The sequence below is a fragment of the Pogoniulus pusillus genome, chromosome Z (assembly GCF_015220805.1).
Source record: "Pogoniulus pusillus isolate bPogPus1 chromosome Z, bPogPus1.pri, whole genome shotgun sequence".
Lineage (NCBI taxonomy): Eukaryota > Metazoa > Chordata > Aves > Piciformes > Lybiidae > Pogoniulus > Pogoniulus pusillus.
The window spans coordinates 84,041,997-84,114,085 of NC_087309.1; the positions used below are offsets into that span (position 1 = coordinate 84,041,997).

General features: G+C 41.6%; 2 protein-coding genes across 2 annotated transcripts; one reads left to right on the forward strand and one right to left on the reverse strand.

Moving 5' to 3' along the window:
- Positions 1-9,489: 9,489 nt before the first annotated feature.
- On the reverse strand, positions 9,490-25,428 carry LYRM7 (LYR motif containing 7). Its single transcript, XM_064176478.1, has 5 exons — positions 25,139-25,428; positions 22,506-22,578; positions 21,834-21,904; positions 20,830-20,911; positions 9,490-11,821 (listed from the first exon to the last, which is right to left on the reverse strand). Exons 1-5 carry the CDS (start codon positions 25,154-25,156, stop codon positions 11,745-11,747), a joined length of 321 nt encoding a protein of 106 aa, XP_064032548.1. The 5' UTR covers positions 25,157-25,428; the 3' UTR covers positions 9,490-11,744.
- A 745-nt stretch (positions 25,429-26,173) lies between these two features.
- HINT1 (histidine triad nucleotide binding protein 1) lies at positions 26,174-30,216 on the forward strand. The gene is made up of 3 exons (XM_064176477.1): positions 26,174-26,339; positions 29,021-29,125; positions 29,883-30,216. Exons 1-3 carry the CDS (start codon positions 26,229-26,231, stop codon positions 30,045-30,047), a joined length of 381 nt encoding a protein of 126 aa, XP_064032547.1. The 5' UTR covers positions 26,174-26,228; the 3' UTR covers positions 30,048-30,216.
- Positions 30,217-72,089: the final 41,873 nt, after the last annotated feature.

Here is a 72,089-nt window from a genome sequence, read left to right on the forward strand (position 1 = left end):
TCTTTTGCACTGTTACCATTCTCTGTGTGTGTATATATATATATATATATATATATTTATATATTTATATATAATTATTTATATATTTTTAAACTGTACTAGATACGCTTCTGAGATAAGTCACATTGTCAGTAGACATATAACATGCAAGATATGAGCCAAAATCAGTCATCATGGTGAAGATCTATATAGAACCATAGAATCATAGAATCAAGCAGGTTGGAAGAGACCGCCAAGATCATGCAGTCCAACCTAGCACCCAGCTGTGGTGGAGGGGCAGCAGCCCAAAAACTGAGGCTTTTCTATACCTCGGCATGCATGGACATGTTTTTCTGCCAGGACCCACGAGGCAGAAAACAGGTTGTGTAACACACACACACCCAGCCTGTGTGCCCCTGAGGTCCGGGCAGGTAATCCCCTATTGGGAGGATCCAGGCACGTCTCTACTGCCTATTGGGGCAAGGTTTGGCTTACTGCCAACCTGATTGGTCATTTTTTATGTCCAGATGAGCCACGAATCTTGGCCAGAGCCTATAAAGAGGGGTGCACAGCAGCACCACGTGGTCAGATGGTCCAGACCGTTCAAACCGTTCAGAAGCTTAAAGCATGCAAACTCAGCTCTGATCCACAGCAGCATCCTGCTGCCCTGACCTGCTTGCATGGCTTAGACACAAGATCAGGCCTTACTCACTTGCAAGCATTACAGAGGCTGAGACTTCATGCATTGATCTCAAGGCGCAGTCAAGCTACCTGTGAATCCTTTGAGAAGCAGAGCACATTCACGCCTGCACTCCATACATATATGGGGAGCCGACAGCCCCCTGCCTAAGCCTAGAGCTATCTTGATTCAGCTACAGAGCTCGTCTCCCTGCAGCACGGCATAGACCCTGCTTGCCCGGCATAAATACTATTTGCCAGTTATTCTGTAAGTCTGGAAAGATCCAGGCCCCGCAGACCCTCAGACAGTCTGCAAACCTGCAAACACAGCCTGCTAGCTGTGAGACCGTGTCAGAAGCTACACGGACAGATCCTTCTCCTGCACCGGGGAAACCCTGCCAGCTGGTCATCCCTGGACACAGCATCCAGAAGAAGCAACAGCTCCAAGGCAGAGACTACTTCACCCCAGGAGAGAAGGTTAGAGAAAACTCTATTTAACCCAGAGACTGGGAACCCTTATCATCCCTGCAAGCCGGGACAGATATCAGCTTCACCAAGACCTCAATACTGAGGCACATGCTGAGACAGAATCCCGGGAGGGTGATTAACGATTAATACTTAAGAGCAACATCTAAGTAAGCTTCAATTCCTTTGTAATATAAGTTATCTCTATCTGAAGAGCACACACAGTTTCAGCCCTTGCTGGGCAAACACTAGAGTTGTTAAGAGGCATTAAGCCTAAGGGAATTTCTCTCTGTCTATAGTTGTTAATAATTTGATATTTCATTTAATAATCAATCCCTGTAAATATATCCCAAGCTATTTTCATAAACTTGCAAACGAAATGGATTTCATAGTGGTTGGGGGTAGTACAAATTTGTAAATATTAATTTTAATAAATAATTTTATAAAAAATCAAAACCACCTCAAATTAATTTCCCCTCCACGACACCAGCCCTATCCAGTTAACTAGACCATGGCACTAAGTGCCTCATCCAGGCTTTTCTTCAACACCTCCAGGGATGGTGACTCCACCACCTCCCTGGGCAGCCCATTCCAACGGCAAATCACTCTCTCTGGCAAGAACTTCCTCCTAACATCCAGCCTATACCTCCCCCAGCACAGCTTGAGTCTGTGTCCCCTTGTTCTGTTGCTGGTTGTCTGGGAGAAGAGACTAACCCCCACCTGGCTACAACCTCACTTCTGGTAGTTGTAGACAGCAATGAGGTCACCCCTGAGCCTCCTCTTCTCTAGACTAAACAACCCCAGCTCCCTCAGCCTCTCCTCATAGGCTTTGTGTTCCAGGTCCTTCACCAGCTTTGTTGCCCTTCTCTGGACATATTCCAGCACCTCAACACCTCTCTTGAATTGAGGAGCCCCGAACTGGACACAGGACTCAAGGTGTGGCCTGACCAGTGCTGAGTACAGGGCAAAATAACCTCCCTCATTCTGCTGGCCACACTATTCCTGGTGCAGGCCAGGGTAAAAATTTAAAATTGTGCCAGAAATTAAGTAAGTAGATACACATTCTTTCTAGTAATTTATGTATTGCTTTTAGGCTGCTACTTACCCAGAGGCACCTAGTTCAAACAAGAACTTGGCACACTTTGAAGATTATGCCACATCCTGTTTGCTTTATGAATGGAGGTGAATAAATGAAATTGCTTCTCTGTACAAGGCAGGAAAGATTTACTCACAAGTTCCTTATTCCTCTGGTAAACAGCTGTCACAAAGCATGCTGTCAGTTCTGCAAGTATTTAAGCACTACATTTAATTGTGCTGTTTATATGAACAGCAACATGTGTTTGCTCAAGTGCTGACCATATCACATTCTTTCTCATAGCTGGAATTTTCATATAAAGTCATGCCTTAAGGAAGTAAAACAGTCCTTAGTGGAAGTCTTCTCCCATCGCTGTGGCAGTAATGGTGTGGTGGAGGGCTACACACCCCGGAGTTTTAGCCTTGTATCTCCATATGGTGTCTTTCTAATTTCTTGTTGTGAGACTGATGGTTAAAGATATGGCAACAAGAAGTGCTGGCCTTTCTGGTTTTAAGGGACTCAAGATATCCACAATGATTTACATGTTGCATATACAGCAATCTGGTACAGGACAGGCTGCTGTTAATTCTTCTCACAGTTCAGCAGAGAGAGAAAAAAAACATCAAAACTTCAGCCTCTCACTTGATGATCTCCTTGGGTCCCTTCCAACCTGTAATATCCTGTGAGATATTTGGCACATGGTTAGCATGCATGTTGACAAAAAAAAAAAAAAAAAAAAAAAAAAGGCAATTTTTTTCTCAGACAGCAAAAGAATGACAAATTTCTTGAGGGGAGAAGGTCACATAGTGTCCAACAGAAAGAAAAGATGAAGGAAGAATACATTTTTCCTGTACTTAGGCAATTGTACCCAAGTCAGAATTCACTGTGGGCCAGCACTATATAGGTAAGCAGAACTGGAACTTCAGACTTACAGGAAACTCTCTCACAAGCCTGGAATAGCTGTTAAATGAACCTGAAACATGTGGAGTGATTCCACTGATACAAGCGGGATTGAGTTTCCTTAGACTTAACTTAGTGAAAATGTCAGCGAAGTCCCAGCAACTGATTTCTAGCTAATTTTTGTTTTTTTCAGGGGTACAATAGTGAGAATCCATCTGCTGGATAAGGATTAAATAACCCATGCTAATACAGAATTAACAGTACTTGGCAACATCTGTGAAACTGCCTTTGCAGATTTCCTGAAGGGCATGGGTAGAAGTCACATGTGTAAGAAGATAACTAGGAACTCAAAAACAATTTTAATCATAAATCACTTGGCTGAAAGACTTTCTGCCACAGAGACAATGAGCTAAGAGGAGCTAAGTGGGATATACTTCCACCAAACTAAGTGCAGCACAACATTTTGTTTTGTACTCCTAATTTTCTGGTAAGCAATGGTGGAGACATAAGCATCTCTTTCCCTTTTAGTCTCTGCTGCCTTTGGGTGTGGTTGAGCACACTGCTTCTACATTACTTTAATGTACATATAAAATAGCTGATACAACTCACAGTTTTCCCAGCTCTCAGCTGAGTTCTCATTCCTACTCATTCTAATCTGTCCACTGCATATGATTTACTGTGGCAGCTAAGACTTCAAACATCCTAACAAAAATGTGTACACTTTGCTGGAGGAAACACTTTGCTAAGAGAAGATACTGAACAGAGTCTAACCAACATCACTGACAGCTCTGTGTTTTTCTTCATCTTCAGCCTGTGTTTTCCCTACTTCTTTTTGACTCCAGTTACAGGCTGTCAAACCACTCCAGCCTTACCTTGCCATCTGAAGGTACACATTTTAAGGGGAGTCATACTGTCAAAGTCTGCTACTTTACACCAGCCAGAACTATAGCCCATTTCTCTTCATTTCCTTATGTATATGGATACTTGCTTAGAGATTATTACTTAGCTGATCTTAGCATTCTTTCTTGATGTAATAAATATTACAGTAGTTTTTAACACCTCTGTTTAGTAACCAATAGCAATTTCCAAATATGAAATGGTCCCCTATGTGATTAACAAAAGTCTCAATATTTCTTCTTGCTAAATTTTACAGAGGTTTTTTTTGGTAGAATTCAGTAGGATTTCAGTTTCAAAACTTTCAAGGTGTCAATGCTACAGATCAGTTCAGATGCTTTTGTGCTTTTTGCTTCACTGCAAGTTCATCTTTCCCTATTTATTATCTTTCTTTGATGTGGAGTAGAGGAAATGGCACTTCGGAGAAATCCCTGATAGATTGACTAATTTAACTCCTGTGTTTTAAGTTACTGTGTATTTGATTAAACTACTAAGTTAACTACTTCATCTGCTAGAACAGTAAGTTTTAAATAAATGGAATTGTGCAAGAACAAGGTGATGAAACCCACAGGAAGTTTTATTTTATGTCTTGATCACAGAAACAATGTTGTGTTCTTTCTTTCCTGGTTTGAGGCATGTTTTTGTACTCTTTTGTGTATTTGGTGTCTTCTGTCCTGAAATGATGGTGGGATGCACATGCTAGAATTTGCACCTTTTTTTTCCAAGTGTTTGTAATTTCAGACATTTATTGCAGTATGGTTTAAAAATTGAAAGGAATTCCAACATCCATCTTAGAGCAAAATTTCACACTGCAAATCTGATTTAGGTGAATATAAAGTATGTCAAATAGGAAGCAGTGTTGTATCATTTGGTGTAATTAGTGCATCGTATCATCTGCCCCATCTGACAATGGCAGGTAAGACACCCGTTGCAACTCTCTCAGGTCTTTGCTCTAAATTTTGTCTTTCACACAATAGCTAAAGCAAAGCAGTAGTGAGGACCTCACTTGTCACAGTTCTGTGCAGCTGAGGCCCTTCTCCATAGCTTTTTCTCTCAGCACACATTAGAGGCATTGCAAAATGAACCTCACAATTTCTAGACTTCTTTCCTCTTTTCTTCTAAAAAAGTATTTGTATTGTTAAGCCTGACAAGTTGCCACATTTAATTTTCTTGTACCTATAATCCTTATAATCTATTTAATTTCTTATTTTGATGAAACTGTAAGAAGCTGTGTCCTTACTACTTATTGTGTGCCTATCTACGTTACCAGAAAGTAGTATGGGTACATTCAAAATTCTTACATGATCTTTCTCATTTAAGAGTTTTACTGTTCCCTTATAGGGGAAATTCTCTTTCTTTATTCTCTGAAGGGAATAAAAATATAGACAAAAGTCTCTGCAAGTCATTGGAGACTATTTTTTAATTTATATATATGTTTTTATTTGTATAGACTTTCTGTCTATATTTTTATCCAAGCCCCACTAAATGCAAATCAAATAAATCTAGGCTTAGGCAAGATTATCCAGAAAAATAGCTGCAGAACAACTGACCCTAAATCTTTTTGTTAAGTTACTTTCTAGACATGCTGCAGTCCTGATTATGACTGCATTGAAGCCTAATCAAGTGCAAATCAGATAAAACACTTTGCCTTTACTTTTTTTTTTTTTTTTTTAAGCCCTCTGCTCCACTTCGGTCTACACATAATCAGTCTTCCTTTCATCTCCAGTCTGCAATGCACACAATAAAGACACAATGAAAATTTGACATGCATTAATAGTAGGAAATTGTTTTTTTTTTTTTTTTTTTTTTTTTTAAATAGTACTTAGACACTTTGGTTTTGCTAGAGTAAAACCTATCCTTAACATTCCTTTATTCTGTTTGTGCATCCTTCTCGAATGTTAATGCTCTCATTCTTATTCACGTGCTCATTCATTTTGCATTTCACTTACTGGTTTGACAGGGAAAAGCCTCACCTCAATTGCTATTGGACAGCACTGCGTGGTCCAGTGAGACCACTTGCTTTATGGAAATAAAAGCAGACACGTTCAGTGGAAATTTACTGAAGAAACCACAGGCATAATCAAATACTAGTAACAAAAAAAAAAAAAATCAAACATTCTCTTTAATATTAAAGGGAAATCCCTTCAAGGGCTATTTCCAGATAGGTAAGAATTCCTTATCTGCCCTTTCTCACTACTGATACTACATAGGAAATATCTTTCCTCCCAGTCCAGAATAGCATGTTAGAAAAAATGTTAGAGAAAGTTTACTATGTAAGTAGCATTTGAAATCACATTCAAAAAATTACAGCCTGAAAGCCATTCTCTTTGTATTATGACATAGATAGGCAGAGCTAAGTGTGAAAAGTGCAGTGCCTTAAAAGCACTTGTCAGGCAGTTTCTCCCAAATCTCCAAAAAACTTCAAGAAATTGACTTCAGGATGTACCTCTGCAAGTGTCAGGAGGAAATCTGAAGCAGAGGATAACAGCCCTCCCATACAGAAATGTATGAATGAACTGATAAAAGACCTACCCATTGCTGTAGACGGACAGCAACAGACCAAAGATTTTGATCTTAAATACACATAGGAAGGGAAGGAAACATTGCAATTACTTTTTCATTTCCTTTACAAACAGACAGGAAAAAGTGCAGAGCATCACACAGGTCACTGCCTGTTTGTTTTCACTATCATAATTCTACTGCGTAGAAAGCAAAATGTTAAAATTCAGCTATTGAGATTTTTTTCAGATGGAAAGGGCAGCTCAGGGACAGCTGAATCAACTTTCACACATAGCTACTGACCTCAGAGAACAAGGCTGCTTCTACTACACTAAAAAGTGACATCTACAGTGGACCTGTTCTCATTTTTATGACCTAGTTCAGTGAATATCATCCTTCCTTCCAGATGCTATAGACTACAGTTTCACTGGCTGTTTATTTAATCCTGACTTATCCTGGTCTCAAGCCATAGAGTTTTGGGTAGATGAGATGGAAACCTGAAGCACAACCAGCAAGGAAAAAGGAAAGTGTAATTTCAAAAGTAATAACTTTTACTTCTCTATTTGATGCAAATCAGATTATTGAAGTGCCAAAGAGAAATATTTGCTTATTTAAAAAAGATCAAATTATTTAAACTTACTGATATTTATTGAAGTATAAAGATATGCCCTTCCTCTCTTTTCCTTCCTCAGATTTGTTCTTGATGGTAGGAAAAAAAAAAGGAGTCACAGGAAAGTTAAACTTTAAAAGTGATGAATAAAACTATTACAGAAGTTTCATTAGTGAAGTCTTCCACGAGAATTAGCGAGATCTGAATATCTACATCACAAATTTAGTTATACTTTGTTGTCAAAGGTAAATGGATTTCTACTATCAAAACATCAAATCTTTGTAGCTGTAAAGTGCCAGCCTTACTGCTGAATGCATGATAAAGTTTGTGCTTTATGTCAAGTAACTAATTTTTCATAAAAAGCAAAGGTTTGACAGGCCACCAAACTCCAGAGTTTATGATTAAACTGTCGCAAGTAGTTTGGAAAGTTATCTAAGCAGGGAAGTCCTAGTACTCAGCTCTTCCTGTAAGTTGGTCAGTCTTTATTTTTAGTTTTCAATTGTCAATTTTTTCCCTTTTGTAAAGGAAGTGTAAAGAACTGCCAGTACTCAAATTACTTTATTTACAAGTCTAGTACGATACAAACAGGACTGATGACGCTATGCAGCACTGAGATTGGTTTAGCTCCTTCAGGTGGCATGACCTCTAAGAAACAAAATAAATGCTAATGATGCTAGATCCAGTCACTGAAGTTGCCACAGGACTGTTGATCTCTTATTACCTGAAAAACTGCCTGGAAACTCAGCAACTTGGAGAAGATACAAATTACTTTTACTGTTTAATTTTAGCACTAGCACTACTTCCAGATTAACTCTTTGTTAAGTCACTTTGTGATATGTATCAGCACTCCTTGTAAAATGAGCAACCAAATGTTTCCTTTACCAAAGCAGATAGTGACAAAGGAGGGCATTAATGGCCCTGCTACATTAGAAAACACATCTTGTTTCACCTGAGAACCATGAAGACTCCAAAATAATTATTTCCCATGCAAACAAAACAAATTAATAGATTAAATCTATAACCTCTGCCTTATGAACACTGGGCTACAGCAAAAATACAAATGCCATCACTGATCCCTGTACTTACCTAGTTGTGAGCAGGAAAAAAAATATGCAGAAACCTTGTATTTTGGAACTGTTAAACAAAGGTGAAGGCAAGGTAGTTAGAACAAACCCAAAACTTATTATTTAAACAGGAAATATTCCTTGGCTGTATTTAATGCTATCATTAAAACTACAAATTCAACACTTCATGAAGGACAACGTGCAGAAGACTCTAAATGGATGCATCTCTGGCAGCGCTTAGAATTTTCTGAAGCATAATGCATGAGTTCTGCCAAACTCTGTTTAAGCCACCTGAAGCATGCTTTAAAAGTATCACGTTCTGCTAAGCAGCACTGATGGCGTGTCTGCACATGTCACAAAGGTACCTCCAGACAGAAACATCTAACAGTGGTTAGGACTTTACTGACCTGCTGGCTATAGCAGCTGAACTGTAGCAGATCTGAACAAGCAGTGAGTCTTTTCAATAGAATTTCCTGTCTGCCTACAAAAGATCTCTACAGATATTTTTGACACAAGGCATAGTTAAACCACAGTTTAAAAACCTATTACCCTTAAGGCCTATATTTTAAGACTGATGATGTATATTCTGGAAGAAAGGCTCTAAAATTCTGCAGTTTCAGTAAACCTGAAAAACTCTGTGATTCACTTAGTAGTTTCTGTTGTAAATGATCAACCTTTTCCCCTCCTAGGCCATGAAGTAAAAGCCCCTGTAATGCTTTAATGAGTTTCAGCGACTTCAAAGTTTGCAGAAGAAATGCAACAATACTTCCTGACTTTTTGACATTAAGTATCAAGAATAGATTCACACTCAGAGTGAAATTAAAATGCGAACTGAATCCAGGATGATGACCGGATTGGAACATAAACCAACTTTCCTAGGAAAGGAAGGAATAAGGGGAAGAGAAACAGCCACACCATCAGCTAGCACACAGACCTGTTTAATTACCAGCTATTCATTAAGCAGTCTTTCAAGCTTGTTAAGAAAGTAAACACCTGCTAGGCCCAGACAGTGACCAACTCTATGATACTTTCAGGCTTAATTCCTTATTTGGATTTCTGTTTATCCCAGTCTGTATATGATCTGGATTCCTATTTAAGATCACATTACAACAATAATCAAAAATAGGCCAAACAATCTTTTATGTTAGGAGTAAGTTGTCTTGCAACTTCATTTTCCTCATCTCAATATTGCAAAATTCAGTTTCCCTTTGCTGCCCAGGAGTTCACAAGGACAGCAGCAACATGAAATGTATATATAAACACCAAAAACATACTGCAGAAGAGTGTAAAGAGATTTGTTCTGAAGGCAACTTAATTATACCAGCTTTTGTTTTTACCATGTCCTTTATTTGCAGCAGTTGTGCATATTATTTAAGCAACTCATTCTGTATTTTTGAGTACACAAGATGTAGGTAAGCTGAAGCACATGAATGCCTGTGAAATCCACAAACCAATCTTAGAAGTTGACATCTCCAGACTTTCAGTTAATGTGTTAATTCTTGTTAAAAATTAGAACTTAAAATACACGACCGCAGAACAATACTGAAGTGGTAGTCATATGAAAATAGTTTCACCACTTGCAGTTTACTCAAAACATGATGTAAAACCCTGCCATCTACTGTTGACATCAATACATCTTTTAGTACATATTTTACATTATAACAGACAACACTATTTTACCTAACTAGCAAAAGACCTAACTTAGTGCCATGGTCTAGTTGATTGGTTAGGGCTGGGTGATAGGTTGGACTGGATCATCTTGGAGGTCTCTTCCAACCTGGTTGATTCTATGATTCTATGATTAATCTGAAAGACAAAATCACTAATACACTACTCCCATAGCCTAAAGCAATGGGTCCACAAAAGATTAACTCCCTGCAACTCCCAGTGTGTCGTGTGATGTGTGTCTTAATGGTTGTGTAATCTGGTACTCTTCCCAGAACACTATTCAATTATTTCTGTTTAAAAATAAGTCACTTCACTTAATGTAACTCTGTTATATCTTTACAGCTACAACTACCTTCTATTTTGTTTCTCCTGTATACCCCTCCTCTTAAGCTCCTTATGGGGAAAAAAAATACAATGTAAACAGACTTCAGCAGGACGGGAAACCAGGCATAGAATATGCTTTGTCCATAGGGAAATAAATACCACAAGAGGCCTAGAACACCACGTGGCCTACAGACTGAGACACTTGTTTTGTAGCTGAGCAGGTAGACTGTAAGATATAGCAAGAGCTGCACTCACTTCATTCTCTTTCCAATGATTTGCCTGCTACTTTCTAGCTACAACATAGGGAGCACCAGTGCAGTTGAAAGCGTTACTGACAATGTAACCGGCAGCCAGAGGCAAGTTTTGCAGCAAGCAGCTACTGCTCTGACCTGCTGTGTGACAAACAGACCGTACGCACCAAACTAGTTTTTCAGTTTACTTGGGGAAGCCATATCACAACTCACGTGGATATGTAATACTGACATCTTGGAGGCTTATTAAAAGTAATCAGCACTGCTGCAACCTGAAACAAAGCCTAGAAGTACTACTGGGCTACCTCACTCCTGTGTAGGGTGTTTAGATCCTAGTATGGAGTCTGTTACAGATCTAACAAAATAACAGAATTACTGTGGTTGGACAGGACCTTCAAAGATCATTCAGGCAGCAAAGATTCCACATTACCACTGTAGCTGTATCTGGTTCCAATTAAAATGGAAGTGAACACATCTGACTAATTCCTTAAAAAGAAACTGTTTCCTTTAAAAAAATGCAAATGATAAAGAGTTTGGTAAATAAACTCACCATAAATTCGTTCTAGGCAAGTCAGATCACTTGTGCCTAGTAAGCTTCTTTTCTCTGGAAAATGCCTCAGTAAGTCACTCTATAATCACAAGATAAAGTCATTAAATTTGGGAAGCATGTGATCTGAACCAGCATACTTAGTTTGGCTGTGGCTGGGTTTTCTCATTCCACTGTAATCTAAGGACTCAAACTCTGCCACTCCTGCTCATTCAAAGGTGTGTGGGAAAAGAACCACTACACGCGCTCTCCAAACTCTAAGGTCTGAAGAGTTTGTTCAGATAGATCTTATGAAGTCTCTCAGACACTACAGTATGTTAATGTATGGTTCAATGAAGACTTCAGAAATCACTCTTTTGGTGCAAAGTCACAGTATGTTTTTTCATTACTTCAAAGCAGCATATGATTTACAATAAACTTTAAAATAAATACTACCAGGATTAAGGACAGCATTTAATTTATATTTAGTTTTGAAACGCCCAGGATTGATAGGAAATAATCTCTTATGGCTGTAAATAATTAAAAACCTTCCTGGCTGAAGTAACACAATTCAGCAGCGTATGTGCAAGAGAACTGTGCCTCTTGAGTTTCTGAGCAAGTGTTAGTATCATCCATGGAAGATACGCATGATGAAATCACAGCACAGTAAAAATTGATGACGTGGTTTCAGTTTCTGTTTTCCTGGTAATGATATTTAATGGCTTTTAACATTTGTAACATGTACCCACTACTGGTTTTCATAGATCTCATTACAGGATATCGATATTCTAGGAAGAGTGGCATATTATCCTCAGGATTCATGCTTTTTTGTTGGTTTATCAATGTAAGGTGTGTTGTCTTGTAGCAGAGCTTTCCTGGGTATCAGCACTGTAATAGAAAAAGAAAGTTTGTAAGAATGTATGGTATGGAAAATACTTTTTCAAGCTCTACAGTTGTTTATATATTTACAAACAAACAAACAAAATCAGGCTATCAAAATGACAATTAGAACTTCTGTTAAGTGTACAAGCAGCATCATGATATCTACCCAAGATGGAATTACATTAGGTATTTTGCCTTCTTTTGCTTAGTATACTGCCTTCCACCTTGTCCTTTCAAAAGCACTGAAAACACTTCAATTGCATTAAAAATCCATGAAAAATGTTGTATTGCAGTAACTTTTAGCAAGAGAGAATGGCGATTTTGTCATGTCTAAGTCAGATTGTTTACTGCAAGAGTTATAAAAATGAGTATGAAATTTGCCTTAGCCTTCTCCCTTAACATCCTGAAACACGGTTTGCAATATTCATCTTGTCATCCTGTTTTAAAGGCCAACAGTAAAAGAATTATGGCTACTGTATCAACACAAATGTGCAGTGTGTTAGGGTTTGTCTAATTATATGTAAATTTCACTTCTTGATTCTTAAATTATTTTCCTCTAGCTCTTCAGAAATCAGCTTGTTCTCTTCTCATGAAGGCAAGGATCTGTGTCAAGTCATATTTGCTCCAGCAGCAAAAACTACAGTACAAACACTTGAAATCATGTTGTACTTTGACTAGGTCAGAAAAGGTACAGTAAACCTGCATCTGTGTGCATGTGTGTGTAATGAGAAACATTCCATCTAAAGTGCACTGATATCTTATGTCTTACAGGAAAGAAAACTGATTTCTCTGAGAGTATTTTTCTTTAGAATCTGTATACTGATGAATTTATAATGCTTCTCAGAGCTTTAAGTAAAATGTCAGTTGCATTTTTCTTATATAAATTACTTTTGACTATATTTCTCAAAAATTGAAAGGTTTTTAAAGTTCCTTCTCAAACCTAAGTTTTGAGCATACACTGCCAACATGTTACAAGATCATCAAAACACACTGCATGTGTAGCATAATGCTGAAGCAGTAATTTATCAGCTTAATGTGAATTTAAAGCTAAACAACATTTGCATACTATTGTGGTAGGTTGGGAGTTTCCCACACCCCGAATTCACCAGACTAACTCAGCCTTCCAGAGGTTAAGTAATGAAGCTATATTTACAGTGTGGTACAATTTACAAGCATAAATACACAATATATACAGATATTTAGAACTATATACAATTACATACAAGTTAGAAGTCATATAGAAATACAAAACTCCTCCCAAACAGCAGAACCACCCAGGAGGACTTCCAAACCAACTCCCATCTTTCTTTCCGTCCTTCCTCCCTTATCTCAGAATCTCTTACATACAAGGTGTGAGACACAGGAAGCCAGACAAGGAATCAGAAGCAGAATGATTAGATGGGGTTACACAGATGCAAGTAGAAGAATTAGTGAAGCAGGCAGCAGACAGAGACTGATGGACTTTTGTTTATGTTTCTTGGTTTTATATCTCTCAGCAGAACGAATGAGTGATATAGACATCACTGTTGTTCTCTTTCCACAGCCAGTGACCTAATTTCTCTCATGAAAAATATTCCAGTTAGCCTCAAACCTGCGCAACTACCATGTAAAATATTTTGGGCCAATATACTTCATATTACAACATGGTAAACATTCACCTACAATGTTTCCCAACAAATACATAGCTCATTTTCATTTACCAAAAGCAACTCAAGCAGCATTTAGGCTGTTAGGGCTACACTTTTACTTTTTCTGTGTTGATAGATCTGTCACAAGCCTCTCATTTAATACAAGATGATACCAAAAAGGAAAAAATGAGGAAACTAACTATAACACCACTGGCACTACAGAAGTTCCCACAAAGCATAAAGATTATGAAAGATCAAAAACGTTGATCTTGTTCTTCTAAAACTTTATTAGTCAAAGGTGTCCTGGAACTGAATATCCGTACAATGTGCTACCAAAGAAGACTCATATACCTACATGGACATTTGCGACCAAAAAAAAAATCAATCATGACAAGAACTAGCTTCTCGATCCAAAAAGCTAAGGAAACTGAGATCCACTTGATATCATCATATGCACCAAACATTTGGAGGGGATGCAATGAGGACAGTTGACTCCAACTGGTCAAGGGGATGTTCCATACCATTTGACAATGTGCTCAGCAATAAAGGCTGAGAGAAGAAAGAAGGGCACATTGTTTGCAACAATGTTATTTGTATGCATGATGGAGCCCTTTTTCCTGGAGATGGCTGTAAACACATGCCAACCGATAAAAGAGTAGAGAATTAATTCCTAACTTTGCTTTGCTTGCACTTACAACTTTTGCTTACCTCCCTTTTTATCTAAAGCCACGGGCTTTCTCATTTCTACCCTTCCAATTCCCTCTCCCATCTCACAAGTGTCAGTGAACAAGCGTCTGTGTGGGGCTTTGTTTTTGTTGCCAGTTCGGGTTAAACCACAACATTTACCCGAAGATTCAACTGAAAGTTGAAGTCTCACTTCCAACTTTCTCCCTTTTTAATCTTGGACACTTTTTCACTACACACAAACAATGGAAATAGTAGGGTTAAATACTCAACAATAAGGAGCAGCAGTGGAAACCACACCCATTTACAGGTACAATTTCACAAGCAGTGAACAGGCTTTTCAGCATAAACTACTAGCAAAATATGGTGACTATTACCTGAACTCTCTAAAAACTTTGCATTTCTGGTTTCAGACGTTTTCTAAGGGCATACTTTGTGCTACCAAAGACACTAGCAATGTATTAAGAGTGATGCTAGTATTGCCTAGTTCAGAGTGATGTCTGACTAATCAAAGCTGGATTCTTAAGTAAGATGCAAACATGCTAGAAGCCTGTGTCTAAAAATGTCACAGGAATACTGTTCTATCAATTTACCACAGTGTAACAGTTTGAGTACTGCGCTCGTTTCTGGGCACCATGGTGTAAGAAAGACACCGAGGTCCTGGAAGGTGTCCAGAGAAGAGCAAAGAGGCTGGTGAGGGGTTTGGAGGGTATGTTGTATAAGGAGCAGCTGAGGGAGCTGGAGTTGTTAAGTCTGGAGAAGGGAAGGATAAAGGGAGATCTTATTGCTCTCTGCAACTACATGAAAGGAGGTTGTAGTGAGGTTAGTGTTGGTCTCTTCTGCCAAGTAATTAGTGATTGTACAAGAAAAAAAATGGCTTCATTCTGCCAGGGCAGCTTGAGATTGGACATCAGGTAAAAACCTCTTTACTGAAAAAATGGTGAGGCATTGGAACAGCCCACCCAGGGAGAAGATAGGAGTTGCCATCCCTGGAGTTTTCAAGAAGCGTGTAGATGTGATGCTTCATGATATAGTTTAGTGCTCATGGCAGCTGGTCCACAGTTGGACATGATGATCTTAAATGTCTTCTCCAACCTTAATGATTCTATGATTCTGTAAGAATATTTGCTTTTACTCTTTCACTATGGTATCCAGCTAAGCATGAAGTTTCATCTTTTGCTTTTTTATATTTTGAGTAATACCTTGTTACTGGCCTAAAAGATTCTTGATTGCCATGACCTTTAAGAATTATTTATTGTGTAAATATTTTGTTGGTATTAGATTGGAATGTAAATTTCAACTTCACTACATGCTTTTTACATTTTAAGTACCCTAGGACAAATACAAATATCTAGGCACTCTATACACTCTTTCATACTGTTCATTCCTGCTGTGTGAACTTCTACCATGATGCTCTGGATTTCTTTTCTAAGCATTCCTGATCTTTTAATTGGTGATTCACTACATTATCAAGACTAAATATTTTTCATTTCAATACACATTCCAAACATACACAAGACTTTGATGGCTTTTTTTAAGACTCTTTTGTTCTTACTGCAGCAAGGTCAATTACAGACTAAGAAGTAAAGCTTACTGATATCCAAAAGAGATTAGAAAAAAGACTGGTAAGCAACTGCAAAATGACATCTTTCACATTCATAAGCAGGTGAAATGCAGCCCATGTACACATGCACTCCAGATTTTTTGCTGTAGGACAAAGGTTTCCAAACCAGTACAAGACACTGGAAAAAATCCTTCTTTCATGCAAACCTCACTGCTACCACTTCTCTAAGAACTCTGCAAAACTAGCCAGGCGTAATTCTATCACTTCTTATTTAGGGAGATTTTAAAGGAAGTAGCATTGAAGCTCTGCTACAGATCACCAATGGACTATTACCACTACTCTCCCCATGTTCTCTCAGCAGTCATTTCGGTGTATCAGATTGGTCAAAGATTTTCCTTTTGTAAATCCTTGCTGAATACTTCCAGTCTCCACTCTGTTCTTAGAGTATTTGGAAACTGCTTCCACAACTAGCTTAACCACCTTCTCAGGGATGAAGTTGAGGTTGACCAGTTTCCCAGTTTCTTCCACTTGCCATTCCTGAAAGAATTATAGGCAGCTTCGCCTCATGACCTGATAATGAAAAAGGGATTGAAAACATAGTGTAGAAATCTAGCTAAATTGTTGACTGTATGAATACTTATATAAACCATTATCCATCAGACAAACACAAAAGAGGTGGTCTTGAAACACTCATGGAGAAGAATACTGTATTCAAAGATGAAAACATCAGAGACTCTGGTCAAGAGTGTGACCCACAACTGATGCCAGGTGAACAACGGGTAGAGAGGTCAGAGTGAGGAAGACATCAGGCCTTTCTCAGAAGGACCCCAAAAGATGACCACCAGGTGGTACTAAGCATGCATGAAGAGGTGGGACATTATGGAAATGAGTTCCAAGAACTGACTGTAATAACTCCACCTATTCCCAGAATTAATTGTACTAACCCTACCCCTGTACTGAATATGTATGATTTTGTAGCATAAATATTTTACCTGAACAAGGTGAAGGTGTGCAAGGGCTTTGGAGGATGACCTCCCCTTGCCACCCAGCGCTGATTAAACATACCTTACCTGATAACACTTTGAGTGTTGTGAGGTGTCTTTCCATAAGTCAGACCTTCCAACGAGTAGCCTTACAATGACATCAGCATACTCTCTCAACCTTCCATGGAGTCACCACGTATGTCCCATATGTTCAAATGTTGCCTAGCCTTCTCCTCCTCTACAAGTAAATTATCCTTGTTTCAGCCACACTTCCAACGGCCTGAGGACTACAATTCTGGAAGGCAAATCTTAGCAGTAAAGACTGAGGTGAAGGCACATCTTTCATGCGCTTTGTTAACAAGTCTCCTGCCCTGTTCAGCTGTGGGCCCACGTTTTCCCTCTTCTTACTTCTGCTGATATACCTGTGGAAGCTGTTCACAGGATGTTAGGGGTTGGAAAGGACCTCTGGAGATCAAGTCCAACCCCCATGCCATGTAGAAGTCACACAGGAATGCATCCAGACAGGTCTTGAAAATCTCCAGAGAAGGAGACTTCACAACCTCTCTGGGCAGCCTATGCCAGTGCTCCGTGAACCTTACAGTAAAGAAGTTCTTCCTCACATTGAAATGAACTTCCTGTGCTGTACTTTACATCCACTGCCCTGTCCTATCACAGGGCACAAGTGAGAAGAGGCTGAGTCTCCTTTCTTGACACCCAGCCCTCACATATTTAATAGAATCATAGAATCAACCAGATTGGAAAAGACCTCCAGTCCAACTTAGCACCCAGCCCTATCCAGTCAACTAGACCATGGCACTAAGTGCCTCATCCAGGCTTTTCTTGAATACCTTCAGGGACAGCGACTCCACCACCTCCCTGGACAGCTCATTCCAATGGCAAATGACTCTCTCTGGCAAGAACTTCCTCCTACCATCCAGCCTATACTTCCCCTGGCACAACTTGAGACTGTGTCCTCTTGTTCTGTTGCTGGTTGTCTGGGAGAAGAGACCAACCCCCCACCTGGCTACCACCTCCCCACCACCTCCCTTCAGGTAGTTTGGACAGCAATGAGGTCACCCCTGAGCCTCCCCTTCTCTAGGCTAAACAACCCCAGCTCCCTCAACCTCTCCTCATAGGGTTTGTGTTCCAGGCCTCTCACCAGCTTCGTTGCTCTTCCCTGGACATGTTCCAGCACCTCAACACCCCTCTTGAATTGAGTGGCCCAGAACTGGACACAGGCCTGACCAGTGTTGAGTACAGAGGAAGAATAACCTCCCTTGTCCTACTGGCCACACTGTTCCTGAGCCAGGCCAGGATGCCACTGGCTCTCTTGGCCACCTGGGTATGCTGCTGGCTCATCTGCAGTCTACTATCTACCAGTAGTCCCAGGTCTCTTTCATCTTTCTGGCTGCTCTCCAGCCACTCAGTCCCCAGCCTGTAGCACTGCTTGGGGTTGTTGTGGCCAAAGTGCAGAACCCTGCACTTGGCCTTGTTAAATCTCATCCCATTGGCCTCTGCCCACCTATCCAGCCTGTCTAGGTCCCTCTGCAGGGCTCTCCTACTTTCCAACAGATTCACACCTGCTCCTAGCTTGATGCCATCTGCAAACCTACTGATGCTGGACTCAATCCCCCTCATCCAGATCATCAATAAAGATATTGAGCAGGACTCAGCCCAGCACTGATCCTTGGGGAACACCACTAGTGACTGGCTGCCAACTGGATGTGGCACCATTCACCACCACTCTCTGGGCCAGGCCCTCCAGCCAGTTCTTGACCCATATAAGAGTGTATCTGTCCAAGCCATGAGCTGCCAGCTTGGCCAGGAGCTTGTTGTGGCAGATGGTGTCAAAGGCTTTGCTGAAGTCCAGGTAGACTACATCCACAGCCTTCCCCACATTCACCAGGCGGTTAACCTGACCATGAAAGGAGATCCTGCCCTTCCTAAACCTGTGCTGGCTGGGCCTGATCCCTTGGCCATCCTGTAGGTGCTTTGTGATGGCACTCAAGACGACCTGTTCCATGATGCTGCCCGGCACTGACGTCAGCCTGACAGCTCTGAAGTTTTCTGGTTCCTCCTTCCAGCCCTTCTTGTGGATGGGCATCACATTGGCCAGCTTCCAGTCTTTGGGGACCTCTCCAGTGAGCCAGGACTTGATAACCGATGGAGAGTGGCTTGGCCAGCTCATCTGCCAGCTCTCTCAGCACCCTAGGATGGATTCCTGTGGCTTTTTCAAGGGAAGCTCTGCTTTGCAATCCCTGCTGAAATTCTCTGAAGAGCTGTTTCTTGGTGGCTGCCATAACATGCTTGGACCCTCAATGTTTTTATGAAAACAGCCTTATTACAACAGAAAGTCATGCACTGCTAAGTCACTGGTTAGAACTGAACAATAAATGAACAGGCCTCTCAACAGAGCAATGTCAAAAGTGGAGTTCTACTAATATTTTGTTGCCATCTGTGCTGTTCAGCTTATTTGTAAGCAACTTAAACAAGAATGGATTTGTACACCACTATCCTGAAAAAATTCATTAATGGTTTGCTGTGAAGAATTACCGTATGAGCTTAATACCAAACTGCATAATCAGTAAAATGCCAGACAATATTAGATGTAGAGACATGCAGTGCACACAGATGAATAAAACCCCAACAAACCCAAAAACTAACTTTGTAAAGAAAGTGACAGGTTGAAAATCAAGTATGACCCTTCAGATGAACTTAAGGAATACAAGATAGTTTTGCAAAAGTCAATAAATATATGTACACACAGCAGCCAAAAATTTACAATTTGGAATTACTAAGAAGCCAATTGAGAAAGACAAAATGTCAGTGTGCTGTTGTTGTGTGTATAAAAGCCTAGTTTGTTCACAGCTTGATGACTGTGCTCAGCTCTGATTGAGAGTGTACTTAATCATTTTAGTAAGAGATAGAGTAGAATAGAAATTGTACAGAGAACAGCATGATCACAGGTGTTCACCTGTTATTTCAAAACAACGCCCTTCCAAAGAAGATAGAGTAACAAAATAGGGCAAATAAGGGGCTTAAAATCCCATGAACAGTGTGATAAGCTAACATAGAATATGGATAATAATTGAAGAGAAGGCCAGATTCAAAACTACACCTAGTAGTTCTTTATAAAATAAGAAATTCTTTGTCAAAGGTTCCTGAATGCAAGAAATTTGCATAGGTTTGTGAGAGGGAAATCCAATGAGAATACCAAAACTAGAAACCATCCCTGGTTGAGGAAGTGCTGCCAGGTGTAAAAGGCTGGAAGATGTGAAAGTTCAGTTGCACTGCTGGTACTCTTCTACTGTCATCTGTCTATGATCAGCATGGAAGACTCAACACAGCTCTAGACATACCTTTGGCCTCAATCATAATGAATGTTCTGTAGTTAAATGCTTTACAATTCTAACCCTGTAGTTACAAAGCTTTAGTCTCTACTAAAAAAGAAGTGAAAGGAAGCAATGTACACAGATGAAGATTTTTTCTTTACTCACCACACAGCTGTATGCTAGGCCTATCACTTCTCTTCTGTTTGCCTCTAAGATAAAACAAAACCCTAACCCAGGAACTAAATTTTCAGAATTTGATAGGCTTCGCATCAAGGCCACAACTGTATCACAAATGTTGCAAGGCATGACAACAGACTTAAATTGTCAGAATGAAGTATTGGAAAATAACACTGAAACTGTAAATAAAAACTTTTCTATGGACAGCATACATACTGCAGTTTCTAATTTCTTCTGGCAACTTCTATCTATTTTGTAGAGAAAGCACCTACAGATACTGTGGCTATAACATTTAGACATACACTGACTGACTAGTCAGTACACACATGCTGACTTACTACCAAATTGCTGTCACTCCCAATACTTAAGATACCAAATTGCAGCTCTCACTGATGGCATTAAAATGCAGTCACTGTCTCTTTCCTGTAAGCCAATTTCAAAATATCGGCACAGAAACTTTGCAATTTTGACAATGTCACCTGTCCTAGGTAGTGACATTAGTCAAAAAGCTTAAATTAAGATTTTGGGTAGTAAAATGACAGACAGCTTTTTGCCTTTTCTACCCTTCTACTTACTTTCAAGTTTTATATTTATTTACTTAACTACAATATTTTAAAGCATCTTTTTAGCATGCAGCTTTACTCACGCATTTTGTCAGAATCTGTGTGAACTGCTTGAATAACAGAAGTTCTGAGAATCACTTCCACATCTGATGCTATCTTCAGAAGCTAGGAAAAGAGAAGAAAAAAACAACAAAACAACAGTAATTTCAATAATATTTAATTGTTCCTAAAGGTATTTTCCATATTAGAAAGCTATTCAGATAGTAAGCCCAGGAGGTTCTACGGTTCAGTTAGTTACACACTATCTACACACACCCTTCACTTTGGGGATCCTGAAGTAACTCACAAATTGATATATGAGCTACTTTGACACACAGCTCAAGGGGAAAGAAACTTCTGCTCAGCAACATACAGCAGTATAAAATCCATATACCAAATGAAAACTGCCAACAAATGAACCTACCAAAACAAGTCTATAGGTTCCAACGATAAAAGATCAGAGGATGCTAGGGGTTGGAAGGGAGCCAAATAGATCGAGTCCAAACTCCCTGCCAGAGCGGGACCATACAGTCTAGCTCAGATGTTTGCGAATGCATCAGTAACACCTGACTACCCACAGCAGAAGGGCAGTAAGTTTTTTTTTCCCACTTCTGCTCTTGAATAAGGAGACAAAAATGAGGCTAAAATACGGCAAGAACTAAGAATACTAAGGTTTCATTGAAAAGCAGTACAGGAACAAAGCACTACCTAAAGATTAGCAAAGGCATTAACGGTTAGCAAAAGGCGCAGAATTCCTTCCATCATTAAGAGGATAAGCAGAAGCAGAAGTTTTGCTGCATAATTAAGAGAAGTTTAATACTTTTTATAATATTTGTGTCAGAAATAAAGGAAACAGCACAAGCGAGATACTTTGGTAGATATGCTTACACTAGAAAGTAGCATCTACCAAGAAAGCTATCAATGTATTTATAAACAGATACACATAAAAGACTTTTCATGCTCACTTGGCTCTCACAATGCCTCAAAAAATCTCCTCTATAGGCATTCTTACAAAAAGTAGAAAAAAAGCAGTAAAAACAAGAAGTACCTCTTTTATCTTCTCTTCAGATGTCTCATCTTGGTTATTTCTGAATTCTTCATTTATCTTTTGTCTTGCAGCTAAATAAACAAAAAAAAGTGTAAATAAAAAAAAAAAAAGAAGCTTGTGATCTCCTGGAAGCTCAGAATCCAAAGTCCTTTACAGCACTTTCCTGATGCACTTTGCCCAAATATTTTAATCCAAGACTTCCAGGAAATTCAGGTAATGTCACATTGTAAGTTACTGGTACAGGAATAAAATATGACATCTATACAGTGTTCTGAGCTATGCAAATACCTAACATACATGAAGACACTATTAAAATTGGTTTACCTCCTCATAAAGAATCAGCTCTAATACTCAGACCATTTAAATATACCTTGGATGCACCTGAAGAAATGAAGTAAAAAAATTTAAATTAAAAAAAAAATCTGAGGAAGAGCACCAAGGAATCAAAAAAACCATGTTTTTCTTATGAGATAATGGCTTCAGACTATCAACTAGGCCCTTGTTTCAAAATAAAGGATGTCTGGTTATGGACACAAGTTTTGCACAACTATTACTTTTAAAATGTGTAAGAGAGTAATTTAAAGGAAGATTATGTCAAAAATTCTCATGTTCAGAGAAGGAAGTTCTACAGAAAGACAGATAAGCCTGCAGCACATAAGAAAGGTATCTCACCTTCAAGGGCTCTGGTATCATTTTTAAAGACTTCTTGTCGAGTTCTGTGTAATGATTTAAAAAGCTTCAAAACCTGTGAACACAACATCAATACAATCAGCTTGCTTGTTAGTGCAGTTCACAGTTAAAATAAGCATGTTGCAATTAAGAGTGTTCTGGATGATTTTTCATGTTCTGTTTAGTACAGAATTTGATATGAAGTTAGCATCTAGGATATTTTAATTTGTGGCCAAAGCAGATGTGAGGAAATACCCTACACAGTTCTAAGTATTTCAAATTAATCTAAAATGTTAATGTGTACTAGCACTACACTCCTAATTGTTTGTCATGCCATGAATATAAACCTGAAAATACACTGGTGCAAACACACCATGTCAGTATCAAATAAATCCAGCGCAACTGGAATAACACCTGAAGGTCCCAAAATATAACTGCCAGATCAGCAAATGAACACTTTTAATAAAAGCAAATACTGAAAAAATGACACACATTGGTATGTACGTAAAGAAAAATCACAAGAATCACAGCTGAATCATGGAGGGAGCCTGTAGCGAGGTGGGGGTTGGTCTCTTCTCCCAGACAACCAGCAACAGAACAAGAGGACACAGTCTCAAGTTGTGCCAGGGGAAGTATAGGCTGGATGGTAGGAGGAAGTTCTTGCCAGAGAGAGTCATTTGCCATTGGAATGGGCTGCCCAGGGAGGTGGTGGAGTCACCACACCTGAGGGTGTTCAAGAGAAGACTGGATGAGGCACTTAGTGCCATGGTCTAGTTGACTGGATAGGGCTGGGTGCTAAGTGGGAATGGATGATCTTGGAGGTCTCTTCCAACCTGGTTGATTCTATGATTCTATGGGATTTTGGCAGTTTATTCATCCTGAGTAATGAACTAGAGGCACACTCAAGTATTGCTGAGAATCTCTGACAGGCACCAGAAAAAAAAGTAACATCTTGATAAAAAGATACCTTTTGAAGCTATTTCTAAAACAGCAATAATAGGCTATTTTCTGGTTTCATACTGCTTCTTTAATACTACCACAGTTATAGTGCTATTCACAAGTTAAAAAAATGAACAAATTAAAATCCCATCCATAACACAGGTTAGACCACATCATAGTTTTCATTGCAATTTATGATTTAGTATCAAGTCTATATCCTACTGTGTTACAGATCCTTCTGGGAAGACGAAAAACCACTGTACTCTTGTTTAAGTCTCACAAATGTTTAAGTAAAAAAAAAATCTTTGTCACTTTTACAATTAGTTTATAAATCTGCTAAATCAATCTGACCAGAGACATAAAAGAGAACATGGACTCTGCTTTTTATAAGCCTGTGTGTCCTTAACAATTAAACAAATAAAGATAATCATTTTGCCCTTAATTGCAGCATTTCCTAGAGGGGTGAATTTGTGGAAAGTAAACCAACAGAAATAAAGATCTGCAATGGAAGTTCTTGTTCTTGAAGTGATTTGGCTAAATTACTTAGACAAGTCATCCTAAAATATTTCTATGGCATATATATAAACAGTAAATTTAGTATTACAGATTGGTTTGAGTCACATAGATATGGTGACATCTTAAGTATTTTCAGATTTTGAACTCTTTCAGCAACAATTTGCAGGCACCTCCCTCTGCTATTTGCCTGTTTCTGCAAACCTCTCCTGGAAACACCTTCACCAAAACAATGTAAGTTTCATCTATTAACATGCTCTAATGAAAACAAAACTCCTCTAACACCTGAGTCTACCACTACCCGGCACCCAGGCTTCAAACTGTTAAAAGAGGGGTTCCAATCTCTGAGGCAGTTCTCCAAACTGTAAAAATTAAAAGATTCTTATTTTTGCCTTTCTTAACTGCCTCATAGCAAGGAATTCTCTATTTTAACCTCTACTTGATTGTCATCTTTCTACTTGTTTCCTTTTTCCACAATGGTCTTTGTATGCAAAATCCTACTTTCTTTTAGTGACCTTGCCCTGGAGGTCTCTACCTGTTGATGCTATCTATGCCAGGAACGACTAGGAAAAGAGTTCCCACAGTCCAGTGAATAGAAGAAGCTTCCCACAGTATGCGGTTAACATCTCGTTACTGTTAACAGCTTATGGTCCCAAGTTTTAAGTGCAACATGCCATGTATCGTCGGCCAGTGCCACCAATAGCATGCGGGACACTAAGCGGCGCAGGAGTAGCAGACCCTGGCCTCGGCTGGCGCACGGCGGCCACCGTTCGCCGGCAGCAGCGTCCTCCACCAGCCCCTTCAGGCCTCCGACTTTAGAACGAGGAGAGTTCCGGACCCCACGCAGAGCGTGGGACACACGGGAAAGGACAGGGCGGGCCGCACATCTGCTTTAAAGCAGCGACAAGGGGGTCGGGACCGCCAGCAGCCTGCACCGCCCTCCTATACCGGGCCGTCCCTTATGCGGGCCCTCCTTGTCCCTTCTAACCGTTCCCAGCTCCAGTTCACACCAGGAGACCGGAGAGGCCCGAATTCCCGCCCCTGCTAGCTCCGCAGACATGGCCAGGACACAGCCTCACAGAGCACGGAGGCAAATCACCCCCTGCACGGCGGCCCTGGTGGCCGCTAGCGCCACGGCCCTGCCGCCTCCCGGCCGCGCCGACGCGCATGCGCGCCACACTCACTTGCCCGCGGCTCGCCATGGCGGCCGCCGTCCTCTTCCGGCCCGAGGAGTGGGGCAGTGCCGGAGGCGGAAGTGGCGATCGAAGGCGCCAGCGCTCTCTGCTTGCCGCCCCTCTGCCGGGTGCCTGCTCAATGCTGCCCCGCAGAGCACCATGCGCTGTCGCCGTCGTTCCGGCCAGCCTTTGCCCCTGCTGACTCGACAGCCCGCGGGCAGCGTGCGGCTCCCGGCAGAGCCGTCCCCGAAATGCCAAACTAACACTTGCTGGCTTCGCTGCCAAGTCGTACTGATTGCTCTGTTTTGTGGTTACGGCAACGCTTTTATGCAGGAGGGCTGACAGACTGAACTTGCTCAATTTCTTTCTGCAAGAGACATCCCAATGATAGTAGCGCTCAACCGAGTTATTTTATGACCGCTCTCCGAGCTTTGTGGGCCGTGACGACCTTTATAAAAGCCCCAAGCTGAACTCCGACCTCGTCTTCACAGGCCCCTACAGTCCCAAGGGCCTTGAGATACCACTGGTCTTGACGCATCCCTTCACCCTGTGCTGTGTGTCAGAGACTACGCAGCTTGCGTAGCTTGCCCACAGCAGGGCATCCAGGACAAGATTCACAAGCAGTTTGTATTCTCAAAGGGTTCCAGTGAACTTGTACGGAAAAGCTAAGGGCAGCCCTGCTAGTAGCAGGCATTTGCCAATCCCAAGGAGTTATGCAGGTATTTGGGGTGCATTTTACGCGGCAATAAACGATTGTCTGCAAGACTTTTTGTGACAGACTACCCCAGCACGGGTCGCTGTGCTTTATTCTCTCCTTCCCTCAGTATGCAACCACTGCGTTGGATTCCCCACGCTGCTCCGCCAGCAGCTTTTTTGTCCCAATTCATAACCCCCCCCCGCGGCTCCGCGTCCGAGCAGTTCGGGTCAAGGAGGATGAGCCACCCGGGGGGCGGGGACGGGCGGAAAGGACGGGCAAAGCCACCAATCACAAGGCGCGCTCCACGGCCCCGCTCTGCGCACCCAATGAGCGTCACGGGGGTGCGGCTGCGGAAGGGAGCGCGGGGCGTCCTGGGACGTGCGCCGCGCGCGGACGGCCGCCATGGCTGACGAGATCAGCAAGGCGCAGGCCGCTCGCCCCGGCGGGGATACCATCTTCGGGAAGATCATCCGCAAGGAGATCCCCGCCAATATCATCTATGAGGACGAACAGGTGCGGGCGATGCGCGGCCGACCTGCGCTCACAGCCGCCCGAGTCGGGGCGTGCCTCTGTTGAGGTGTTTGGGAGCGCGGCTGGGTGGGTGGTACGCACGGACGGTGTCTTTCCGCATCCTCCTACAGTATCCCGAAAGCATCCAGCTCCTTCGGTGCGCTGTGCGGCGCGGTGGCTTCATGGGCGTATGCAGGGAGGGAGGTGTTGATAGGCCCACCCCGGTCTGACTGTGTCATTGGCCTGTGTGCACCGGACCAGCGCACCCGGTGGCGGCTGCCTGCTGTCCCCGTGCCGCAGGCCTTGCAGGCTTTACTGCCGAGGGGCAGAGGTTCGTACACCTGGTGTGGAAGAGTACTTATGAGACCTTAGATTTATCATCCGCAGTGATGATCTTCAGGTTTCCGGGCATACGTATCTACACAGTGCACTATGATTGGCTGGACGTGCACGTTGGAAGTGCGGGTCTTTATGTGACTCTTAATAGCATTTTGGATATTATTCTTATGTACCTGACAGGCGTTGTCTATGAATCTCAGACAAGGATTATTAAAATAAAGACTTCAGAATTACGCATTTTCACGAATGTCTGGAACTGATCATCCTGCCAACTGCAGAAATCGTTTTCTTAGTTTCTGTGTTGAGATGGGACTGGTAACGTTAAGTAATAGTAGTGAAACACGACCGGCCTGGAGTTAAGTAAAATGGTTACCCTATGACAAAACGCCATTGTTATTCTGAGATGTGCCCTAAACTAGTGTTCAGCATAAGCCTTTTTTGTTCGTTTTGATTTTCTTCTTTTGTAATTGTTGAACGTCATCAGAGGCTTTCACTTTTGGAGTCAGGGATTGTCTGCAATGTACAGCTCAAGACACACTAAAGACGCTGTTTGCCTGATTTTATCAGCCTAAGGATTATTCATAGCTTGGAACAATGTTTTCTTAGTAGATACAGAAGTGTTAACAGCTGTCATCCGATCTCAAGAATATTTGCAATTTTCATTGCTTTTCCAAAAATGATGGTTCAAAACCGGTGCTCCGCCTTTACCTGAGGGTATGCAAACTCTCTTTATCCAGGTCAAAGCTACATGAAGATTTTCCTTAGCTGTAATGGCTCCAGCAGTGTAACGTCAGCACTGCAGTTGATTGAGAACCAGGACACTGACTTAGAGTGACTTGAAAACATACAACCTACACTGACCACCGTTACTGCAGTGTATTTTCTGGAACTACACACAACTGTAGAACTACTTTTGCAGTTTAGGTGACTATAGAGGATGATCTTTAATTTGTTTTGTTGACTTCACAAAGGTCTTTATAGAAGTGGCCAGAAATGCTACAAGAGGAAATACAAGGGAGGCTGTTAATCATTAATTGGTATGGGGAGGCAGTTAATAGTTATGTCCACAGTCTCTGTGGAATTAAGCCTTGTCAGTGTTGTTTCAGTTGAATGTAAACTTGCCTAAACAGATTTTGGTGCCCTTATGGACTTGTAATTATGTTTTAGTTCAGTGCTACTTCTGCTCTCTGTCCCACAGAAAATTACATCTGGTCATTAAATAATTTGCCTTAGTTTGACTGTTTGCGTTCTGCTTCTGCGTGGGCTACGTAGAATAGAAAAACTGCTTATAAAATTATTAACCTTAAGATTTATTTAATTAGGTGCAAATTAACTTTATTCACCCATTGTTACCACATTTACCTGGGAGAAACAAGCATTTCACCAACGATTTAAAACTGAGCATTGTCTTCTTTAAGACACCTTAAAACGGGACAGACTGAGGGTAAACAAGAAAAGGTGTTGTTGTGTAAATGAAGTTTGGGGGTTTTGCCACCTTTACTCTTGGTCACACTTGCTCTCAGAAGAATTAAAAAGCAGTGTAGTCACCTATACGGTTTGCTGTGGTGGTTCACAAGTTAGATGTGATGGAGAAGTCAGAGATGCCCTTTTGCTAGCAATGGCAAGCTGCATACTTGGAGTAAGCCCTAGAGGATTGTCATGGTTGCAGTAGCAAGTCTTGTTTGAGTGTTTGGCTGTTTGCACAGAGGCATAGTTTCCTTCTTTGCTTTGTCTTTTATTTCTCTTATCCACTAGAAGTTTCTAATTTGAGATTTATTTTATGTGATTGGGTGCTGCCTGCAGTTTCTGATTTGTCGAGAGGTACTTAGTGTGTAGTGGTTCACATTTCAAAGTTGATGCCTTTCCCTCAAATAGAGAATGTTTAAAGTGGAGCCAGCCTTAATATGTTACTCTGGAATACATTTCTTTCTGAACTAATTTGTGCTGTTGGGAACAGAAGTATAAAATGGCCTCAGTGACATAACTTCAAGTTCTTTGAAATTGCTGTGTTGAGTGAAATAAATATACTTTCTATAAGTGTGCATGCCATCAACTTTGCTAGTTCTGTGTTTATGTGGAAATAGTAATTAACCTAATTGCATTTTAGCTTGTTGAGAAGACTGTATGTTTTAAATAATACTTAAAACAGAATAATTGTTTTTCATGCCAACAGGTCTTGGTAAGGAGATGTTTTGTGTTTAGAAAGTAGATGACCTTGATTAATACTCAAGAAATGTTCTGCTTATATATGATTTAATTATGTATTTAGTGGGGCATGATGTTTTACATAAAGTCTTACCTTTCTCTGAATCAAATTACATTTTAACTGTTTACTCTTCCTCCAGTGCCTTGCGTTCCATGATATTTCACCCCAAGCTCCAACGCATTTCCTAGTGATTCCTAAGAAGCCAATTGTCAGGTTATCTGAAGCAGAAGATTCCGATGAATCTGTAAGTATGCTAGAAGCTTGCTGTACACCAAACTGTGCCTCTAATCAATAAATAATTGCTAGATTCTGCCTGCTTTTTCTTTGACATTTCAAAGAAGCAAAGCAGTTTTCCAGTGCTATAATCCTTTTTTCTCTATCTTAGGGTGGGAGTAGAGTTAAGATTTTCCAATAAGTGTACTGACGTAAAGCAAAATGCATCTCTGGGTGTATATTTACAGTGCAAAATGTGTTGTTACTTTGAAGTGCAGTCTTGATGTCCCTCTTCATGGTTTACAGACAGTAGTACTTCCAGTAAGGTCTTGGAGTTTTTGTCAGGTCAGAGATGAAGGAAAAATTAGTAGAAGTGTTGAATATTTAAACTATAAACATAAAGTTAAAAGAGTTTGTAAACCTTTAGATGATAAAAGAAGGTTTCTTTTCCACAAGAATTTATATGTGCACTGCTTAAGGAATTAATGAGGGCTTTAACCATTAGTTAAAATTGCTTTATGTGATTCTTTTATAGTTTGTTACTCTCCAGCTTGAGAAAAATCTATAGTTAATTTTTATCCCTGTATATGTACAGTCAATGCTCACAGCTTTTTTTGAAAATTGACAATAATTTAAAAAACATTGGTTGAATTTTTGAGGAATTGTAAGAATTATCAGAATGATTCTCTACTCTCATGCCTTTTCTTCCTGCCCTCTTCCCTTTTTATGTTTTGTGTGTTGGTTTTTGTTTCTTTTTCTTTCTTCCTTTTTTTTTTTTTCTCCTCCAGCTTCTTGGGCATTTAATGATTGTTGGCAAGAAGTGTGCTGCTAACCTGGGCCTGACCAATGGATACCGGATGGTTGTCAATGAAGGGCCTGAGGGTGGGCAGTCTGTCTATCATGTACATCTCCATGTTCTGGGTGGTCGTCAGTTGGGCTGGCCTCCTGGCTAGGATTTTTGCACCATTAGAGTTAACTGCATGCATATAGATTACCACCAAACAGATTTAATATGCTGTCCATCAGTCTAGCCACTGTTAATGTATTTTTTTTAACATGTGTCTTGAAGTGTAATAAATGTTCTGAACAACATTCACACAATAAAGGTTTAGCATGTGGGAATTGTCTTTGTCTGGTGTGCTTTATTGATGGAAGCAGTTGTGCAAGTTAAGGAGGTGTTCTCCAGAGTTTATGTATGTAGTGTGTTTCAGTCTGCTGTTAATAATCTTCTGTGGACAGTGGTTTGCCAAGGCACTCGAAACCTCGAAGGTACAACTGCTTAGGAGTTTTTCGTGTGTTTTGGGAAGAAAACTTGAAAATTTTGGATGTTGAATTCATAAAATCAGTATAGGCTGCTGCTAAAATTTATGAAAGTGAATTTCCAAACATTCTATGCAAGGGCTGTGCCAGTATAGTCCAATGTGTTGGTGCCTTTCAAGGCCCCATATTTTGATGGGAACTAAAACAATAGTCTTAAGGACATCTGTGACCATTTCATTGCACACTGGTGTTTACATCTAGATTGTGATTTTGGTGGAATTGAGGACTTGAAACTACTGAACTACTGCAGGGCCTTGTGTGAAATGCTTGAAGTGTTTCATCTTGGCACATAAGCAAGATGGTGTGTTATGTATACTTTTTAAATTCCAGATTTCTTTTGGCAGGCTTTATCCTTCATTGAATTGTAGTTTCTCTGTGTTGCTGTATGTTCATGCAACACTCTTATTACATCTCCAAGACAATTGTGAAGCTGTGGTTAGAGACATGCATGCCAGTGTAAATAATAAAGCAAAATTTTTTCTGTTAAAAATTCCCAGCTAGCCTGTGAAGGGAAAATACTTGGAGGCCATTAGACCTTATGAAAAACTCGGGGTATTTATGAGCACAAAATATGAAGTGTGCAAGGTGGTCAGGTGAGAGCCGCAATTTTTATTCAATTAAAATTTTTTTTTTTTGGTAAACGCATTTGAATTCGCTCAACTTGAAAATACTTTGCAACTACTTTTGAAGATTCTGAATCTTGAGTGTTTTTACTGTAAGATATGACTTCAACTGGAAATCAGGTAGTGCTTCTGAAAGTGGCTGGTCTGTAGTTGAGTTAGGAATAAAAAAGACGTTGCAGTTGTTACAACTTGACAGCTGTTATCCTAGGTGTTCTGCACAGACATGAAGAAAACTGCTTAACCCTGAGTACAACATCCCAGAGCACACAGATGAATGTGTGTCACAAGCAAGAGGTATGACTAGTAGACACAGTGGGACTACAGTAAAGTTTATGGCTGGGAAACTTCCTACTGAAAGAAGTGTATGGAAGGCACTTGAGAATTATTAACTACCAGCATCCAAATGTGATCTTAAAAGATCTTTTTTATGTGTTTTCTGAGGTACCTTAATGCTACTATTGGTATCTATAAACCCTTCTCTGATTATAGCTGGAGTGAATTTGAAGAGGCCAACCTAACACTTGACTATATGGTGAAAGGATGGAACAACAACAAGATTTTTGCCTTTAGCCTAGAACCACAGGAAATTAGTGTGTTAGGAGCTGTAACAATGGGTTACTGTATTCAATTTGGCATCAGATGAGACAATCACTGATGTCACTCCTTTTAAGGAAGAATATCGCATTGCCCCTGCATGGTGTAATCAGACTGAAACTATGATTGTTTCTAAGCCTTTACAGCCTAGAAAATTGCCCAAAGGGATGCTTTTAGTCTGCAGGGGTAGAGCTTGGCCTTATGTACCTTTACACATAAGGGAAGGTCCTTGCAGTTCAGGGTATTTAACTATGTTTGCCCCTACTGTTACTATGATACTGCAAAAATCTGCAGCTAGGCAGCTTAGACAAAGTGTATATGCTTTTAATAGTGATTGTAATGATAACACAGTATTTTAGAATGCACAAAAGAGATACTTTGCTAGCTTAGTCTCAGGTATAGGAACTGCTTGTGCCTTAAATAGTCTTAATAAACTAGGAAGCTGGTTGGCAAAGCAATCAAATAGCACTTTGCAAGCATTAAGTGAACTTCTGTTAGATGTTGATTCAGTATGACATGCTACCTTGCAAAATAGAGCTGCAGCTGGCTTTGGGTTATTGATACATGAATGTGAGGAGTTTGAGGGAATGTGTTGTATGAATCTGTCTGGTCATTCAATTCCAATATGCAGGTGCATTCAAGAACTTGAAGATGGGCTCTTGCACCTTAAGGAAGAAGATGCTGGATGGCTCGATAGGTTATTTAAAGGATGGGGTCTCATGGGATGGGTTCTGTCTTTGATAAAAATAGGGATTGTTGCGCTTCTTGTAATTGTCACTGTTCTCCTAATGATACCCTCCCTGACTGGTCTGCTTAAAGGGCTCTGTAGTGGGTCAATCAGTCTGTGTGGCATGAAACCAAAATGGGGTATTGTGGGAACCGAGGAAGGGAGTCAGCTAAACATGATGAAATATGTATCTCTGGAGCACATCCATGGGTACCCTTAAGGCAAGAAGATTAAGGTTAGAAACAGTAAATTTGTATACCTGCATTTGTGTAACACTTGTATAGAAACACAGTAAACTGGTGTGCTCATCTTGAGTAACATTTGTACAGAAGCATAGTAAATGTAGAGCAAAGAACTGGAAGTAGTCTGTGCCAAGATGTTATCCGATAAGAATATTAAAACAATATTTTACCCAATCATTGTATTCCACAACTTGTAGAGTTACCACAATTTGTAGAGTGGCATATAAAAAGACTGCTATTGTAGCAATAAATGACTATGATGTCCACATATCCTTGTGTTGCTGGTTTTTTGTCCATCACTAATACAACACTGACAGGTAAACTTATTGTGAAGATATTTCTTTGTCCTCAAGACTGCTGAAAAATGCAAAGTCCACTTTAAATTTTGTGTCTTCAGCTTACAGAGCAACACAGAACACTTGAGTATTCAAGAGAGTGAAACATTATGTCAAGTTTATTTTTGTCCAGCTTAAAGCAATAATGGTGTACTAGGATTGGCTGAGATGGAGTTGGTTCCCCCCATGATATCTTTTGTTGTGCTACATTTTGTAGTGGTAGCTGGAAAGGTGTTGATAACACACCAGTGTTTGGGTACTGCTGGGCAGTGCTTGCACCGCACCAAGGCTTTGCTTTTCCAACATTCCCACCTCACAACAGTAGGTTGAGGGGTAGGCAAGATCTTGGAAGTGAACATGGGTGGGTGTCATGGTTTGGGAATTCCCCCTGTCCCCTCCACTGGATTAACCAGACTGATTCAGCTGTCTGGAAGTTAAGGAATGAAGCTTTATTTACAGCATGCACAAATATACAAGCATATATATAAGAAATACAGATTATTGACAATTATTTACAAGCTAAAAGTGATGCAGAAATTCAGAATCCCTCCCAAACAGGCAGACTGCCCAAGAGGACTCCTGGTCAACCTCCTTCGTTTCCTCTTCTCACCCCCTATCTCATAAATAACTAGATAAATGTCTCTATAACTCACGTGTTAAATCTGCAGAGATCAGAGATGTCAAAAGTTGACAAGGATATGTAGAGGAAATGGTTAGATCAGGTTACATAGGTTTTGTGCAAAGCTGTTGAGGCAAAATGCAACCAGACACAAAGATCAAAGAGGAAGAAGTGATAAGTGAGTGCCTTATGTTTTGACTATGTCCCTCAGCAGAACAAATGAGTGATACAGACATCACCATTATTTTATTTCCACAGCCAATTATCTAATTTATCTGATTAAAATATTCCAATTAGCCTCAAACCAGCACACTGGGCCAGCTGACCTAAACTGACCAAAGAGGTACTCCATACTGTATGACGTAAGCTCAGTTAATACAAGTTGAAGGTAAGAAGGAAGTGAAAGTCATTAGTTGATGGTGTTTGTCCTCCAGAGCAACCATTAAGTCTTGAAGCCCTGCTTCCTGTGGAGCAGCTGGACATCATCTGCTATGGGAAGTAGGGGATATCTTTGCTTTTGCTCCTGCACAAAACCTTTGCTTTTACTTTAACCCACAGGCCTCTTGTTATATTTTTCAATCACTGAGTTTGAAATAACACCTACTAGAGATGAAGATTTCCTTTCTTTTAGGTATTGAGTTATCCAGTCTTTTGGTCAATGATGACCAGTTGTACCCACGCAGTTCTTGAAAATCCCACGACTAACAGCACAGATTTGGCCAAGCCATTCTGACTTAGGCTACAGTTGTTTCATGTTCTCCATTTTTCTTTGTCATTTTCATGTGTATTGGAACTGATTTCAGTGGTCCAGCTTGAATTTCTCTCAAGAGCACAATGTTAATCTTTTGCCTGATTATGGCTGTATTTTCTGTGGATGTAAATACAGAATTCTCTACTCTCTCTTTCTTCAGCCTTTGGGGAAAAAGATAGCCATGGCAACAGTTTCCTTTAGTTTGTGCGTAGTAAACTTGACAGAATGTAATCCTGTTTCAACTGTTATTTCTAGTTAGAATTTCCTGTACTTTTTGACAAGTTGTAATGGTGTACTTTAGCCAATTTATTGCTAAGCTTGAAGAACTTGGGGAAGAATCAAAACTTAGGCTAATATTGTTGAGTAGATGTGTCTACCAAGACTAGCCAGCTGATTTACGTCCTGTATCAGTCATGAAGAAGTTGAGGAGGAGATGTGGGCTTTGACTGCACTGTGTTTATATCTGCCTCTTGGGTTAGTTACAGGGCTGCCAGATGGGAAAAAAACCTTTGCTCTAAGCCTACAATATGTAGGGGTTAGTTGGGGTGGTAGTTCAAGGTGGTCCTTTAGTGCCTGGAGCAGGAACATGACTCCTTGGAGGCAAGAAATTTGGGAAATACGGGAGAGCATCCAGCCTCTTTGAGACGGAAGCTCCCAGAGAGCAAATGTGTTTTATTTTTCTTTTCTGGGAAACAGAAGGCTCTTGAGAGAGAAGGCATCTTGACGTTCTAGAGAGAAGAGAGTACCTCTTCCTAAGTTGTTGTAATAGTGGGAAAGAACTGACAATCCTGCAGTAGGTAAAAACTCTTAAGTGTTAGTCTGTTTGATCTTCTGCATGTTGGAAACCAGCAACACCTATAAAAATCTTAGTGAGTAGGTATGAGCTTCATTAACTTTGTCTTGCTAAAATTGATCAAAATGCAGCCTTACAGGAGACAATGCTCTGAGCATGTGAAGGGTAAAGGGACAGTAAGTGAGGCTGGAGCTGTAGTTCATAATTCCTTTCTCAAGAAGGATTTGTATTGTTATTTGGCTGAAGATCAAGTACCAATTGCTTTTTTAATAACTGAGATATAAGTAACAGAGAAGACCCACAGCTTACAATAACAGTACTCCAACACAATTGGGTTTTTTTGTTTTGTAGTAGTGATAGCTGTGATTTTGTAAAGTTCTGTCACTGTTCTGTGAAGAAGGTAGAAGATTCTTTAGAAACTTGTTAATAACAACATCATATTGATAGCATATGTAAGTTGAAAGGTAGAAAAGATAGATGTGGAAAAGCTGCACCCTACTACGTATGTAGTGGGGCAGAGGGAGAGTGTCCTGTCCTGCCTGCCTGTGGCTCATAGTTTGTTTAAAGCTCTCAAGGGCCCTGATATTCCATCCTCTTGCAAACCATGAACAGTTCTGTCAGTTCACTCATAAAAAGTACATCTGTGCATTTTTTATTTTTCAAGAATAACCAGTCTCCAAATGCTGTTTTACATAAGCAGGGAGGTGTGATCAGTGTTTGAGACCACAACATCTAGTACTGAAGGAGCTGATTTGAGCAAGTCTTTTACAAGATGATTTACTCTTGTAGAGTTGAAATAATGCTATTTATCCTTATGCATCTGTTTTATTGTTAGAGCTGCACTATAGTGTGGGTGGAATAACAGATCCGGACGCCTCATTTCAGGAAGGCAGTGTTTGTGAGGAAAAGGAAAGGGAGAAAGGTGGAAGAAGAACAAACAGTAAACTGAATGGAAAGATGCTGCAGTGAAAATCTCTGCCTGTTGTGTAAGAGCAGTGAGGGGGATTCACAGATTGCATTGGGTTGGATGGGACTCTTAAAGGTCATCCAACTGTCCTACAACTAGCAGGGACACCTATCAGGCTGCCCAGGGGCACATCAATTTGGTCTTGTGTGTCTTCAGAGAGAGGCCTTCAACCACATTCCTGGCATGCTAATTTGAGGCTAATTGGAATATTCTAATGATCATTGATTATAAATTAATAATAATAATAATGATAAATTCTATGTCATTAGTTTGCTAAAAGGGATAAGAAGCCAAAATGTAGATGATTTGTCCCTCTTGCCTTCTTTGCTTTTATGCATTGGATCTATTCTCTTGTCCTTTAATCTGTTTTATTATCTTCCACTAACAGATACTAAGTAAGCTTTGCTGATTGTTTTGTATGTCTGGGAGAGACAGGGAGAGGGGCTTTGAGCCCTCTTTGTCTGGGAGGGAGTTTGGATTTCTGTATTATTTCTAATTGGTATATAACTGTCAATACTTGTGAATATATAGTGTATATATGCTTGTAAATTTTGCTTTGCTGTAGATAGAGTGCTATCTTACCTTCCGAGCTGTCTGAGCTGGTCTAGTAAATTTTCAATAGTGGAGGTGGGGAAGTTGCTAACCCACCACACCTGGGCAACCTATTTCTGTACTTCACCACTCTCATTGTGAGGAACTTCCTCTTTATGTCTAACCTAAATCCACCCTGCTCCAGTTTAAAACCATTGCCTCTCGTCCTATCACTACAAGGTCTTTTAAACAGTCCATCCTCAGCCTTCCCGTAGGTCCCTTTCAGATATTGTGATGTAGCTATAAGGTCTCCCTGGAGCCTTCTCTTCTCCAGGCTGAATAGTCCCAACTCTTTTAGTCTGTCTTCAGAGGAGAGGTGCTTCAGCCCTCTGATCATCTTGTGGCCCCTCTCTGGACCCACTCCAGCAGGTCCATGTCCTTGTACTAGGGGCTCCAGAGCTGTAAATAATACTCCAGGTGAGGGTCTCATGAGAGCAGAGTGGCAGAATTGCCTCTCTCGATCTTCCACATGTTCACAACCTTGTTATGACTTTTACTTCCTTTTGATAGTGAAGCTTGACCATTTTTTGATGCTTTGGAAAGGCTGTGGCTGACCATGCTAGGGCCAGTCCAAGGACCTTGCTAAACCATCCATCCAGTAAGACAGTGAGCTTATGAGCCACACTTATGGGTAAGAATTGCAATCCCTTATCTCTGTCACAAATGGGGTTCAGTGGGTTACCCATACCTTCTGGTAAAGGCTAGGCAGAAGCTGAGAATGTCAGTGTAGTGAGTGTGCTGCCCTGGGCACCTAAGGGCATCACAGACCTATTACTGCTCAATTCCAGGTGGCTGACTGCCATTTGTCCCTCTAAGCTGACTCTTCAGATGTTGCACAACTAGTTAGCATGCCAGAGTTTCATTTGTTAATGGAATTACCCAGACAAATTGCTCCACTAATTAAGAACAGCCATGCACCACCAGCCATGGGATCATGAAAGAACTATCAACATGTTAGTCTTGTCTGTGTCAGGACCAGATGAAGTTTCCTGTGTTCCTTCTCATGAAAGGTGTCTTCTACTTTTGTATATGCACTTGGAACTTGAGTATTCTCAGAGCTGTTCTTTCTGGCTCCTTTGCTCAGTGTACAGGTGCAGAAATCTGGAGGTGAAGTTGCAAAGCTATGGAGAGTGTTTGCTCCTCTCTAATTCATGTCTGTGTCAGGAATCTGTCTCTGGTATAGGAGTGCAAGCTAAGGGAGGCTCAGCAGCTTGATTTGCATCAGACCTCACCCATCTGAATATAACATTTCTGTTAGGGAGAGTCAAATAAGCTGTGCTGACAAAACTAACATAACAGTACTTATGTAGTCATTCCTTTCTGTAGTTGTTGATGGGAACACGTTCAATGGATTGCTTATTATTGATAGTGTTAATTCTTTTTTCTTCACAATAATTTCTGCAAAAGGATTTAACTTGATTACTACAAGTTGCATCTGTACCTCAGGTTAGTGAGAGGACTTGGTTTTATGCTTGACAGAATTAATTGGCAGGTTACTGTCTTTTTTGAAGTTAAACCCCCTTCATTTAAGTCTTAATACTGTGTTTTTTATGATGATTAACAGCACAGCAATGTCCATAAAATTGCTTCCACTTTGGGTCATAATAGAGAAAACAACATGCATTTGCATTTCCAGCTGTGACATAGAAACATTTAAATTTTGAATCAAAAGTTGTGAAATAAGTGGGAGACATTGTATAGTTAAGTTTTCGAGTTTTCACTCTGAGTCATGTCTCTGGATTGCATCTTGGTCTTCCTGGAATCTCTAGTTGTCATTAAGTTTTAATTTGGCCTAGGGCCTTATCATAGAATCAACCAGGTTGGAAGAGACCTCCATGATCATCCAGTCCAACCTATCCAACCTATCCACCAAGAGAACAGAATTGTGGCTTTGTGGCAAAACATTGCTCATCATAACTGTAGGCTAGTGGTTAGGATGTGTGCTAGTTCGAAGCTAGCTAGAATGTTTTGGTGAAGAGAACTAGATTACAGGCTGTGAGAGGAAAACAATGGTGATGTCTACTTCACTCATAGGCTTGCTGAGATGTATAAGAACTAGAGTGTAAATATAGATAAGGGAGTTGGGAGTTGCTCTCTGTCCAGACTCTGGGCTGCATCTCTCCAGCCTCACCTTCCATCTCTCTGATTAATCCACTTGCTTCCTAACCCCCTGGCCAACCCTCCATGCTTCAATGATCTGGACGAGGGGATTGAGTCCGGCATCAGTAAGTTTGCAGATGACACCAAGCTAAGAGCAGGTGTTGATCTGCTGGAAGGTAGCAGAGCCCTGCAGAGGGACCTAGACAGGCTGGATGGGTGGACAGAGGCCAATGGAGTGAGATTTAACAAGACCAAGTGCAGGGTTCTGCACTTTGGCCACAACAACCCCAAGCAGTGCTACAGGCTGGGGACAGAATGGCTGGAGAGCAGCCAGGAAGAAAGGGACCTGGGGGTACTGATAGATAGCAAGCTGAAGATGAGGCAGCAGTGTGCCCAAGTGGCCAAGAGAGCCAGTGGCATCCTGGCCTGGCTCAGGAACAGTGTGGCCAGTAGGACAAGGGAGGTTATTCTTCCCCTGTACTCAGCACTGGTCAGGCCACACCTTGAGTCCTGTGTCCAGTTCTGGGCTCCTCAATTCAAGAGAGATGTTGAGGTGCTGGAACGTGTCCAGAGAAGGGCGACAAAGCTGATGAGGTGCCTGGAACACAAACCCTATGAGAAGAAGCTGAGAGAGCTGGGGTTGTTTAGCCTGGAGAAGAGGAGACTCAGGGGTGACCTCATTGCTGCCTACAACTACCTGAAGGGAGGTTGTAGCCAGGTGGGGGTTGGTCTCTTCTCTCAGGCAACCAGCAATAGAACAAGGGGACACAGTCTCAAGTTGTGCTGGGGGTGGTATAGGCTGGATGTTAGGAGGAAGTTCTTGCCAGAGAGAGTGATTTGCCATTGGAATGGGCTACCCAGGGGGGTGGTGGAGTCACTGTCCCCAGAGGTGTTCAGGAAGAGACTGGATGGGGCACTTAGTACCATGGTGTGGTTGATTGGCTGGGTGATAAGTTGGAGTGGATGATCTTGGAGGTCTCTTCCAACCTGGTTGATTCTATGATTGAGTTAGGGACTTGTTAAGCAATCTAGACATACACAGAAATTGATGTGACTCAGTGGGACATATTCAGTGCTGCTGAGGGAAATAGTGAGTATCATTGTGAAGGCTCTCTCTATGATAGTAAAAAAAAGGCATGATAACTTGGTGAAGAGGACAAACATCACACCTGTCCTGAAGAATGCTGAAATAGATTTGGGAAACTTTAAGACAGGCAGCCTAATTGAAGTCTCCAGGAAAATGGAAGCCCTGTGCATGCACATCAAGAGAATCTGATCAGGAACAGCAAGCACAGACATACTTGGCCAAGTGGTACCTGACCAACATTCATTCATCCCCTCAGTTCAGCGCTTGAAATGGTGTCTGGAGTGCTGTGTGCAGTTTTGAGCTCACCAGTACGAGGGACATCCATAGATTCATAAAATACCAGGTTGGAAGGGTCCTCAAGAATCATCTAATCCAATCTTTCAGGATAAGAACATTGTTTAAATGAGATGGCTCAGCACCCTTTCAAGCTGGGCCTTGAAACTGTCTAATGTAGAGGAATCCACCACCTCCCTTGGGGATTTATTCCAATGTTTAGTGGTGTGAAATGTAAAAAAAAAATTCTGGTATCCAGACCAAATTTCCTCAGTAGCAACTTGTAATCATTACCCCTTGTCTTTACTGTGTGACTCTTTGTAAAGTGATGCAGACATACTGAGAGAGTCTAGTGGGTCACAGACATCAAGCCTGCAGCCTGGGATTGCAGTCTGAAAAATGATTGTTTTGTCTTGAAGGAATGTCTTGAAAGGGATTTTATGCTTTCTGTTTTCACCTGTCTAATGGGTGGTCATAGAGAAGACAGGTGCCTGACAGTGCAGAGTTTGGGGCTGCAAAGTGACAGGCTGATGTTGCAGCAGAATAAATTCTGAATAGAGATTGGGAAAAAATCCTTTTCAGTGGGAAAGGTCGAATGCTACATCAGTGTTCTTGACTAAACAAGACCCTAAGCAATGGGTCTGACTTGGCTGTCATCCGAGCAGGAAAGCGGACAAGCCAGACTCCGAAAGTCCCTTTCCAACATTGTTCTGTGGTTCCATGGGCAGCAACATAAAAATTGTCAAAGAAAATTCAAAGTGATCAAAACAACAGGAAAGCCTCAAGGCAAAAATCACAAACTGCAGAACTAAAATAAAAAGCATGTAAGAGAGGAGTCAGTTGTGTCTGTAATCCTACAATTTTTAAAGTATAAATTTACATTTATAAGACTTCATAGTTTTGTAGAGAATTTGTGACACATCACACTCCTTTTTTTCCTGAGAGTGTGAGAAATGCCATATTAGGCAGTTCATTTTTAGCCACAATTAGTTAGAAACCAGTGGCTGGAAACTATTAATCAGAATGCTGAACACAGTTCTTCTGAGCCCCAAAGGAAAAGAAATGGAACAAAAGAGAATCAGAGCTGTTATGAACAGATTGAATGTGCTACTTTGAAGCTAGCTAGAATGCTTTGGTGAGAAGAACTAGATTACAGGCTGTGAGAGGAAAACAAAGGTGATGTCTACTTCACTCATAGGCTTCCTAAGATGTATAAAAACAAGAGTATAAAAACATAGATAAGGAAGTCGATCTCTGTCCGGTCTCTGGGCTGCATCTCTCCAACCTCACCTTCCATCTCTCTGATTAATCCACTTGCTTCCTAATCCCCCTGGCTGACCCTCCATGCTTCCTTGGGCACAAGGCAATATCTGGGGTAAGGTAGAGAGGGGAAGGAGAAGGGGAAGGGCAGTTGGGAGTCCCTCCTGGAGACTCAGGTTTCTGGGAGGGCTGTTGTGTTTCTGTATTACCTTTTAACTTGTATATTTCTGTATATAACTGTATATACTGTAAATATCTGCTTGTATATTGTGCTAATCTGTAAATATAAGCTTCATTCAATTTCCAGAGCTGAGTCTAGTCTGGGTGATTTCCAAAATGTGTGTGTGTGGATAACACCCAAACCCTCACACTGAATTTGCTGTCTTGAAAATGTATGATTGTTTCTTGCTTTACAGGACGCGAAAGGTAAGAAAAATGTGGATGATGCCATCTGCCCACTTTCCATCTGCTGATGAACTTGCAACTGTCTTGGGATGTCAGTGAGCCACTGTTAATTGCCGTGTGAGCTCAAGCAATAGTGGAATTTTCAGCCTTGTTACCTGGAAATAAGCTTTCATTTTCTCAGCTGATAGGCTTTGAGTTGTGAAACTGTGCCAGCACTGGTAATCTTGATGGACTCTACCTACATTTTCATTTTATAAAAGGTTTTGAGAGTTTGAGAGCTGGTGCCCATCTCAGATGCTTCCTCGGTTTAAAATGTGTATATGCAATATACATATGATAGTTGTCTTAAACATAAACCAGAATGTAATGTATACAAGTTCTTGTTTGCCATTATACAGTGGTGTCTGGGCTTTTGACTGTTGCTACTATCAAACCACAGCCTGCATGGAAGAGAATCTCAACATATCTCCTGCCATGTCAGGCCAGAAATTTCTGGTTGACTAGAGAAGCACATCTTGAAAAAAATATTTTGATTAGATTTCAGTCTTTAAGATGCTGCACTTGGTGTTATCTGTGGTTTTACATAGTTGCATGGATTTCAGTTATGTGACTTGTCTATGCAGTAAACTTTTTATTGGAAAAAAATAAGTGAATTGCTACATATGTTTAAAATGATAGATTATTATGTAGTTTTGTTTCACAATTCTTTTATAATAAACTCCTATAAAATGTGCACAATGTAGTGTCAGTATATATATAGTATATAGGCTGGATGTTAGGAGAACGTTCTTCACAGAGAGAGTCATTTGGCATTAGAATGGGCTGCCTGGGGAGGTGGTGGAGTCACCATCCCTTGAGGTGTTGAAGAAAAGACTGGATGAGTGTGGTGGAGGGAGAGCAGCCCCAAAACTGAGGCTTCCCTATGCCTCTACATGCCTGGACATGTTTTTTCTGCCAGGACCCATGGCAGTAAACAGGTTGCGTAACACACACACCCAGTCCGTGTACCCCTGGAGTCTGCCCAGGTAATCCCCTATTGGGAGGGTCCAGGCAAACAGCTCCTGCCTATTAAGGTAAGGTTTGGGCTTACTGCCAACCTGATTGGTCACTTTAGATAACCAAAATGAGCCACGAATCTAGGCTCAGAATCTATAAAGAGAGGTGCGAAGGAGCACCACATGTTCAGAGTGTTCAGAGCGTTCGGAGGATCAAGCTTAGCTCTCTGATCCACATAGCAGCACAGACCTGCTTGCATGGCCTAGATACAGGATCAGGCCCTCACTTGCATACTTATGAGGCTCAGCCCTCTTGCATTGATCTCAAGGTGCAGTTAAGTTGTCTGCGAACCCTTTGAGAAGCAGAGCGCATGCACGCCTGCACTTCATGCATATATGGGGAGCCGAGAGCCCCCTGCCTAAGCCTAGAGCAGCTGTACATAGTGGCTTGCTATCTTGCATTTATCTACGGAGCTCAAGTCTCCCTGAAGCCTGGCAGATCCTGCTTGCCAGCTGCCCTGTAAGCCTGGAAAGATCCAGCTCAGCAGACCTTTCAGACTGTCTGATAACCTACAAACACAACCTGCTAGCTGTGTGACGACTGTGCTAGAAGCTGCACGGACAAATCCTCCTCCTGCATCTGGAAATCCTGCCAGCTGATCATCCCTGGACACACACGGCATCCAGAACTAGCAGCACCGAGGCAGAGACCACTTCACACCAGGAGAGAAGGTCAGAGAAATCCTGTTTACCCCAGAGACTGGGAACACTTATCATTGCCTGCAAACTGGGACAGATTCCAGCTGTCCCAAATACTGGGCACACGCTGTGACACAATCCCGGGAGGGTGATTAATGATTAATACTTAAGAGCAACACATCTAAGCAAGCTTTAATTCCTTTGTAAAATAAGTTACTTCTGTCTTAAGAGCAGACACAGTTTCAGCCCTTGCTGGGCAGACAGTATAGTTGTTAAGAGGCATTAAGCCTAAGGGAATCTTTCTCTCTGTCTATAGTTGTTGATAATTTGATATTTCCGTTTAATAATCCAACCCCTGTAAATATCCCCAACTGTTTTCATAACTTTGCACAAAAGAACTTGATTACATAGTGCTTGGGGGTAGTCCAGATTTGTAAATATTAATTTTAATAAATAATTTTATAAAAAATTAATACCACCTCAAATTATTTTCTCACCTCCCCCTAACAGAGAAGGAATAAGAGAAACCCCTTCATTACAATGAGGCACTTAGTGCCATGGTCTAGTTGACTGGATAGGGCTGGGTGAGAGATTGGACTGGATGATCATGGAGGTCTCTTCCAAGCTGACTGATTCTATGATTCTATGTTTTAATTTGGCTGTTAAAAGATACAAAGCAGATCAACTAGAAGCTGTCTGGAGTGGTTACAGCCAAAGATTAAAAAGGTCTATTGGTACTGGTGTCTGAAACTCCAACCCCTCAAACTTCAGGTTGAATGTTAGTACTTTTGTGTTTTCTTCTGTCTAGAAAATTTAGAAAAGCTAAGTTACTTATGTGTGCTAGTTTGACACAAGCTAGAATGTTTTGGTGAGGAGAACGAGCTTACAGGCTGTGAAAGGAAAACAGTGGTGATGTCTACTTCCCTCAGAAGTCTCACCGAGGAGTTTGGGAAGAAGAAATGAAAACATTAGATAACACTCTCACCATTTTCTGGCACTCTTGCTTGGGCGGCTGACTGAGCAACATCTTACCCTCTAACCTCACCCTTCATTTGGACTAACTCACCTTTGCTTCTTAACCTCTTGGCCAAACCTCTATTCTTCCTTAGGATTGGGGTAAGGTTGAGAGGGTCAGGGGGAGGGTGTAGGGGTGGTTGAGAGCCCCTCCTAGGGACTCAGGTTTCTGGGAGGGGAGTTGTGTTTCTGTATTACCTTTTACCTTGTATATTTGTGTATATAACTGTATATACTGTAAATATCTGCTTGTGTATTGTGCTAGCTGTAAATAAATAGCTTCATTCATATTTCCAGAGATGACTGAGTCTAGTCTAGGTGATTTCTAGAGCAGGAGGGGAGGGAGGGTGGGGGGGGGTGGGGGGGTGGGGAACACCCAAACCGTCACATTATGTTAAGGGAAAAGTGGTAACAAAGGTGTACACATGATACAAATACACTTGTCAAAATTGTACATTGTGCTGAAAAGATCTACACTTTCAGTTAGTTGGTAGCATGATATTATTTGGATTTTTCTGTCTTTTGAACTTCTAATTCAGGAGGATGTGTAGTTTGGCAGGTTTATGGAATTAAAATTTGACAATATTTGGTGGGCGCAGATATTTAAAATTCTGATCACTGCTCTTAGGAGCTAACCTGTAGCAGTTCTGAGGCTAATTTAGACACTTGTGGCCAGCCATTAAAATCTGTCCTCTTTTCTTGAGCTAAGTAAAATAAGTTATTGTTGGCTAGGACTGCAGTTTTCTAAGTCATTGTGATTGGTCTGAACTTTCTTTCAGTTTCCGTTTTTGAAGAACACTGGGGGAAATTTAAAACCAAAATAACTTCTCAGTTTTTCACAAGAAAGTATTTTATTAGTTGAGTCATGAAGACTTAGGAAATTAACTGAACCTGATGTACTTTAAAGGTAGTGTGACAAAGTGAGGTAATAAAAAATCAATACATTATAACAAATTAATGTATTGTAACTGGAACAACGTATAGATGAACCTAGTAGAATTAGAAAGACAGGACAATCACAAACATGATGATTGTGTACTGTAATGAAGAGGAAGAAGGTGAATTTTGAGACAGATAATGGAATGATGGGAAGCTGGGACCGAGATGGGAAATTAAATAAATATGTTTTGTGGTGATTTACAGTCTATATGCTAGAGTATAATTTCAATGTGCATTCGATTAAAGTATTTTTCAAATGCTCTTAATTTTTTGACTGTGAAACTTAACACTGTTTTCAGTTGGAACTACATCCAAACACTTCTAAAAGTTCCTTGTGTCCTGTCGAGCCACACCAGGGCATATTCAAGTACAAAATTTTTTGTGGCAGTGAAAAACATACTGGTACCCAATGAAGGACAGCCTCATTCTAGTACGTCTTCTTGGATTGAAGTAATATCACAGTATCACAGTATCACCGAGGTTGGATGAGACCTCATAGATCATTGAGTCCAACCCTTTACCACATAGCTCAAGGCTACACCATGGCACCAAGTGCCACGTCCAACCTTGCCTTGAACAGCCCCAGGGATGGCGACTCCACCACCTCCCCGGGCAGCCCATTCCAGTGTCCAATGACTCTCTCAGTGAAGAACTTTCTCCTCACCTCCAGCCTAAATCTCCCCTGGCATAGCCTGAGGCTGTGTCCTCTTGTTCTGGCGCTGGCCACCTGAGAGAAGAGAGCAACCTCCTCCTGGCCACAACCACCCCTCAGGTAGTTGTAGACAGCAATAAGGTCACCCCTGAGCCTCCTCTTCTCCAGGCTAAACAATCCCAGCTCCCTCAGCCTCTCCTCGTAGGGCTGTGCTCAAGGCCTCTCACCAGCCTCGTCGTCCTTCTCTGGACACGCTCAAGCATCTCAGTGTCCCTCCTAAACTGGGGGGCCCAGAACTGAACACAGCACTCAAGGTGTGGTCTAAGCAGTGCAGAGTACAGGGGCAGAATGACCTCCCTGCTCCTGCTGACCACACCATTCCTGATGCAGGCCAGGATGCCACTGGCTCTCTTGGCCACCTGGGCACACTGGTGGCTCATGCTCAGGTGGGTATCAATCAGCACTCCCAGATCCCTCTCTGTCTGGCTGCTCTCCAGCTACTCTGACCCCAGCCTGTATCTCTGCATGGGGTTGTTGTGGCCAAAGTGCAGCACTGGCACTTGGAGCTATTGAACACCATCCCATTGGACTCTGCCCATCTGTCCAGGTGGTCAAGGTCCCGCTGCAGAGCCCTTCTGCCCTCCAACCCAGCCACATCTGCCCCCAGCTTGGTGTCATCTGCAAACTTGCTGATGACTGACTCCATGCCCTCATCCAGATCATCTATGAAGATGTGAAAGAGGATGGGGCCCAGCACTGATCCCTGAGGGACACCACTAGTGACTGGCTGCCAGCTGGATGTGGCACCATTCACCACCACTCTCTGGGTCTGGCCCTCCAGCCAGTTCCTAACCCAGCACAGAGTGTTACCATCCAAGCCATGGGCTGACAGCTTAGCCAGCAGTTTGCTGTGGGGGACAGTGTCAAAGGCCTTGCTGAAGTCCAGATAGACCACATCCACAGGCCTCCCCACATCCACCAAGTGGGTCACCTGATCATAGAAGGAGATCAGGTTGGAGAGGCAGGATCTGCCCTTCCTAAACCCATGCTGGCTGGACCTGAGCCCTTTGCCATCCCTCAGGTGCGCTCTTATCACCCCCAAGATAACCTGCTCCATCAGTTTCCCTGGCACTGAGGTCAGGCTGACAGGTCTGTAGTTCCCAGGTTCCTCCATCCGACCCTTCTTGTGGATGGGGACCACGTTGGCCATTTTCCAGTCTCCTGGGACCTCTCTGGTGAGCCAGGACTGCTGGAAAATGATGGAGAGCAGCTTGGCCAGCTCAGCTGCCAGCTCTCTCAGCACCCTGGGATGGATCCCATCTGGTCCCATGGACTTGTGGGTGTCCAGATGGCTCAGCAGGTCCTGAACTAATTCCTCACGAATTTCCAGGGGAACACACTGCTCCCCGACCCCATCCCCCAGTTCAAGAGGCCACTTGCCTTGAACTCCTCCCTCCTCACTGTTGAAAATTGAGGCAAATAAGGCATTCAGGACCTCAGCCTTTTCTTCATCATCAGTTATAGTGTTCCCCTCCTGGTCCAGTAAGGAGTGGAGCCTCTTCTTGCCCTTCCTTTTAGCATTGATAAATTTTTAAAAGTGTTTTTTATTATCCTTCACAGAAGTGGCAGCCTAAGTTCTAGCTGGGCCTTAGCCTCTCTAATTTTTCTCCTGCATAATCTGGCTACCTCCTTAAACACGTCAGGAGAAGCCTTCCCCTCCTTCCAAAGGTGATACACCCTCTTTTTTTCCCCCAATTCCTTCAGGAGCTGTTTGCTCATCCAGGCTGGTCGCCTTCCCCGCTGGCTCATCTTTCAGCACATGGGAACTGCCAGCTCCTGTGCCTTCAAGAGCTCCTGTTTAAAGTAGGTCCAACCATCCTGGACCCCCTTGTTCTCAAGGACTGCTGCCCAGGGGACTTTGGAAATAAGTTTCTTGAGCAAATTGAAGTTTGCCCTCCCGAAGTCCAAGGTGTGGGTTTTGTTGTAGTGCCTCCCTACCTCCCTGCATATTGAAAACTCCACTATCTCGTGATCACTACACCCCAGGCAGCCTCCCACTATCACATCTCCTACCAGCCCTTCTCTGTTGGAGAGCAGCAGGTGAAGCTGAGCTTGACCCCTAGTAGGCTCACTTAACAGCTGGGTCATGAAGCTGTCCTCCATGCACTCTAGAAATCTCCTGGACTGCCTCCTCTCTGCTGAATTAAGTTCCCAGCAGATATCTGGCAGGTTAAAGTCACCCACAAGGACAAGATCTGATGATCTTGAGACAGCCTCCAATTGTTTATAAAATACCTTATCTGTTTCCTCATCCTGGTTGGGTGGTCTATAACAGACTCCAACCAGGATGTCAGATTTATTAGTCCTACCTCTGATTTTAACCCACAAGCTCTCAACCCCTTCGTCCCTCACCTCAAGCTCAGTGGCAAGGAGTGACTCCCTAATATACAGAGCCACCCCTCCTCCTCTTCTCCCTTGCCTATCTCTCCTGAAGAGATTATATCCTCCCAGTATAGCGCTTCAACCATGCCTGTCGTCCCACCAAGTCTCTGAAATGGCAACTATATCATAGTCACCCTGGTGGACCAGGACTTGCAGTTCCTCCTGCTTGTTACCCAAGCTGCGTGCATTGGTGTAGATGCACTTCAGCTGGGCTCTGGGTTCCCCAATTGTCCCTAGTTTCCTTCCCACTCTCTCCTTCTCAGAGAGAGTAATTGCCTCACCCACCCCCTTCAGAGCTAGTTTAAAGCCTGCCTAATGAGCCCTGCCAACTCCATTGCCAGGACTCTCCTGCCCCTCCTAGACAACTGAACCCCATCAGGATCGAGCAGGTCTGGCTCAGTAAAAGTTCCCCCGTGGTTAAAGAACCCAAAATGCTGCCGCTGGCACCATCCCTTGAGCCAGCTGTTGATGTCATAGGTTCTGCTGTTCCTCTCTGTGAACTCCCTTGCCACAGAGGGAACTGAGCAGAACACCACCTGTGCTCCTGCCCCATCTATCAATTTCCCCAGGGCCTTAAATTCCTTTTTAATTGCCCTGGTGCCCTTCTTCTCAATTTCATCCCTGCCAGCCTGTATTACCAGCAAAGGGTAATAATCAGAGGGCTGGCACTTGGTAAAGTGCCACATTCAATTACATGCAGTGGAATGACGTTATCTCTTTGTTACAAACCGGCTTGCTCCTGTCAGTGGAAGGATCATTCCTTCAAACTGCAGAGGAGTTTCTGGGGATGATTTTCCAACATGCAGTTCCTCGGTCTGACCACGCGATGGCAGCGCAGGACCACTCCTGCATCCAGCCGGTGACTTTCCAATAGCAGCCTGCTTTTCTCTTGGCTTTTCACTTCATGGTAGCAAAGCGTGCACGCTAATTTCCAAAGCTGTGAATCCAACTGATTCAACTTTAAATGACTTCTCTACTGATTCACGAAACGTATTGTTTGCAGAACAGCATGCACTTGGTTCAGCACGGTTGATATGGAAAGATAGCCTTTTCCAGGATTTTATCTTTTAATTAGTTGCTACAACCTTACCAGCTACTGTTGGATAGCTCTGAAAAAAAATCTTGTGGTTGTTCTTGTGCATCGCGCATTAGTTGCCCTGGAGAATTTGTCACTTCACACACACTCGTGCTTACATGAACTTGATGTCTTCTGGAGGGTCATTTCCAGGAATTATCAGTGCAAAGTTGCCAAAACTTGTACTTAGTTTCACGTTTTAGAGGTGGAATGTGTAAAAACTTACCTCCACATGTACCAAAGCAGGCACATAGGACAGGTGGTTAGATAGCTCTTTCCTATAGGTATCCTGCTTTTGCTGTCTCATTATTCAGACAATAGTGCATTATTGCAGTGTACTGTTACGTTTCTAGGGCTGTATTTGGAACTTTCAGAAGGAAGCAGTCATTAAAAAATCTGTGAGTAACAACTAGACCTAGGCTAACGACCACTTACTTCACTGTAGTTTTTTCCTAAAAGTAACTATAAAGTCTTTCAGAAATACTTTAGATTTATGCACAGTATTATAACTCCTCCAATGAACAATGCTGTCAGATGCTTAATATTGATTAGCCTTTTGAATATCACTCTTTATATGTGGAGGGTTGCATATTGATCAGTAGGAGCATGAAAGTATGAAATAAGGGACTGAATGTCATATGTTCTCAATGGTAATCTGAATATCATTAACTCTAATTTACTTCTCCTTCTCCCACTCCAGTTGAATGGGCTTCTATCAGATCTGCTAGCTACTTCCATGTATTTTCATTTTAACAGCTGGTGGTGCTGTACATGCTTCAGAACCTTACTGAAGGAAGAAACGAACTTGTATGTTTCAGGGCAAGCACTGCAGTTAACCATGGGAAGGAACAATTTGATTTACAGTGACTGCTCAGCCATGATGACTGTGTGAAAAGATCTTGAGCTACAAGTATCAAACAAAAAAAGCAAACCTCAGAAGTCTGCTGTGTGAAAACAGTTTTGACTTAAAGAGAGAATGAGAAAGTGAAAGCAGATAAATATTGTAGTCTAAAGCAGGTTTACGAATATGAGTCTAGAACCAGATGAGAGTCAGATTTGATGGGAATTCCTGTTATTTTGCCATACTGCTGGGACTTAATAACTTTCAGATAAGCAGAAACTATTTTTATGCCTTAATGAGCCCTGTTCTCTTGGGAGACTATGGCTTAAAGAGGACAATGTTGCAACTCATTGCTTCTAAATTCACACTGTAACTAACTTTCTAAGATCTAAATGATTAAAAAATGGTTTGCTGAACTCTGTGGTGTGTGGGTTAGGCCTTAACTCTTGCAAATGCAAAAAAGGTCTGTCTGGATATTGTTGGATCCTATCTGACTCAGCAGGCTAGTAGCTTTGTGGTGATTGTTAGTGATGATCACTTGCCACCTACCTGCCAGATGCTGGACATTGAAGTCTTGAAACTGTCAGTCAGCTCTTCTCAGTAAATTTCATTTTTACATTGAGATTTATAAGTGTGGGACATTTTGCAATATGATGTGCATTCTTCTAACCTCTGTTGGTTTGAGGCTAATTGGAATATTTTAATGAGATAAATTAGATCCTTGGCTGTGAGAAGAAAATAATAGTGATGTCTAGAGCATTCATTTGTTCTGCTGAGCTATAAATATATCTTCATTCCTTAACTTCCAGATGGCTGAGTTATTCTGGTTAATCTAATGTATGTGTGTGAAACTCCCAAACCATGACATAACCAGAGGGTCCTGTTTGTTTGCAAGAACATCATAACAATATGTGGTACTAAATACACTATTCCAGGTTAGGGGTAAAACAAACTATTACATATTAAGTTGGAGAGGGGGGAATAATGGCAGGAGTGCTATCTTTAGGTTAGCTACAGACCTGTGTTTGAGTAGAAAGCACAGTAAAGCTGAAGTTGAAAGTCATATCAGTAAGTAGTGAAGTCTGATAGGTACAGTTTGATTCTATAAAATCAGGAGTAACTTCTTTGACTTTCCCTGCCACACTGTGGGAATCTATTGATTTCTTGCAACTTTTTCAGAGATCTGATTTTCAGGGGTGTTCAAGATTTTCTCCTTGCTTTATGCGTATGTCCTGCACTCAACACAGTTTCTAATAGTTTGAAGAAAATGCATTGCTTTCAACACTCTAATTCATGGGAGAAGATCTCTCATTCTCTGCAGTACAGGTACTTTCAGAGTGCCACAAAGTAGTAGGTGACAAGCAATGAGGACTTGAGAAATAGCTGAAACTGAAAGACACTTAATGCTGAGATGTTACAGCAGCTCAGGAAAAATACTTTCCATTTAGCTTCCACAATTGCTGTAAACAATTGGAAGTTGCTGCTGGTCAAGCTCATGTCTGAGGTGTCGTAAATTGAATTTGTTTCTGTTATTCATACCATGCAGTCATGCCAGCTTCAAAAATGAAAGCGCTAACTGGAGCAAAGTATTGTGGGGCTTGAAGTTCAGATTGTAACATGGGTGACTTCCTGTTCTGGTCACTTCTTCTGGGTTCTGGGTCTTGAGTGTTCTGGAAGCATGGCAGCAGAATAGGTGGAAGTCAAGTAGCTGCTGGTTATGGCTTTCTATTTTATGATGGTTGGATTCTCTTTTCCTTTCTTAGTCAAGACAGTTGATTTTGGCAGAAGACAAAAGGGTTGAGATAAATGAATAAAAGAGAAGTATAAAAATGTTTTATGTAATTTTTCTTTTATTTTTTTTTAACCTTTTCTGTGGCATGCTGTATTTCTCCAATGTGCTGGTGTCATGTTTGTGCTTATGGTGGTGCTGAGTGTCTCCTTAGGGCAGTGGCAAAAGACAAGGAAACAGAAGCATAAAACAAAAGATAAGGATAAAGCAGGAAACAAAAGAAAAAGAAGTGATTGCTGTTTGCCTGCTTGGCTCTTAAGCTCTTACTAGGCTTTGGAAGATGGCCAAAGACAGTGGATGGAACTAGTAAAGGCCTCAGGGAGATGAGGGAAATCTCTCCTCGGTGCAGGCCTGTGATTCGGTCATGAGGAACAGATGCTTCCCTGCCTAGAGAGAGAATCTGGAGGCACACAGCCCAGAGTAACCTGTGGTTTTACTTGTGTGACTATGGGGACAGCATGAGGAAATAGGATGGAAACCCACTTCAGTCCTAGCTGCATGAATGCATGAGTTATAGGGGGATTGTCCCTCAAAGAATGCTGCCTCAGTTTCCAGTGGAAAATCACCTAAGAAGAGCAGGCACACTGATATTGCTTTTGATCCTTTGGAAAGGACTCCCAAAGCATCTTCACAAGATGCAGGTGATTCCAGTCAGAATTAGAAGGGCCCTGACTCCAACCACATGGATTACAGGGACAGCTGAGTTTATTTGACTATATAGAACCGACGGCTTGGCAGGTTGAAGAGTTGCACTGATTATGCCCTGGTGAAATTCTTGATCCTGAGGTATCCTATCCCATAGGCCAGGTGAAAAGTGCAGTAAAGACCCTAAACACTAGGAAAGTGAATGTTCAGCTGTTTAAGGAACTAGTGTCTGGAATACTCTGTGAGATTGCTCTTGTGGGTTGGATTTGTAGCCAAACAAATTGGAAATTTTCCCTCCTGGAATAAATTTACTACACTACTCAGAATTTTCTGAGGAAACTAAACATATGCAAGCCCATAGGACCCAGTGAGATGCATCCCAGAGTCCTGAGGAAACTGACAAATGTAGTCACCAATTCAATGGCTCAGTGTCCAAATGGAAACATGTCCATATTAAGGGGTCCATATTAAGGCCAGTACTGTTAACTGTCTTTGTTAATAACATATAGAGTGGAATTGAATGCACCATCAGCATGTTTACAGGGGACAGAAGTTGATATGCTAGAGGAAAGGAAAAGACTTTGGTGATCTGGAGAAGTACCCCAGTGTAAATCTTATGAAGTTCAACAAGGCTAAGAGCTGAGTCAGGCTGATCACCACTATCAGTACAGGTTGACTGCTGCAGGGATTGAGAGCAATCCTGCAGAGAAAGGCTTGGGAATATTGATAGATGAAAATGGCACATGTGGACTCGAAGTCCAGAAAGCTAATTGCATCCTGGGCTGCATCAAAAGAAGTGTGGTCATCAGGCCAAGGGAGATGATTCTACTGCTCTGGTGGGACCACATCTGGAGTTCTGTGTTCAGCTCTGGAGCCCCCAGTGTAAGAAAGACAGACACTGTTGGCGGGATTCAGGGGAGGACTAAGAAGATGATCAAGGTGCTAGAGCACCTTCTCTGTGAGGACAGGCTGACAGTGCTAGAGTTGTCAAGTGTGGAGAGGAGAAGTCTCTGGGGACTTCTTATTCCAACCTTTCAATATATAAAGGGAGCACTTTACCAGAAAGTGGAGAATGATCCTCTGAAACTGAAGTATGGTATATTTACAGTGGATATAAGATTTTTTTTTATGGTGAGAGTGGTGGGAAAATCCACAAAAAAGTGGATGCCTTATCCCTAGAAGTTTTCAAGACCGAGTTGATTTGGGTTTTGAGCAAGGTGATAAGTGTGCAAGCTGTCACCGCCCAGTGCAGTGGGACTGGACTAGATATCTTTAAGGTCACTTCTAATGCAACCCATTCTACGTTTCTCTGTAACTTTTTCAGAGCATCTTCTTACCTGTACTTTATCATTGACCATCTAAAAAAGGTACAGTATTGTTCTTATTTTTTTTCTATGTGATGTAAGCTGGTGACTGGATTTCAGTAGAGAAGTACAGTGTTTTCATATAGGTTATGTGCTTGCTTGATTTTATCTCACTCATACATCAAAGAACTGCCATTTATGGCTGTTTATAGCAGTGGAGTTTGATCTTTAAATTAGTATATAAGAAAAGTAAACATGAGTCTGCATTACAAAGAATATTAGGAGTCATATTCCCAACATTTTGTTCAGTATATCTGGGCTGTGATTGCCTTAGCTGGAACAATGTAAACTCTGAGGTTTCCTCAGCTGTGTAAAAGCACTAGCAGGAAGTATGTTCTGAGTACTGTTGTGGAGGGCCTGTAGGCCCCAAAAAAGTCTTATTTATGCCTATGGCCTGCCTGGACATGTTTTTCTGCCAGGACCCCTGGTTGTAAACAGGTTGTGTAAGCCCACACACACCCAGCTTGTGTCTCCCTGGGATAAGCCCATGTGATCCCCATATTTGGGAAAGTCCAGGCAAACAGCTTCTGCCTATTATGGTAAGGTTTGGCTGACTGCCAACCTGATTGGTCATTCTAGTGGCCAAAGGGACCATTAATCTCAGCTCACATTCAATAAATAGGGGTACACAGGTAAACAACATGCTCTGACCCTCACTTGCAGCGCTCAGCTGCTCAGACCCCCATGCTTGGACTCCATTGCATAGCTCAGATGCACAGAGGCCCAGACCTCATGCATTGGTTCATTCTCAGCTCACCTGCCTGTGTACCTTTATTGCAGAGCTCATTTAAGCCTGCACATATATATGAGGAGCCTATAGTCTCCTAAGCCAGCTGTGCACATCTGCACACTGCTGTGTTATCAGGACCAGATCCTGCATTGCTGTCTTTACCTATGGAGCTCAGACTCCCAGCAGCCGTGCACATCCTGCATGCCTGCTGCCTATCATTGCTGTGACCGTTTGAGCTGATCCTCTAGCTCAGACATAGGGGAGAGATGAACATTCCAGGGATAGACCACATAAATGGCAACAATAGATAAATTAATATAATTTTATTGGAGCATCAAGGACTTAATGTCTAGAAGCACAGCTTGTTCTGCCCCTTCTCCTGCTGGCTTCTGCTGCTGCAGCTTCGCCTATCTTCCCCAGCTGCTGTTTTGGCTACTGCTGCTTCTGCTGCTTCGCCGCCGCTTGACCCCTCCCCCATCTCCCTTAAGGTTATTGTATTGTTTTTTTTTTTTCCCTTCCTTCCTTCTCTAGTTATTATCTCTCTTTACATTGTTATACTTATACTATAAGAAAATACAATTTCATCTTTCTCTGACTTTCAAAAAAAATAAAAAAAGTGCTGTTGCAGCTGGGATAACCAGGAAGCAGACTCTGGATTGTCTGCACACACACACATGGCCTGCTAGCCGTGACAACCATGCCAGAGACAGCACGATATTCTCCTCCTATACCTGAGATCCTGCCAGTTGAGAATTCCTGGACAGAAGTACCCATAAGGAAGCCAGCAGCACCACAGGCAGGGATTGCATCCTCGCCAGGAGAACAAGGTTAGAAACCAACATGTCCCCAGAAGCTGGGAAGATTTATCCTTTCCCCTCAAGCTGTGAGGATTCCAGCCTCAAAGTCCAAGGACAGAGATCCCCTGAAGTCTGGACATTGGACATAGGCTGTGACGCAGCCCCAGAGGGTGATTAATAATTAATAAGAGTTGTGAGTAAAAGCTTTCATACCTCTGTAATGTAAGCTGCCTCTGCCGTAGAGCAGAGAGAGTTTTCAGCCTGCTCTGCTGGGCAGATAGCATAGAGACCCCAAACGGCATTAAGCCGTGGGGAAAACTCCTCTCTCTGTTTATAGTTTGACTGTTTGCTAATTGATTAACAAGTTCCTGTACATATTTTATCCTAGATTGTTTTCATAACCATGTCTTGAATATTGATATTAATATACAGTGGTTGGGGGTGGCGAGAGTTCAAAATATTGAGATTAATAAATAAGTATTTTTATCCAGCGTAGGTCGCAGAATACTGTCTCTGTGACAGTACTGTCTGTGACTGGGATTAAAGAACATATTTTGTAATAAGCTGTTTAATAGACTGAAAATTTTAAATTATTTCCTTTCTCTTCTTTACCTTTCTGCTTTAGAATGATTAAATTCAGGCTGCAGAACAGAAAAAAAATGCACTGCTTTAGCTTAGACACTTTTGACCACTGTAACAGAGAAAGTTGTCTTCAGCTGCAGCTAGGTTTATTCTTATGTTTCTACAGAGGAGAGATATGAATGATGGATGGAAAGTGGAAAATTCATTTGGGAGTAGTCACATTTTGTTTACCTGGAACCTCTAAACACATCTGGAAGGCTTCTCTAGGGAAATATGATGCAGCCTTGAGATGACTGGCAATTTGGAAAAAAAGAGTAAGGAGAAGCAGTAGCTCCATGCTGACCTGAAGAAGGGTTGCTTAAACTTCTGACTTCAGTCCCATGAAAAAAACAGTCAGAAAACCACATCTCTATTTCACACCTTTCTGCTATGTGTGAGTTTCCACATTGTTGCTGGTTTCTATCTTGATTTTGAAAATCATTGAGTGTGTGCTGCAGTAGTTTCAGGTGTTCATACTTAAGGGCACTGGACTCCCTTTTCTTCACCCAGTGGATAATTTTGAACCTAAGCTGTTAGCTGATTCATAGCTTCTGTATTTGGAAAACAGAATTAATTTCCCCTTCATATCTTGTTGCCAGATTTCATGAGGTTACATTTGTAGAAGTGTTAATAAAATTGTGTACTTAGAGGTAAGAAGTGATCTGAGCTTGCAAAAATTCTTTGAAAGATGTTCAGTGTTGGAGTTTAATCCGGTGGAGCGCTATGGGAAAATGACTTTTGGTTCACCAATATGGTTAGATGGTCAAATCCACTTTATTTCCATGATACAGTGACTTATATGCATTCTAGCAAGAGGCATGCTCCACCAAGATTGGTTACAGCCAGAGGGTCCAGGGTTACTTGTAAGGCATCAATAGGTCAGCATACCATAACAATCTGAGGGTCAGCCTCTGGGGCTGGCTAAACTCTGCCCACCTGCAGCTGCACTCCACCCCCTGCAGCTGCATGTGGGGGGAAGCCACCCTGTGCCTGCTATCTAAGCTCCCAGGATGGATTCAAGGTCTTCCCAGCAAGGGTTGCTCATGTTTATCACTTCTGTGTGCTTCTGCTAACAAGAATTTCTCCAACAGTTCAGGACCCAGCTCGGCTAATATGTGAAAATAGCCAGTGCTCTATTAACACCAGATCCTGGTGGTGAAATGAGCAGAGAACTACTTGAGATAAGAAAGGAGACAGACAATTGCCCTAACAAGAGCTTCATCTTGTTTCTAAGTGGATTTTAGTGCACTTACCAATAAAGAGGCTGTTAGCAGAGTAAGAAGCATTTTGTGTGTTACAGCTATTGCTGCTTTTCCCAGAAAACAGCAGATAGGTTATTGTAAACAGGACTCTTAGAGACACACAGATGTGGCTTATTATCTGTTTCTTTTTGTGCTGCCTTTAATGTGAGTGTTGATGTATCTATATCCATCAAAGTGTCAGGTATTACAATGAAAGTTAGGCATGTGACTTGATACTAGGTGCTTCACTGCTGATTTCTGTTTATGTAACTTGAATTAGGGCAGTTTCAAAGATACTGAACAGAATGCTGAGCCTACTGAAAGGTTTTGGCTGTCTATATGAGAAGAAATACAGTTTCCCAATGTACCTGATTAGTTACAGTGAGTAGTTAATAAATGTTTCAGATCTTGACCAGTCTGCCACCACTGGAAATGCAATGTCAGTGATAAAGTTTGCCAGTCTGTTTGGTGGAGGCAATTTAGTTTTGGCCATCTGTTCAGAGATGTAGTCACAGAAAATAGCTGAATGAAGGAGGGCTTGCGTGTGCTGATCAGAGGGTTCAGGGCAGCATGACGGAGCCTGTGTCAGACTGTCTAATGTCCTAGTAAGGCAGTTTATGGGAGGACCTCATCTAGCATAATTTGGAGTGAGCCAGAGGTGAGTTTGGGATTTGGGAAGGTTGTCAAAGGCAGGCTCCATTCTGATCTCACAGCCTGCAGTTAGAACAGCTTGGGGGTGCTGTTGAGATTTTGAAAACAATGTCCACTCTCCTAATTTATGAAAAGTCTTTGTCAGTCCTTGGAGAACAGCAGAGAATCAGAAAGTTGCTGTTGAATAATTTTAACATCCTTTCCCAGGGCATTTTTTTTTTGTTTTGTTTTGTTTTGGGCAGCTCATTCTGTAACATGCCTAATGGAAGAGCTGCATTGCACAGTGATCAGTGTTCAAGGCCATCACATATCTGCCTGTGCTACTGCCACTTCTTTAGGTGGCAACTTTCTGATAACAAGTTTCTGTAAATGAAGCCCAGTGGTAGTGAGGAATGAGACAGACAGATTCTCCCAGTAAAACTAATGGCAACTATGTTTTCTAATCTGGTGTGTGTGTGTGTGTGTGTGCGTAAATTGTCCTGTTATGTTGGCAGAAATGAAGGCATTTCATACTTTAAGGAAATATTCTTTCTTACAGTCTGTATGACAGACCATGACTGGTGCTTTCCTACATGCAAAAGTGAAAGCACTAGACATGAATGATGAATAAAACATTAAAGCTAAGGTTTACTGCATGTTTCTGATAGGAAAATTTGTTTATAGTATTTCCTGTGAATTAATGAATACACAGATTTCTGATTAATTACACATTGTACAGTCATCAAGGTGGAAATAAACAAAACAATTGGAGAAACTTCAGTGTTAGAGGAACGAGTCTAACATTTGTCTATCAATATTTCAGCTATGGTCCTACTATCCTGCAACTGAAACTCACAGTTAAACAAAAGCTGACCTGATCCCTCTAACATAGTATTTGGGATAACAAACTGGGATATGCTTGAACAGTTCCTAGCATATGAGGGCTTCATGGACCACAGTGTCTGTTTGTGCTTAACCCACTGTAATGGACTGCCTTGGCTTTGTGATCCAGTGCTGTAATTAATGTGCTGTAATCAATATACACTAGACTTCACAAAACATTTTTTGGTATTGTTTCCTTCTGTTAGCTAAGGGGTTGAAGCAGTCCATCTGGTTTGTGATGTGAGAAAGAATTGTGTTTGCTATGAAACATATTCCCCAACCATTGCTTTGTTAGCGCTGAACTACTGTCACTTTATAAGTACTGAGTATCATTATTTCAACACCAGAAACTGAGATGGTCTCCAGTGACTGAACGTACTTTCAGTACCTATACTAGCTTTCCTCTATGGAAAAAAAAAAAATCATCCTTTCCAGACAGGTGATAGCCGTAAACTAAATTCTATTATTAGTTTGTGTCTTTTAAACTGAGTATTTGTGAAATGGGAACAAGTGGTTAGTGTTGGTAGAATTTAATTTGGTTATATAAGCATATTTCCAAGAGGCTAATTGTTATTGTGACTTACCTATTTGAAGTGTCAGAGCTTCCTTTCAGCATATTATTCTTTTTATAAATATGGGAGATTACTCATTATATTTTATTTCCCTGAAGACAGTCATTTTGCTGTCTCACTGAGAGACTAAATCCAACAGTGAGGTTTGTTTTGCCCACTGTTGTAATTTTTGGAGACCATCTGACATATACTGATCCAACCTAGAGTGACATATTTTAAATTATTTGAAATTGTCTTAGCAGATATATTTATGCCCCTAAAATGGTCACAGATAATAGAATGCCTTGCTAAGATTTGAGTATTTTCTGCTGTCATTGTAACAGATTAAGAATCTTTCCCCCCACACACTACTTGAAGTTACCCAGTCTAACTCAGACAGTTTGGAAGTAAGATGAAGCTGTATTTACAGCACTGCAATACTTACAAGCATACATATTCAATATATACAAGTATCTACAATTATATACAAGTTAGATATAAACCAGAAATCATGATTCCCCCCAGGACAAAACAAACTGCCCAGAAGAGCTCAAGGTACACACATGTGCTAGTTTGAAGCTAGCTGGAATGTTTTGGTGAGAAGAACTAGATTACAGGCTGTGAAAGGAAAACAATGGTGATGTCTACCTCACTCATAGGCTTGCTGAGATGTATAAGAACAAGAATCAAAGCATAGATAAGGCACTTGTCTCCTGCTGGGGAGCTCCAAGCTGCATCTCTCTCTCTAACCCCACCCTTCTTTTTATTTTATTTTTTTTTAAACTAATCCACTTTGCTTCCTAACCCCGTGGCCGAACCTCCATTCTTCCTTGGGACTGGGGTAAGGTTGAGAGAGGTAAGGGGAAGGTGAAGGGGTGATTGGGAGCCCCTCCTGGGGACTCAGGTTTCTGGGAGGGGAGTTGTGTTTCTGTATTACCTTTTACCTTGTATATTTCTGTATATAACTGTATATACTGTAAATATCTGCTTGTGTATTGTGCTAGCTGTAAATATAAGGTTCATTCATATTTCCAGAGTCGGTTGAGTCTAGTCTGGGTGACTTCCAAAGTGTGTGTGTGGGGAGGTGACATCCAAACCATCACAACACACCACTGCCACCCACTCCCTTCTATTTTCTCCTCCCTTTATCTCACACATAAACAAAGTGGAAGCCAGTAGCTTACACATTAATTGCCAAAATTAGAGGTGAAGTGTCAGAGCAGATTGAGGTTAAAAGAAAAGTGATTAGATCAAATGACACCGAGACCAGTCAGAGAAGGGAAGAGAGGAAATGCGTCCCAGGAGCAAGTGCCTGAACATTATTTGTGTTTTAACTTTTTATGCCTCTCAGCAAACCAATGAATTATATAGACATCATTGTGGCAGTATGGGCAGGATTTAATTTTCAAAATTAATATAATTTACTAATGTTGATATTAATACATTTAATCTTGCTGCATTACCTATTTTTAATCAGGTTCTTTGCATGGTCATGAAAAACATGACATAGATGGAAAAACAGACGATCTAGAACACTTAAGAAATAATCAGGAATGATATAACAAACATTAAACTTAATTGAACTGGAAGAGAGGTTCTTGAAGTCAATTATACTGCTTGTCCACTAGAGAGACTCAACAGGCTCCTTTCTGCTTAAGGCAGAATGCACTTGGATTCAGTTAGAGGGAGTCTTTAAGTATTTACTCACAAACTATTATCTCTGATTTCCCAAGGCTAGGTGTAGTTTCCAGACAATACTCAAACACCTGCAGGGAGTTCTGTCAGAGTATTAATACTCTTCTAGATCTTCCCAGGCTCTAACAGGGTTCTGGGAGAGAGGCAGATGATCTCTGGCCTGATCCTGGTTCCTCTTGTACTCCAGACTTCGCATGGAGGTTTGCAGAGTTGCAGGAGGGCACAATGTCAATGGCACTTCTCACCACATCATGAGGCACTTAATGCCAACTCCTTGATACACTTGAGGCACAGCAAGTTTCCAGGTAGACAAACCGAAGGTATCAGGGCTTGTTATTATGTAGCAAGTAGAACATGGCAGAGATCAACAAGGCAGAAGCACAATGAGGCAGAATCACAGTAAGTCAGAAGCACGTTCTGTTTACCTGTTCATCTCTTTTATCAATGCAGCCTGAGACTAGTGGCTCCTTGGCCACAGATTAGCCAATAAGAATGTCAGTTTGCCAAACTTGATGATAATCTTTTAGGGCAGAACACAAAAAAAGTATATAAACATGTGTGGATACCCTATTCACAAACTTGGAAGGAAGGAAGGAAGGAAGGAAGGAAGGAAGGAAGGAAGGAAGGAAGGAAGGAAGGAAGGAGACTCAAAGGCGCCAGGTATTTGTCTTCCTTTCCCACGGTTGCTTCTCCAATCAGTGACAGGAAAGAGAACAGAAAACATGTCTGGACAATCCAGGACATGTTTTAGGCCTATTTTGACCTTCCATAACAATCATAATTATTTTATTTTCACAACCAATGATCTAATTTCTGTCATTAAAATATTCCAGTTAGCCTCAAACCAGCACAGTTGTGCATAAACTGAGTTCTAAATATGTGTTTAGATTTTTTTTGGTAAGCTGTTCCACTTTTTTTCCATTTAGGAAAATTTGCTGTGCCATGTAAAGTTGTATGATATCCAATTTAGTTTCACAAAAATTAAATGAGAGTCTTTTAAGCAAGAGCAGAAAGCAAGAGATGTTTGATAATTGCATTGAGGGGTGATTCTTCGTAACAATAACCTGGTTCTCCTCAAAATTATGAGATTTTGTGGATCTCTAATGTCCAGCAGCATTTTCCATGAAAACAGAAATGAACTCTCACTTAAAACACAATTGCTTTTAGAAATATTATTTTGTGTTACTCTTCCACCTCTGCTCAATGAGTCTACCTCTGTGATCTTACCTCTGCTCTGTGATCCTCCAGTTAGAGGAGAGATATGACTTATTTTTGAAAAATACCATTCAGAAATCTGAGAAGTGCAGGGAAAAAGTGATGCTTATGCTTATGCCAGGATAGTGTTGCAGCACTTAAAATGACATGTTTGCTGTCTGCAAAAGCAATGCTAGAATAATAGGGCTTTCTGTACTTTTTTTTCATTACTAGAGGCTAGAATAGCTTTCCCTCTATCCTTACTCATGATGCTGATCACCTCATTGAAGAAAATAAAACTAGGGCTTGTGTTTTAAATGTTCCTGTAGATAAATATTCTTTGACAGGGACCTGTAACATTGTCCAGCTAAATCATCTAAGAAGTTCAAGAAAGATGTTGGCATCTCTCGTGTAATAGTGAATTAGGTGAGATTTGAGAAACCCAGTGAGACATATTTCAGAATTCAGTTTGTAATACCGCAGTTATTTGAAGCATTTTATTTGTTTCCTAATTTTCAATCTTGCAATCATGTATGTTTCTTCCAAATATTTTCCAAAGCAGCAGTGTTTGTGTTCCATTAACACTCATTTCTGTGTGGATCTGTCATAGTTCACTGACTTTTTCAGTGTGTAACTTAGTGCCTAGAGTAGCACTGCTTAGTGCATTAGACTTTTAAGGAAAATAATAATGCAGAAGTAAAGGAAGTTTGGTGTTTGCTTTTGTTTGTTCATTTGTTTTGCGGTGGTTTGTTTGTTTGGTTTTGTTTGTTTGTTGTTTTGTGTTTTGCTTTTTTTTCCCCCCTCTCTCCCCCTTGAAAAATGTGTCTGGACACTGGGATGGCTGTTCTGACCTTAGCTCACATTTTCTCTTACTTTGGGAAAATCAGAGGAGCTCTAAAGGTGCACCTATAGTATTTGTTGGACAAACCAAACAGCTTATCTGCCTCATGCCAGTCACCTTCTCAGTTGTGCTGAGAGTGCAGAGTAGTTTCAATGTGTTCATGTCTGGGTTGTCACATTTCTCACCTGGCCCCCTGTGCTTTCTGTTCCTTCTTCTTGTGCTGATATCCACAGTCATTCCATCGCATGAGGAACTGGGAGGTAACTTGGCAAAAAAATTGTGCTGCTGCCACCACTGAAAGTGGGTTTGTTTGTTTGGTTTTGCTTGTTTGTTGTTTTGTTTTGTGTTTTGGTTTTTTCTTCCCCTCCCTCCCCCTTGAAAAAGGTGTCTGGGCACTGGCATGCCTGTTCTGACTTCAGCTCACATTTTCTCTTTTTTTGTTTCCTGAGTTTGCTTCTTGCATTAATTTTCCACAGTAGAGGAGTGTGCAGGACTGTTGCTTCCAGGATATAAAATCCATGAGGCAGTTTAGCAAACTAATGAATGATATAGATTTTATCATTATTGTTCTTTTATAATCCATGCCCTGCTTATTCAGATTCTGCACTGAACTTTCAGGAAAGTACTGATTTTTCTTGGTATATTACAGTAAGTATCAAACTACCACAGGCACTATATTGCTACATTTACCTGAGGTGTAGACAATAGATAATACATGTCAGACAAGTCTGTGAAAACAGGAAATGCTGAATTATGATACAAACATTAAGACACACTGAAAAATGAGTTATTGGTAAAGCAAAGAGCAACTGACAAATCGTAGCCTCTCATTTTTCTAGCTATTCATGAACAGAGTTTACTGTTTTGGGTCCATAATGTTTTCACAGTTATAGATGAGCTGTGGATAGTTTGGCTGTTCATAAACATCAAGTTTCCCACAGACTTTTCTTCATTTTGTTTCTTCATTATCACTTTGTCAGTCATTGCATCTTTTGGGTAATGGCAGAAGGAAAGGGAGAAAAATAACAACAATTTCCTGGTTCCTTGTTTTTTCTTTCAAGAAATTGAAAATTTTGATCTGAAAAGAGCCAGGACAGTGGCACTGTTGTCTAATGGGACAGGGCATGCGACTGTACAAACCAGAATTAATCTAATATTCTTTCTTCCTTCCTTTCTTTCCTCCTTCGTTTCCACCTTTCCTCCTTTTCTGCTTTCCTCCTTTCCTCATTTCTTCCTTTCTTTCTTTTTCTTTTTTTCTTTATCCCTGTGTAATTTTGTCATTGGCTCCATCATCTTTGTGGACCACATTGATGTGCATAGCTCCTTATAAGCAGTGGTGGTCTCCATTACCTTAGTACAGCATGCAGCACAAGTGGGTGATGCTATCTGTATGTTTTGCCATATGTAATACCTGATTGGTACCTGGTAAAGTCATTCATTATCTGACTAGATGACTAGTAAGAGCAGTGCTAGTTGTTCAGGTCAGATTGAAGCCTTAATCCCTTGCACAACATTTTTATGCATCACCAGTCATAGGCACTGCATCTGGATAATAATCTAGCTTAACTGAATTGACTTTCAATTGCATAGTTTTGGTTACCTAACTTTGTTTTCTCTCAAGCCCTATCTGCTCATACTTCTCTTATTTAAGATGAAAGTTCTTTAATTGATCTTATTCTTTATGAGAGGACTGGTATAGCCTGTCAGATTTTTTTCTATACCATTAGTTCACCTAATTATGATGGAATCAAAACACAAATGATTGAAAAGTATCTCAGCTACTAGCTGCAATACAAAAGTGCAATAGGAGAGATGTTAAATTACATCCAACTCTTTATATTTTTTTAACTCATCACACTAATCTCTGAATGAAGGTAAACCTTTTAAAAAGTGTATTGCGTAAAAGAATAATTCTAATATTCATTTGTCATGTGGAGCAACTTTAGAATTGCCCTTGTACTCTTGTACCCTCAGCTGTTTTAAATGATCAGGGTGTTTTTCATAATTGTCCTTATCAGTCAACAACAGAGGGAAATACAACCCCCAAAATTTTCAGGGGCAGGGAAGGAGGGAAATGAAGCCAAAATACTTGTTAAAGAGTATGATGCTGGAGTTGTACTTTTGCTTGCTGTAGTTTCTCAGTGATGGTGAGAATTACTGGATTTGTGTAAGGAAGCCCTAATTCTCTTTTCTGGCTTCTGGGCATCCTTATTTCATATGACAGGATGCAAAGATAATCCACTATGCAGTGATGTCTCTGTATGTGGAAATATTTGACTTTCAGAGAAGTGTTCTTGCTTGAACAGGTAAACACAGAAAGGTTTCACAGAATAAGTTGATTCTGCAATTTCTCATTGAGAAATAACATCCTTATATTAAATGCATTTGTAAAATAAAAGAATTAAAATATTTGTGTTACATATAGGTGGACCAATACATCATGTAATGAACTTAACAGTGCTTTAAGGTGCACCATGGCTGCATTTGTGGATGAATGATCATCTGCAAAATTTAATTGCAATTTTCCTATTTACAGTGATATACTATATACTGTTACTATAAAAAAAAACAAACAAAAAAAAACTAACAGCCACAGCAATGTGCATAGTTCTGCAAGGTGTCCCTAGTACAAATATCTGTTATAATTCATCTGGGAAGGTGTAAATTCAACCCAACTCTATGCAGGTTCTTTTGGGACCAGATCAGTAGGAAACAGAGAATATATCTGAAGTTCATCTCTTCCACAGAGGGAATTAGGCTGGTAGACAACTGCAGTAGATCTGCCTGCTTTCTATTGAGGGAGTTCTGTCTCACCATTAATGAATCATGTAATAATGGACTCCTCTGATTTGACAGAAATGCAAAATGAGGGACAATAAGATGCATGTTACTGCTTCTTTCTGTCCTCAAGCAAGATGTTTTGTGGGCACTCATATTAGCGGCAAAAGAAGTGGCAAGGACAACCTCTACTCATTATATTGAAAGGGGAATATAGTAACAAAAGATGAGGTAAAGGCAGGGGTACTTATCACCTTTTTTGCCTCGATCTTTGATAGTGGGATAGGTTGTCTCCAGGGCAACTGGTTTCCTGAAATGGGACCAGGGAATTGAGTCCAGCATCAGTAGGTTTGCAGATGACACCAAACTAGCAGCAGGTGTTGACTGGCTGTAGGGTAGGAGAGCCCTGCAGAAGGACCTTGACAGGCTGGATGGGTGGGCAGAGGCCAATGGGATGAGATTTAACAAGGCCAAGTGCAGGGTTCTGCACTTTGGCCACAACAACCACAAGCAGCACTACAGGCATGGGATAGAGTAGCTGGAGAGCAGCCAGGCAGAAAGGGACCTGGATGTACTGGTAAATAGTAGCTGAAGATGAGCCAGCAGTGTGTCCAGGTGGCCAAAAGAACCAATGGCATCTTGGCCTGTATCAGGAATAGTGTGGCCAGTAGGACAAGGGAGGTTATTCTTCCCCTGTACTCAGCACTGGTCAGGCCACACCTTGAGTCCTGTGACCAGTTCTGGACCTCTCAATTCAAGAGAGATTTTGAGGTGCTGGAACGTGTCCAGAGAAGCGCAACAAAGCTGGTGAGGGGCCTGGAGCACAAACCCTATGAGGAGAGGTTGAGGGAGCTGAGGTTGCTTAGCTTGGAGAAGAGGAGGCTCAGGAGTGAACACATTGCCGTCTACAACTACCTGAAGGGAGGCTGTAGCCAGGTGGTGGTTGGTCTCTTCTCTCAGGCAACTAGCAATAGAACAAGGGGACACAGTCTCAAGTTGTGCTGGGGGTGGTATAGGCTGGATGTTAGGAGGAAGTTCTTGCCAGAGAGAGTGATTTCCCATTGGAATGGGCTGCCCAGGGAGGTGGTGGAGTTGCCATTTCTGGAAGTGTTCAAGCAAAGTCTGGATGAGGCATTTAGTGCTGTGGTCTAGCTGATTGGCTAGGGCTGGGGGATAGTTTGGACTGGATGATCTTAGAGGTCTCTTCCAATCTGTTCAATTCTATGATTGCAAATCTGTAATTACCAGGTTCTGACCTCAGCTGACACAATGACACTTGGATTCCAGTTGCTCAGAAGAATACAATGAGTACAGTCTCACAAAGAACTGAATCTAATCATGTAGGGTTGTGAACAGGCATTAAACAGAACAGAACACTGTCAAAACCCCTTAACTGTTCGGTTGTGTGTGTTGTGTTTTGTTGTGAGTGGATGCTTCACAATACAGATTTGTATAGGTACACATCTTGTTATAAAAAAATGTGAGTACAGAGAACTTGACCTCAGTGCTTTGAAGCCTCTGACCTAAACACGGACTGGACTGTGTAAGCCTTGCTTTCAAACAGATAATTTGTGATATCATCAACAGTTTTATGCTGCTCACTCCTATAACTATTTGCTTTTGAGCTCTTCAGAGTATCTTGCCTTTTTTTTTGTTTTTGAAACTGCATTGATTAACCTTTTCTAAAGCAAGTGTCTGTTTACCCTGACTGAATCTATGAGCCCAGTGCAGACAGTCACTTTTGTTCCATCCTCCTTCAGATTTTTAAGCTCACTGTGTACTCTCTTACTTTGAGAAGTTAAGAAAGACAGGGAGGAGTGTAGTGGTACTTCCTCAATATGCTTTCACAGTGGTCTGAGGCTGAAGATTTGTCAGATTTCTTTTTGGATTTTACTATGCCTTTGTTATCCACCACATTTTGCACAGTGAGTTCCTTAGAAAGGAGAGAGACCATCCAACTTGCCACCAACATGTGAATTTTCAGCCATGAATCCCAGAGAAAACACACTTCCTCTCTTGTGGTGCTTTGTCCTGACACATTGAAGCAGCATGTTGAACCAATGTATTGATTTCCATAAAGCTAATTTTTAGGCTATGAATTCTTCATATATATGACATGAAAGGAACATAAAAGAGAATGGGTAGCAGCCCTCTGTGAGATAGATATTACAAAGCACTAGCATATCAGGTCTGAAATTTGAAACAAGACATTATAGCTTACAGAATTAAATGTCTATTTGGAGATACTGTACATCTTCAGAATTAAACTGGTACTTGTCTTTTCCAAGTGATGATTTTTTTTCCCACCCATCCAGCCTGTCTAGGTCCCTCTGCAGGGCTCTCCTATCTTCCAACAGATCAGCACCTGCTCCTATCTTGGTGTCATCTACAAGCTTACTGATGCTGGACTCAATCCCTTTGTCCATGTCATCAATAAGGATGTTGAACAGGACTGGGCCCAACACTGATCCTTGGGGAACACCACTAGTGACTGGCTGCCAACTGGATGTGGCACCATTCACCACCACTCTCTGAGCCCGGCCTTCCAGCCAGTTCTTGACCCAGCACAGAGTGAATCTGTCCAAGCCATGAGCTGCCAGCTTTGCCAGGAGCTTGTTGCGTCAGACGGTGTCAAAGGCTTTGCTGAAGTCCAGGTAGACTACATCCACAGCCTGCCCCACATTCACCACGTGGGTAACCTGATCATAAAAGGAGATCAGGTTGGTCAAGCAGGACCTGCCCTTCCTAAACCCATTCTGGCTGGGCCTGATCCCTTGGCCATCCTGTAGGTGCTTTGTGACTGCACTCAGGATGACCTGTTCCATGACCTTGCCTGGCACTGACAGCCTGACAGCTCTGTAGTTTCCCGGTTCCTCCCTCTAGCCATTCTTGTGGATGAGCATCACACTGTCCAGCTTCCAGTCTTTGGGGACCTCTCCAGTGAGCCAGGACTGTTGATAAATGATGGCGAGTGGCTTGGCCAGCTCACCTGCCAGTCCCATGAACTTGTGATGATCCAAGTGGCTCAGCAGGTCCTTCCTACACACGAGGCCTGCAATTGCTTGTATAGTGCTTGTGTGCAGGGGTCCTCTAGCTCTGAGAAAAGAAACAGTCACCAGGAAAATTGCTCCATTAAGAACTGCTTTTCTTTTGTAATGCAAAGCACAAGTGAATGGTGCTTCCACCCAGTGAACTACTTCAGACAAATTTGGCTAGGAAAATGGACACAGAGAGATTCTGGATTAATTAATTAATTAGTTTATTCATCTAAACACTTAGATTTTCTGGATTTATATAGAGTTCCAAAAATTACAGAATGCTATTTTACATGATTTCTAAATGATAGCTGAAAAGCTCAGATGCCGTAGTGGTAGACCTGCCTTCTGTCCCAGAAGATCAGGCTTTCTGATGCATCTATGAAAAATGTCACCAGTAGAATTTACAAGGCTAATTGCTGAAAATATTCAGGCTGTTGTTCTGTAGCTAGACTGTTCTGTCATTATTTATCACATGACTAATTGTAATTCAAAAGCAATTCGAAAGGAATCCATCAAGGAATTGAACGTTCATTTATTCCTTGATGTGCTGCCACTTGGCCAGGCATGCAATTTGCAGATAACCCTTCAAATGTCTCTTGGAGCAGGCTGAAGCAACTTCCTATAGAGGAACTGTGAAGTACTGCCTGATAATGATCGCACCAACTGGGGTGACTAACTTACGCAGTGCTGAGGTATTGAAACAGTTGCATGGCAGAGCTTGCAAACTTGCATGGCACGGTGCTACAAAAGGGGATGAAGGCAATGAGTTTGCATCAGTATTTAACCGATGCTACAAATAGGGTGATGATATTAGTCTGATTCAACGAAATAAACAGCCAGTTTACCACTGCTGGGAAATTTTTTTTTAGTCCAGTGATATTCACAGCCTTTTGTGTGGCCAGGGCATCCTCTTAGTTTTTGCAAAACTTGTAGTAATCTCCATGCAGTTGCAAAACAGCAAGTAGTTTTGTTCTTACTCATTTGAAGAGTTGCACTCTTTCTTCTTGGTCTTTCCCAGCTTTTCACAGACTTGCAAAATAAATAGAGGTTGGATGGGACCTCTGAAGATCAACTAGAAAGCAGTTTATCCTACATCAGGTTGCACAGGAATGTGTCCAGGTGGTGGAGAGTCCTAAAGGGAACAAAATGGGCTTGAACATGCCCTGTCTTGTCCAGACATGTTTACCTACCTGCCTGCACTGCAGCCAGAGGAGGGAAAACAGGACTAAAGAAACCCAGACAACCTAGTCTGATTTAATCCAGTCACATGAGAAGGTGTTTCATAAGGCCCATGCCCCTGTTGTGTGCAAGTTGTATGCACTCCCCATTTTTGGAAGAGAACAGCCTGTGGGTTCTTCCATTTTTGGGTGTATTTTCACAGTATCACAGTATCACAGTATCACCAGGGTTGGAAGAGACCTCACAGATCATCAAGTCCAACCCTTTACCACAGAGCTCAAGGCTAGACTGTGGCACCAAGTGCCACATCCAATCTTGCCTTGAACAGCTCCAGGGATGGCAACTCCACTACCTCCCCGGGCAGCCCATTCCAGTGTCCAATGACTCTCTCAGTGAAGAACTTTCTCCTCACCTCCAGCCTAAATTTCCCCTGGTGCAGCCTGAGGCTGTGTCCTCTCGTTCTGGTGCTGGCCACCTGAGAGAAGAGAGCAACCTCCTCCTGGCCACAACCACCCCTCAGGTGGTTGTAGACAGCAATAAGGTCCCCCCTGAGCCTCCTCTTCTCCAGGCTAAACAATCCCAGCTCCCTCAGCCTCTCTTTGTAGGGCTTGTGCTCGAGGCCTCTCACTAGCCTCGTCGCCCTTCTCTGGTGATTGCCAAAGGTGATTGGGTGATAGTGTGGCCAATGAGACCATTAGCCTCTGCCATTGTCCTATAAAAGGGAGTAAAGAGGTGAAAAAGGGGCTTGTGTGCTTGTTCACTCCTCGCTCGCCTGTCGCCTCAGCCACCTCAGCCACCAGTTGATTCCACATCACAGCCCATGTGGAATTCACCACAGGACTTCTATTGAATATTTTCCGGTGTATGTTTTGGGCCACAGACACTGGGACTAGTGAGTATTCTGTATTCTTTGTTCAAGTTGCTAAAGGAATTTGGTTAACCTCACAAGTGGTGAACTAAGCCGCAAGACTCTCTGACAAAGACATCTCTAAAACCTTTCAAAATCCCGCTGCACAGAGACATTTTGTAAAACAGTTCTGCTAACCGCATCCCAGAACTTGTGTGGAGAGTTGTAAATAAGTTTGGGGGAATTCTCTTTGGATATATTAATAAATTATTTAATAACTTTTGAATCGGCCTCATTGCATTTCACCCCAAACTCAGATTTCAACTAGCCCCTTCATAACAGTCCAGGTGGGTTTTGGAAGTCTGAAAAGCAAGACTCCACAACATCACTGAGCAGCTTGTTCCAGTGCTTCATCACCCTTGAAGTAAAGAAGCTTTTCCCTTATGTTTGAGTGAAACCTCCTGTGTTCTAGCTTGTGGCCACTGTACCTTGTCCTGTCACTAGCCACCACTGAGAAGAGTGCAGGTCTATCCTCATGCCCTCTACTTCTTATATATTCTCAGGATTGATAATATGCCCTCTCAATCTTCTCTTCTCCAGGCAAAACAGCCCCAGGTCTCTCAGCCACTCCTAAGAGAAATGCTTCAGCCTTAGTCATCTTCACAGCCCTCTCTTGGATACTCTCCAACAGTTCCCTGTCTCTCTGTTGTGGAAGGCCAATATAGGCTTAATACCTGTCCTGGCTTGTCCAGGCATGATCTCCTGCTCACCCCTTCCCTCTGCTGAAGGGGGAACAACGGGAAAGAAGGCAAGAGGCTTGGAGACACGC

Bases quoted from the DNA above. Each gene is read 5' to 3' on its own strand.
- LYRM7 (XM_064176478.1), bottom strand. The intron at 21,905-22,505 runs GTGAGATACCTT...TTGTTTATTTAG, and splicing joins TGATACCAGAGCCCTTGAAG to CTGCAAGACAAAAGATAAAT. The intron at 11,822-20,829 runs GTGAGTAAAGCT...TTTCTATTACAG, and splicing joins CACAGATTCTGACAAAATGC to TGCTGATACCCAGGAAAGCT.
- HINT1 (XM_064176477.1), top strand. From the start codon at position 26,229: ATGGCTGACGAGATCAGCAAGGCGCAGGCCGCTCGCCCCGGCGGGGAT. The intron at 26,340-29,020 runs GTGCGGGCGATG...CTCTTCCTCCAG, and splicing joins TCATCTATGAGGACGAACAG to TGCCTTGCGTTCCATGATAT. The intron at 29,126-29,882 runs GTAAGTATGCTA...TTTCTCCTCCAG, and splicing joins CAGAAGATTCCGATGAATCT to CTTCTTGGGCATTTAATGAT.